This window comes from Macaca thibetana, chromosome X (assembly GCF_024542745.1).
Source record: "Macaca thibetana thibetana isolate TM-01 chromosome X, ASM2454274v1, whole genome shotgun sequence".
NCBI classification, from domain to species: Eukaryota; Metazoa; Chordata; class Mammalia; order Primates; family Cercopithecidae; genus Macaca; species Macaca thibetana.
Window position 1 is genome coordinate 34,198,839 of NC_065598.1, and position 72,089 is coordinate 34,270,927.

General features: G+C 37.7%; 1 pseudogene; it reads left to right on the forward strand.

Annotated features, from left to right (window-relative positions):
- Positions 1 to 30,232: 30,232 nt before the first annotated feature.
- On the forward strand, positions 30,233 to 44,477 carry LOC126945730 (uncharacterized; annotated as a pseudogene).
- The last annotated feature ends 27,612 nt before the right edge of the window (positions 44,478 to 72,089 follow it).

Sequence of the window (72,089 nt, forward strand, 5' to 3'; positions counted from 1 at the left end):
CTTTATTTTCTAAGGAATGAATTGGCAAACATTCTCTTAAAGGATCAAATAATAAATAGTTTAGGCTTGCCAGCCATATGGTCTCTATGGCATCTAATCAATTCTTGAACGTGGCTATGCACAACACTAAATCAATGGGCATGGTTATGTTCCAATAACACTTTGTTTACCAAATAGGTGGTCTGACTACTGGTATTAGTTTGCTAAAGACCCCTGTTCTCAGAGATGTGAAGGCTTTACAGAATTGCAAGTCTTTGTCATACGTAATCAATTGTCCATTTCCTCTGTGACTAGATGAGGTGGCAGCTACGAAAGAAACAAAAAGTCATAGTCTGTGTTCTTAATAAAGTTATACAGTAATAGATGAGGACAAAATAAAATATAAAATAATTGTAATACTTTATTGCACATAATAACAAAATTAATTTGGAAGTATTCACATTTTCTCAGCTTGCCCCCAAATTGTAGAATTACGAATCTAGTTTAGCCCAGGACCAGAAGGATTCACAGCCGAATTCTACCGCAAATACAAAGAAGAGCTGGTACCATTCCTTCTGAAAATATTCCAAACAATTGAAAAGGGGGGACTCCTCCCAAACTCATTTTATGAAGCCAGCATCATCCTGATACCAAAACCAACAAGAGACACAATAAATAAGAAAACTTCAGGCCAATATCCTTGATGAACATTGATGAGAAAATCCTCAATAAAAAACTGGCAAACCGAATCCAGCAGCCCATAAAAAAACTTATCTACCACAATCAAGCTGGCTTCATCCCTGGGATGCAAGGCTAGTTCAACATATGCAAATCAATAAACATAATTCATCATATAAACAGAACCAAAGACAAAAACCACAGGATTATCTTAATAGATGCAGAAAAGGCCTTTGATAAAATTCAACATTCCTTCATGTTAAAAACTCTCAATAAACTAGGTATTGATGGAACATATTTCAAAATAATAAGAGCTATTTATGACAAACTCACAACCAATATCATATTGAATAGGCAAAAGCTGAAATCATTCCCTTTGAAAACCAGTAAAAGACAAGGATGCCCTCTCTCACCACTCCTATACAACATAATATTGGATGTTCTGGGCAAGAGAAAGAAAAAAGAGTATTCAAATAGAAAGAGAGGAAGTCATGTTGTCTCTGTTTGCAGGTGACATGATATGATATTTAGAAAACCCCATCATCTCAGCCAAAAAACTTCTTGAACTAATAAGCAACTTCAGCAAAGTCTCAGAATACAAAATCAATGTGCAAAAATCACAAGCATTCTCTTACGCCAACAATAGGCAAGCAGAAAGTCAAATCGTGAATGAACTCCCATTTACAATCGCTACAAAGAGAATAAAATACGTAGGAATAGACCTAACAAGGGATGTGAAGGACCTCTTCAAGAAGAACTACAAAACACTGCTCAAGGAAGTAAGAGAAGACACAAACAAATGGAAAAACATTCCATCCTCATGGACAGGAAGAATCAATATCATGAAAATGGCTGTACTGGCCAAAGTAATTTACAGATTCAATGCTATTCTCATCAAACTACCATCGACATTCTTCACAGAATTAGACAAAACCTATTTTAACTTTCATGTGGAATCAAAGAAGACCCGGGATAGCCAAGGCGATCCTAAGCAAAAAGAACAAAGCTGGAGACATCATACTACCTGACTTCAAATTATACTACAATGCTACAGTAGCCAAAACAGCATGGTACTGGTACCAAAACAGTCATATGGACCAATGGAGCAGAACAAAGACCTCAGAAAGAACACCACACATCTACAACCATCTGATCTTTGATAAACCTGACAAAAACAAGCAATAGGGAAAGGATCTCCTATTCAGAAAATGGTGCTGGGAGAACTGGCTAGTCATATGCAGAAAACTGAAACTGGACCCCTTCCTTACACCTTGTACAAAAATTAACTCAAGATAGATTAAAGACTTAAATGTAAAACTGAAAACCATAAAAACCCTACAAGAAAACCTAGGCAATACCATTCAGGATGTAGGCATGAGCAAAGACTTCATGACACAAACACCAAGAAAATTGCAACGGAAGCCAAAATTGACAAATGGAATCTAATTAAACTAAAGAGCTTCTGCACAGCAAAAGAAACTAGCATCAGAGAGAGCAGGCAACCTACAGAATGGGAACAAATTTTTGCAATCTACCCACCTGACAAAGGTCTAATATCCAGAATTTACAAGGAACTTAAACATATTTATAGGAAAAAAAAAAACCATCAAAAAGTGGACAAAGGATATGAACAGACACTTCTCAAAAGAAGACATTTACACAGCCAACAAACATATGAAAAATGCTCAACAGCACTGATCATCAGAGAAATGCAAATCAAAACCACAATGAGATACCATCTTACGCCAGTCAGAATGATGATTATTTAAAACTCAGGAAACAACAGATGTTGGTGAGACTGTGGAGAAATAGGAATGCTTTTACACTGTTGGTGGGAATGTAAATTATTTCAACCATTATGGAAGACAGTATGGCGATTCCTCAAAGATCCAGAACCAGAAATACCATTTGACCCAGCAATCCCATTACTGAGTATATACCCAAAGGAATATAAATCATTCTTCTATAAAGATAAGTGCACACATATGTTTATTGCAGCACTGTTTACAATAGCAAAGACATGAAAGCAAACTAAATGCCCATCAATAATGAGACTGGATAGAGAAAATGTGGTACATATACACCACGGAATACTATGCAGCCATAAAAAGGAATGAGATCATGTCCTTTTCAGGGGCATGGATGAAGCTGGAAGCCATCATCCTCAGCAAACTAACACAGAAACAGAAAACCAAACATCGCATGTTCTCACTCATAAGTGGGAGTTGAACATTGAGAACATATGAACACAGAGAGGGGAACAACACACACCAGGGCCTAGTTGGAGGTAGAGGGTGAAGAGGGAATTTATAGGATGGGTCAATAGGTGCAGCAAACCACCATGGCACACGTATACCTATGTAACAAGCCTGCACGTTTCCCCATTTTTTTTTTAGAAGAAGTAAAGAAAATAAATAAATAAATAAACTGTGGCTTGGAGGTATGTTTGCCACAATGGGGTTTTCATTTAAGGAAGTCTACATGTATCCTACACCAAGCAGGTAATATAACTCATATTCATAGAAATTGTCATTAAAGCATAATAACAGTGGAAAATCAGCAACTCATCACCCATTCTCTAAAAGCTTCTCTCCAGTATCCTCTCCTTGTGTTCCTTTCACTTACCCAAGTACTTCACCATGTAAAGTTCCTCTAAGAACAGAGTTTAAAGCATGGCCATCACAAAGCTGAGTGTGAACAATAGGTGAGATCCCTAATGAATAGTTACACCCCCTTTAAGAAGTCTAAACAATTCCTAGATCAAGTGGAAGAAAAAAAGGTTTGGCTTATCTTCTCTTAAAAAGGTCTTAAAGATCCAGTCCATACAGTTTTCATATGGTTGAAAGCAAGTTGATTTGAAGAGTGAACTGTGGGTTTTTGTTTGTTTTTTGGTGTGAGTGTGTGCATGTGCAATGATGTTCTCATTTGTGTGTGTGTTTCAATTTAATCAATGTTAAGGAAAAACATAGTAAGATCGAAACTGCACTGGTCCCAGAAGCATGCCTTTAAAGTCTTATTTTTGTCAGTCTATAGACTTGAGACTTTTATTTATTTATTTATTTATTTATTTATTTATTTATTTGACAGAGTTTCACTCTTGTCACCCAGGCTGGAGTGCAATGGCACGATCTTGGCTCACTGCAACCTCCGCCTCCCAGATTCAAGTGATTCTCCTGCCTCAGTCTCCCAAATTAGTTGAGAGTACAGGCGCCTGCCACCACACCCAGCTAATGTTTTTGTATTTTTAATTGAGACAGAGTTTCACCGTGTTGGCCAGGCTGGTCTTGAATTCCTGACCTCAGGTGATCCACCCCCCTCCGCCTCCCAAAGGGCTGGGATTACAGCATGAGCCACCGTACCTGGCTAACTTGAGACTTTTAAAAGCTCATCAAACTACTCAGTTACTGTTTTTTACATTTGAAAAAAAATGAAGCTTTTTCTAACTTTAAAGTTCTATGATAATATGGTCTTTTTCAGTTTTAACTCTTTAATAAAGATTCCCCATCTAAACACTTATTTATTTCTAAATTCCTAGGAGTAAATAGATAGTTGATTATTTGAAACTTTCACTGATTGGGTCCTTTCCACTCAAATAAAGCCAGCTGATCCACAGAAATGTACTTAAACTGTCCAGAAGGCAGATTTAAATGTCTCCCTACAATCATTGTATAATAATATATCTTTCATAAAATTCCCTGTAAAATTGGTTACTAGGAGGTCTTAAGTGTTCCATAAGCCTAAATACGTTAAAGAAGTAAAATATGTATTTCGTTGTTTGGTTTTTATATGTTTTATTTTTATTAAGCTCTTTGCTAGAAAAAATATGTTTCTACAAATAGTGTGCACACCATAATGTGTATCAAAAGTGAAAGTTATTTTGGCAAGAACAGAATCCTCATTATCAGTTAGCACTTCCCAGTAAATTTTCAATAATATTACAATTATCTGTGGATACATTTATGATACTGTCTTTGTTCGCTTTTTATAATTTAAAGCCACTAGAAATTCTTTTCAAGTGTATATATATAAGTATTTGAGAATTACTTTATTAGTACTTTTTGTAACCTAAAGATCTGTTTCAAGTCTCACTTGTCTTACCTCTTCAATAATAGGCGATGGGTGATATATTGTCATTTTTGCAAGCCCAAATGTTTCACATTTGTGAAAGGAAAATTGTGACCAGGAGAATTTGTGATGTGACTTTGTATAAAAATATATGTGTGTAAATAACTGTGTGTGTGTATATACACACATATATATTCATATACGTACACACATATACATATATGTGCATATATTGTGTATGTGTGTGCATGGCGTGCATATATATGTGTGTGTGCATGTGTATATATATCCACCCATCTTTCCACTCACCCATCCATACATCTATTAATTTAGCTTGCTATCTTCCTGTATACAGTATTGCTACAATGATAAAATGGAATTTCAAAAAATTTAGAATTCAAAAGATCCTAGGAGGTAACTTGGAGACAAAAAATTTTATTCCCAGAGCTCTAACACTCCAAGAGAGAATCAGTAGTGAGAACCCAGCGGGAAAATAATCCACATGTACTGATTTCAATTTCATTCCCCAGCGCTACACTGTCTTTGCACAGGTATTTGGCATAAAGATAGATATATACTGAACCTTAGAAAATAATGTCAGTACTGAAACTACTTTCTGTGCTGAACATCCTGCTGTCAACAAGATTCTCATTTGAGTTTTGAAATTTACTGATGATTACTGCCAGTCCCACCTCCACCTCCTGTCTCTCCTCCTAGGTATTTTTCAATATGAGGAGGACTTCCTGTCAGATATCAATCAGTTCTTCCAACCAGAATTTTCTATTAAAAGATTGTCTTTAAATCAGAGAAAACTGATGTTTATGTCAAAGACAGCTTTGCTGACTCACATACAAAAATTGCAAATAGCATTTGACGGCTCTATCTTCAGCTATATGATAACTAGATAAGAGGAATATTCTTTCTACCATAATTGTGTTTTATGGCAAGACACAGGTACTAATTCCATGCAGTACATGCCTAATGTAATGATAAATAGATGATCCCTAGCATAGCTAAATATTTTAAAGAAATTTCTTTCTCAAGTAAGAAATTTACCGGTTTAAAAAAAAATAAATAAAAGAGTTTTGATCCGCCCCTGTCATCCCCAACTGAATCAGTTCCATGATTTCCTTTTTATTATTATTATTATTATTTTTGAGATGGAGTCTCACACTGTTGCCTGGGCTGGAGTACAATGGTGCAATCGCTGCTCACTGCAACCTCCACCTCCCGAATTCACACGATTCTGCGGCCTCAGCCTCCCAAGTAGCTGGGATAACAGGTGCACACCACCACACCTGGCTAATGTTTTGCACTTTTAGTAGAGACGGGGTTTCACTTTGTTGGCCAGTCTGCTCTCGAACTCCTGACCTCATGATCCGCCCACCTCGGCCTCCCAAAGTGCTGGGATTACAGGTGTGAGCCACCGTGCCCAGTCGATTTCCATTCTTTATGTTTCCTGCTCATCTACTTCCCAAAGACCAGGTCATATCTGATTACCTTACAGTCTATGAATATATTTTTGTGTGTGTGAGGAGTGGGTCTGCGGTAGGAATAAAGTTTGCCTATAGTCATTTTCTATGATGCTCTAAAATTATTCTAAACTCCTCTAATAAAAACTTACAAAGAAACCAGACAAATGTGCATATGGATATGAATATGAACTAGGAAACATCCAGAGGCCTTGGAAAACACTAAGAGGAGAAGGAATAACTCATGATATGTGGAAATGCAAGTGAGATAGGTGAGCTGGAAAATATATCATCAGTATAAGCCTTAGATATATTTTGCGTAATTGATTAACATTCTTTACAAATAAAAAAGTGAGTGTTTTAATTAGACTTGACAGGTGACAATTAAGTTAAACATAATCTTTTGTTTACAATCACTTTGGGGACAGAAGGAAATTAGAAATTAAAGTTTGTTGGCTGGGCAATGTGGCACATGCCTGTAATCCCAGCACTTTGCGGGGCAAAGGTGGGCGGATCATGAGGTCAAGAGATCGAGACCATCCTGGCCAGTGTGGTGAAACCCTGTCTCTACCAAAAATACAAAAAATTAGCTGGGTGCAGTGGCATGCACCTGTAATCCCAGCTACTCGGAGGCTGAGACAGGAGAATCGTTTGAACCAGGGAGGCAGAGGTTGCAGTGAGCTGAGATTGTGCCACTGCACTCCAACCCGGCAACAGAGCAAGACTCTGTCTCAAAAAAATAAAAATAAAATAAAAAATAAAATAAAAATTTAAAAAAAGTTTGTTAGAAGCCATACTGATTACCAACATCTATATGAAGATACACCCTCCAAAAATATCTCCTGTTTATTGTTTCTTTGTTAGAAGAGCGCTTGATTTTAATAATGATGCTACAGAGAATATAATTATTTTTCAATCATATGTTTCCCGGTCAACAATTTTGCAGAAGTAAAACATACTCGTATCTCTAAACTGGAGATAATTTTCATAACACAATGATTGGGGAAAATCTTGATTACATTCCAACGACATTTGGTAAGACTTCCAAATCTTGTGTAAATATTTTGAAAAGCCTGCAAAGTGTCATAGAAAGGAATGTGAAACTCTGATATTACTGGGGTTGAGAGAAGTCACGTTACTGCAAACAAAGCAATATTTGTTAACATTAAATTTGTTAATAGATTGTTAGATGATTGGGAAATGATGTTTTTAAATATACACATAGAAACATAATAGGTTTTTAAAACATTTGTTTTATTCCATTTCAGGATACTTGTTGGGGTTGTTGGCAAAACATTAACTAACATTTTACAATATGAAATAGTAAGAAATAGCTTCCTGGTTAATATTTTTAATCGACTTTATATTTCAGAACTATTTTAGGTTCACAGCAAAATTGATAGGCAGTATAGAGTTTTCCCATATGTCCTCTGCTCCCACACATGCATAGCCTCCCCTATTTGGTACATTTGATACAACTGATGAACTCACATTGACACATTAGTATAAACAATATGTCTCCATAGTCCAGAGGCCATAGTTTACGTTATGGTTTACTTTCGGTGTTGTAAACAATATGGTTTTGACAAATGTATAATAACATGAAGCCACTGTGAAAAGGAAAATTTGAGACAAATTTAGCTGCATTTAATTGAGCAAAGAATAATTCCAGAATTAGACAGCCCTCAGAACCAGTAAAGAGTCAGAAAGCTCCACTGAGCAATGTGGGCAGGCAGTATAAAACAGAAGGGAAGAGAAGGTGAGGGGAGGAAAGGGGAGGGGAGGGGAGGGGAGGGGAGGGGAGGGGAGGGGAGGGGAGGATAGGGGAGGAGAGGGTGAAAGAGATGTACAGACAACTTGATTGATTTTAGCTGGATATTTGCCCTACATGTACACAGCCTGATCAATTGACCGCCTGTGATTGGCTGAAGCTCAGCTGCTGTCATTGGCTGAGACTCAGCTATTTGTTACAAGAATATATTCTTAAGATAGGTGGAAGTATGTTTACATACTAAGTTAGGTTGCAGTTTGCTATGTAGGGATTCAAAGTATGAAGTCAGCTTTAGGTCAAACTTAGTTTAACAGCGTCATTATAGTATCACACAGAGTAGTTTCACTGCCCTAAGCACATCTGTGTTCCTCTATTTCCTGGTTAATATTTTGATACAAATTGTCTTATGATCATGAATGGATTCCTAATGTTAAACAGGAGATACTTTTACAAATAATATTTTGTTTACTTTGTTTTACAAAAATATCATCTTTACCACAACACATTGATTTAGTTATTATTACCATTTGCAAATAAGGGAACTGAGGCTAAGAGAGGTTAAATAACTTGCACATGGTCACATAGCTCATAAGTGGAGGAGATCAGAATCCAATTCGATAGCTCCAAAAGTTTTAAACACATAGGAGTACTAAGTTCAACTAATCAAATATTTATTAAGTTTCTACTGTATGTAACATTTGCTATTAGGCATTATGGAGGACAAAGAAAAATACCTGGGGTCAGGTGCAGTGGTTCACATCTGTAATCCCAGTGCTTTGGGAGGTCAACGGTGGAGGATCTCTTGAGGCCAGGAGTTTGAGACCAGTCTAGGCAACATATGGAGACTCTAAATCTACAAAAATAATTTAAAAATTAGCCAACCATTGTGGCACATGCCTGTAGTCCTTGCTACGCAGGAGGCTGAGGTGGGAGGATCACTTGAGACCAGGAGTTTGAGGCTGCAGTGAGCTATGTTCATGTTAATGCACTCCAGCCTGGGTAATGGAGTGTTTCTGCATTACTGGAGTTTCCAATCAAGTAGAAGGCAAGTGCACACATTTCTTTATTATAAAGGTCTAAAAGGAGATTGAAAAGTTAGGAAGATGAAAAATGGCAAGTACTTATGCAAACGGGAGTTTTGTTAGTCATCTTGATGAAAACTATATTTAATATAGGACTTGAAGAATATAGATCTTGCATAGGGATTTGATATGAGCTGGGGCATAAAGGGTAGGACATTGCAACCACAGCCTACAATGGGAACAAAGGTCTAGAAGCAATGGTGTCATATCATGGAGATGTAAACATGCAAATCCCCGGAAGCATCTTCCTTTTTTCTTTCCTTCTTTTCTTCCTCTCTTCCCCCATTTATTTATCTACCCGGAACGTGTTTATTTAATATCCACTATGTTTCAGGAACTGAATAGTAAAACACAGGTTGATCCATTCTTAGCATACACACATTTTTTTTTTAATTGGAGGAAGAGGTAGGGATCTGTGATAGAGAATAGCAAGCAAAATTTTATTTTAGATGAGCTGGTCAGGAAGGTCTCTTCATGGAAATGGCATTTAAGCTGAGACGTGAAAGAGGAAAATGCAGTAATATTGGGAGAATCAGAATGATATTAGGAGGGACTTGCACATTTTCTTTTATTCTATATGCAATAAGCTTTCAAAGATGTTTGAAGAGTCTGATGGTTAATACTGAGTGTCAACTTGATTGGATTGAAGGATGCAAAGTATTGTTCCTGTGTGTGTCTGTGAGGGTGTTGCCAACAGAGATTAACATTTGGGTCAGTGCACTGGAAGAAGCAGACCCACCGTCAGCCTGGATGGGCGCCATCTAATCAGCTACCAGTGTGGCTAGGATAAAATAGGCAGAAGAATGTGGAAGGACTAGATTGGCTATCTCCCGACCTTCATCTTTCTCCCATGCTGAATGCTTCCTGCCCTCGAACATCGGACTCCAAGTTCTTCAGCTTTTGGACTCGTAGTCTTACATAAGTGATTTGCCAAGAGGCTCTCGGGCTTTTGGCCACAGACTGAAGGCTGCTCTGTCAGTTTCCCTACTTTTGAGGTTTTGGGACTTCTTGCTTCTCAGCTCGCAGACAGCATATTGTGGGACTTCACCTTATGATCGTGTGAATCAATACTTCTTAATAAAGTCCCTTTCATACATACATCTATCCCATTAGTCCTGTCCCTCTAGAGAATGCTGACTAATACAAAGAGAGAGAGTATAGTCTAATGGAGGGAGTAGGAATTTGTGCTTGCCCTGAAAAATAAAAAGTCTCCAGGAAATGACACCATAATGGAGCCCAACCTTTCCACCTGTCGCAAATGCCACTTTTTAAAAAAAGACTATCTCCCTTTGGTCAATCTGTAGTGCGCTAAATTTGTTGAAGGCTTTAGGCACTAAGAACTAAGCAGAAGAGGCAACTTGATTATAGTAGAGTAGTTTGAATTTAAGCAAAATTCTGTCCTTGAAATATACAGATGTTTTTGTAAAAGAATTTGAAAATGTTGTGGGTTTCTTTGAATAAAGAACCCAGACCCTGCACCCAGTTACTCTCCTTAAGAGCTATTATGACACCTAATTAGTACCATAAAATGGAGAGTACACATGAGATAGATGTGAAGTGAACAATTGCCCACACCAGACCCTGTTATATCTGCTGGTGGAAATGCAGCTATTCCCCCTGGATGAAAGAGGAAACCACGCTCTTTGTGACTGGAGGTTGTTGAACAAAATCAGCAACCTCACTACAACATGATCATGTAAAGTGCTGGGCCTGAAGAAGAACTAATAATAATGGTTAACCATTTATTCTCCCTTGAGCTCAGTAGCCCATCCTCTCCTCCTCTTTCTACCAGGCTTAGGAAAAGCAGAAGGTAGCTTTAAAGCTTGTTTTCAGGGCCAACATGTTCAATTTTACAGGCTGTGCGCTGAGTATATCTAAGGTGTGTCATTCACTTTATTGTTTATATGAATAGTGCCTCCTGAGGTTCTATAGTGTACAACCTATGAATCTATATATGACTTCTTGCTTGATTTGGTTTTACTCATATATTATGGGCCTTTGTGTTGATCATTCATTTTTGCATTCTATGCATTCACTCATTTTGAGTAATACAAACCTAGTATCGGTTTCATCACTCAAGCCACAAAACTGGTTTTTAGCTATCTCTATATATCTATATTTATATACAGGCAACAAATAAAATTATATACATATAGCATATAATTTTATTTATTTCTCACAACAATACTAAGAAGAGAGTTTCTTTTTTATAAACAATGAGACATTTGCAGAGATATGAAGTAACTTCCTAGTGAACGACAGAGTTGAACCATGGCTCGGAGAACAGTGTGAGATAGCTGAAAAGTGAAGAAAGGCTAGAAGCAACACATTCATAGAGTCAGCAGTAATAGAAAACTCATCAAGAAAATAAATCTGGATAGAACCAGGAAAAAAAAAAAAAGAAATCAGAAGTGGGATGAAATTTGACAATATAATCACATTTTTATTTCTATGATTAGATGTAAGCATAAGGAGGAGATAAAGATAATTCCCGTGTCAAGGCTATGTAAGTGGAAGGCTTAAGATATGATGACCTGAGTCTCATGTTTTGATTGAAAACAACCACCTGTATCTATCCCGTAGACCTTGTTTGAATCTAAACATATTCTTTATCACTGTAACTCTAGGAAAATGACTTGATTTTCCTTGGCCTCAATGCCTTCATCTGCAACATGAAAGTAGTAATATCTACCTTGCATGGTACTTGAAATCAAATAAGTAAGACACAAGCAGAGTCTACAGCATTTATAGTCGCTCAATGAATAACTATTAATGTTATCATTAGTCTCTGGTATGGGAAAACGATTACATAATAAAATGATCTGTAATTCATTATTTTGAAAATCAAATAGAATGCAAATAACTGCAAATACTATGCCCTTCCTTTTTTAATTCTCACCCAGCAAAAGTTGTGCTTCAGAAAACAAAAAGAGCATAATTTCTACTTCAATTGAAAAGTCATCTTAATAAGCTTTTTTCATCATGTGCTACCATATGCTAAATATGACCCCTAAATCTTCACTACCCCTGCCATTGAAAGATAGAGTATTATCTTTTTCTTTTGAGTTTGGGCTAACCTAGTGACTTCCTTGCTCAAAAGAATGCAACAGAAAAGGTGTTCTTGAAATTCTAAGGCCAGGCCATAGGAAATATGACAGTTACCACCCAAGTCTCTTGTAATGCTCACTCTGGGAGATGCCAGTCACTAACAATTCCAAATGCTTTGAAATTTCCAAGTTATGAGGAATCCCAACCTGCATGGAAAAGTTTCATAGAGAAAGGGAGAAGGTATAAGGAGAGAGAGAGAACAGCAGTCCACAGTTTTTCAACCATACCAGCTCAGAGAGAAGATATGTGAACGAAGAGGTCACCTTAAATATTCCAGCCCCAATAGATGTGATGTAAAGAAAATCTTAGACAGAACCAAGGATCCCAGACTTACAACCCAAGTTAAGTCATCTATTTTTACCTCTAGCCATTGAAGCCAGCACAGCTGAAGCCCCAGTCGTTGTGGCACAACGATAAGCCTTTCCCAGGATGCTTTGCCTTAATATTTGGCCCACAAAGTCCTGATTATAACAATATATATTTTTTCAGTCTGCCATGGAATTTTGGAGTGGTTTTTTCACTCTGCAACAGATATCTGGGGCATATGCCTTGGGAGTTCTAATAGTTCTAAAGCCACAGAATAACTTCTACCCATATGCAGGGAAAATGAAATATCTTGCTTATTTTCATTCTTCTTTTGAGTCATAGAATCTTTTCAGGAGCTTCTTTAGACTGAGTAAATAAAAGAGAATTCTTGATTCCAAAACTCCATAATTACAAGCTACAATGGAAAAGCCAAATTCTGCTTGCACATACCTCATTGTTTCCTGAAGTCATAAACAACATCTGGGCCAAATCTGTAAGTACTTGAAACTGATTAAAAATAGGCAATATTCCATCTTCAACCTTCTTCCCTCCAACTCAACTTTTGGTGATGCTCTAGTTAAACTCCAGGCTTCCTGGTGCACCTCCAATCTCTAAAATAAATAAAGAAGAGGGATCTTCAGAAGACTTCATGTATCCACCATACAAGAGATCAAAGAAAGACCAGAGCAGCAATTGTACTGTCCAGAGGAAAAACTGCTGAAGGTACACTGCCATATCCAGAAGGAAAGTCACTGGATGAGAGAACTAAGTGTACAGCACAGTTACATTGTTGACTAGTATTGGAACCATTAAAGTCAATAAATAGGTTTCTGGAATGATGAGCCCTATGCCATGTTACTTGCACCAGAGTTGGAACTTAACCAGAGTCAAAACAGTCCAAGACCCAGAATCATTAAACTTTTAGCCCGTGTCAGGGAGCACCAAACTTTTGGGGCTATTAATTGATGTGTTGTTTTCTGTGCATAAATTTTACTGTGTAGTAAGACTAACTCCTGGTCTTCAGGTATCTTGCCTACAGTTTTTATTGTAAGCTCTCTGCTCCCTCTTAGGCTAAAATGTATGACCTCAGCATCAGATGTTATTTATTGTTGGTGCTTCTGTCCACTAAGGAAAGATAGAAATATAAAAGCAATCCTGGCTCTCTGACTTTCCCTCACATCCCTCCTCTTTCTCCTTTTCCCTCTATCCAATAAATGAGCCATTTTTTTTTCTCTGTCCAATATACCATCATGGTTAATCAATTGTGCTTCTTGGTATCTCTTAATTTTTTTTCATTTTAATATAATTCCATTGTCTTGACTCAGATCCTTGTCTTGCTAGGCTTCCTGCGGCTGCCCACCATATATTTCTGCTTCTCCATGACAACAATTTCTCCTCATATTCATTCTGAATGCAGCTACCAATGTTATTATTCCTAATTTGCAAATTTGATCATCTGTTATCTGCCTAAAAACTTTAATATCTTTCCACTGACTTGAGAGAAAGTCCAGCCTCTGAATATGTCATAAAGGTCCTCATTTTCTTGTCTTGGTCTGACAATTTAGCTAATCTCTTCACACCTTATACACCAGTAATTAAAACCTGCTATCCTTATTGTTTACAACTGTTAGCAGTTGCTGTTCTCGCTGTCAAGAATGTTTAGTTCCTTTCACTCACTTAGAAAAGCTCCTATTCATTCTTGAAAACCCAAACATATACATGACCTCATCAGTGAAACCTGTTTTCTCTTCTCCCACCAAATTAAATCACTCTCCCTTCAAAATTCTAAAACTACACACATATGGTACTTCTGTGTAGCTCAACTGTTTGTTACACATTAATGATGAATCAGTTCTTTAAAAGGCATCCATACTTGTATCCAGAACATCAAATAATGTGTCTGACATTTAATAAGCACTAAATACTTGAATTAGCTATCAAATTGAACTGACTACTCTCGAGAACACTAATGATTGTTAGGGTTCCCTGAATCAGGAGTACAAATTCATCTTGGATTTTTATACTACTGCTAGTCTTGATTGAGGCAAGATGATCATTAAGTTTAAAACAGACTTCCCTCTTCCCTCTGTGAAGAAAATATCTGCAGTTAGAAATAATAAATAAACTCACAAGTCTGTAAAGGAAACTGGGTGGTCTGGTGATTTTGTTCTCACCCAAAGACCTGCTGAGATTTGATTCAGAGGGGGAAGATTGATTTTCTTGCTTAAGTTAAACGAGGCATCAAATAAATGTCAAAACCATGATATAGACTTAGATTCTTCACTGTCACGCCAATAAAGTTACTATCCCTCCATCTCCCTTAGAACAAATGCAAGAAAGCCTGCTGTGGGCCCTGAACAAAACAGTGACTGTATATTTACACGGTTCCTTAAACTTCCAAACTGTGTACTGAAAGTGAATAAACGCCCTGTAATTAAATAGACACATGTAAACATTATTTTCATCAATAATGGTTTTATATTTTAAGAGAAGTATTCTTTTTTTCCATCCAGAATTTAGTCACAATGCTTTATATCTGAAATATGTTTAAACATAAACATTTAATAATTAAGACTAAGATTAGAAAGCCTTATAGTATTAGCAAACACTTATTATAAAGTTAAAGAGCTACATTTATATCAACCCAAAGAAAACTTCCAGTTAAAGAGATACATTAATATCAACCCATACTAAACTTCTAGGACTTCAGAGGGAAAAAAATAAAAAATGACAAAATGTAAAAGATACACAAAGTACTTATTTTAGCTTTGTACAAGTGAAGGTAACAGTCTATTGTACTAATTAAAGATTGAAATAAGGAAAGCAATGAGAGGATAAAACTTTTCAACTGATACAACAAGCTGTCTGTTATGCTGGTTGAACTCATGGGCAAATACTACTACTGTGCATTTCCGCTGAATGAGACAGGTTTATTTTAACACTGTCCCCACTGGTTTTATTCACTAAGACCATGAAAATTTTAGCATGCATATGTACACTTGAGTTGAGAGTCAAGAGACTTCTTAAAGTGTGCATTCCTGGCCCCTGTTTCAAAAGATTATTAAGTAGTTGGAATAGGTTGGAACCAGAAATCTCTATTTTACAAACTGAGTTGAAGATTCTGATGTGGAAATTCCTCATTCAGAACTTTCAGAAACTCTATTTTAAGTAGGCAGAGTTTCAGGGCCTATTTTGTGCAGAATAAACTTGGTATATTCTTGTTGTCCTATACCCTTTTCTCTCTCAAAACTTTCTGGCTTAGTGATAACCTGTATGACATATTTGTCCTATTAGTCTTAGGACACAAATACATCTTTCCATAAGTTTAAAGATTCTATAGACTTTAAACCAGCTCAGAAACCAGAGAAACAGTTGACCCTTTAAAGGGTACAGGGGCAAAACAACCTGGCCCAATTAGAGTGGTATCTAATCTTCCAGAAGCACCTGAAGAATTACCACTTTCTCCTTGGAATCAATTGTGCCAAACAGACCTCATTAAACCAGTTAAAATCACTTACGTTGGTTTTCATTAGGATCTACCCACACTCCAGGAATTTGACTTGAACTGAGCTAGCCTTTCCTATGTGAAAATTTGATGAGCTATTCGAATTGCAGTATTCAATTTCTGTTTTCTCACCTCTTTTGAACACATCTTTAGGCTTTTCTCCCTTGTGAGAAGATTATTATGCACAAGAACCAGGACATAATTTATATGATTTCTCTATAACAGCAAATCTCTATTGCGATTCCAAGAAATTCACAAGTGCTTTGGAATTAGTGCAATGAGTATGTGATCTCATATTTATTTACTACTAGTGCTGTCATCATACTGATAAATTATGTCTACACAAGAAAACATTTATACTGTTCAACTGTCTGCAGATAATTTTTTTTCTTTGCAACTTTAATATTAGGTTGAAGGGGTACATGTGTACTTTTGTTACATGGGTAAATTGCTTGACATGGGGGTTTGGTGTACAGATAATTTTGTCACCCAGGTAATACCCAATAGTTAGTTTTTCAATCTTCACCTTCCTCCCACTTTGCAGTCTCAAGTAGGCCTCAGTGTCTATTGTTCCCTTCTTTGTGTCAATGTGTACTCAATGTTTAACTCCCACTTACAAGTGAGAATATGCAATATTTGGATTTCTTTTCCTGTGTTGGTTTGCTTAGGATGGAGCTCCAGCTCCATCCATGTTACTGCAAAGGGCATGATTTCATTCTTCTTTATTGTTATGTACTATTCCATCATACATATGTACCATGTCTTCTTTATCCAGTCCACTGTTGATGGACATCTTGGTTGATTCCATGTCTTTGCTATTGTGAATAGCACTGTGATGAACATACGCATGCCTGTGTCTCCGTGGTAGCATGATTTATTTTCCTTTGTGTATATACCCAGTAATGGGGTTGGTGGTTCAAATAGTAATTCTATTTTAAGTTCTTTCAGAAATCTCCAAACTACTTTCCACAGTGGCTGAATTAATTTACATTCCCACCAGCAGTGTACAAGCAATCTCTTTTCTTCATAACCTTGCCAGCATCTGTTATGTTTTTGACTTTTCATTAATAGCCATTCTGACTGGTGTGAGATGATATCTCATTGTGGTTTTGATTTGCATTTCCCTAATGATTAGAGATATTGAGCATTTTTTTCATACGCTTGGTGGCTGCATGTACGTCTTCTTTTGAGATGTGTCTGTTCATGTACTTTGCCCATTTTTAATGGGGTTGTTTGGTTTTGCTTCATTTGTTTAAGTTCTCTATAGATTCTCATATTAGGCCTTTGTCAGGTTCACAGTTTCCAAATATTTTCTTCCATATATCAAATGAACAAAAATTCTGCCATAGAAAGTTTGGTTCTGTTTCAGAATGGTTGGCTGATATCAGCATCCATACTTATTTTTCATTACCCTTTACCCTCTAAAGAAGACTCAATTTCATATGATTACTTAGCATTCCTGATTTGATCTACTTCTGTCTGCACCTATCTCACTTAGTTAACATTTTTGCATAGTGTTTCTTGCCATTTAAATTAAATTATCTGCCAAATCTTTTCCAAACTACCATTTTCTGCATTCAACACATATATCCTAACCGAGAATTTGCCTGACCTGGTGCTAGGTGCTAGGGTCACAGTTAAGAAGTGCAGTGCTTATCATTAAGAAATGGGTTGAATTTTAAAGAAGGCAAAAGAATAAATACATAATGACCCTCTGTGTGGCAGATGCTCTGAGAGAGATTCAGACACATGGTGTAATGAAATGATGTAGGAAAACCAATCCTTACAATAAAAGGTCAAATCTCCTTAAATTTACATGGTATCTGAATTATATCTCATAGGACTAGTAGCAACTCACCAATGGAATGAGGGCATGAATTTTATTCGAAGCCAAGTAAAGAATGCATGCCACAATAGAGATGTATAAAAGAGCTTCGAAAATTCAGGGATCAGTAAGCAAAACATTTTGGCTTAATCATCATGGTCTGGGGTAGAAGATGTAGAGGTCTGAGTACTTCAGCAAAAGATAAAGAGATGGGGCCACAGAGGTAATAAGTGGCCTTGTCTATCATGCCTAAGAGCTGAACTAGATCTGCACAACTCACACTCCATGTGATTTTAGTAAGAGGAACAAAATGATTTGATTTTTAGAATTATCATACTAGCAAAGGTGTGAAAAATAGATTGTAGTGAAGTTAATTGTCCCACTTATGGAGTGGTGGCATTAATTAGGTGAAACATATATAAAGTCCTGAAATACAGTTGTGGTAGTTGGATATGTATTGTATGGATACAGATTCAAGAAATAATAAAGAAGCAGGGTCGAGCAAATTTGGTGATTGCTTGGAAAATTTAAAGACAGTCCTAAATATATAATTTAGGTGACTGTATGGATCATGGGAGATTCCACTATTATAAGAAATGCAGTATAAATAGTTTGTCACAGTAAAGAGAGAGATGATAATTCAGATGGGATGCCCGAGAGCTGAGATTCCACAGTCAATTTTTAGTGGCAATGTCAATATACCTGTAATAAAATATCAAGTATGCTTCTAAAATTAGAATTAAGATGCTACTTGAAGTCAAAGAGGTACAAAGTATTTCCTGTAAAAGTATGTTCCATGGTAATAGAGGAGGAAGATGGATAGAATCCCTTGGAACCGGAGTAGTTACAGAGGAGAAAGACGGAAAGGACAGAGCAAAGATAACCAAGACAGGGAAAAAAGAGGTAAAAAGAGAATAAACATTTTTTAATAACCCTATTTTTTCTCCCCTACTCACCCAACAGAGCCTCTGGGGAAGAGCTAAGCAGCCATTTTCTTCAGCTGAGTACAGTTTGGTGTTATGTCAATAATAGTAGCTAATGCAGCAATTATCAGGTACTAGGCAATACTCCAAGAACCAAACATATCTTAACATAGTCAGTCTTTTCAATAAATATATAAAGAAAGTATATTAATTTCCCTTTTTATTTATGAGAATGTCGCACAACTAGCAAATGTCAGGCATGAGATTCAAATTTTGGCCCTCTGTCTCCAGGGTCTGTGTGTTTGACAGTTAAAGGATACTACTTCTTCAGTTTGAACATCACTTATATAACGTAAACCCATTGTGCCTACAGGGGAAACAAGGCCATGAGATGTTTAATGACTTTTCCAATGTCACAGTGCATTGTAGTAGCAGAGTTAGATTTAAAACCAATTTCAAGAACTCCTACTAGAGTATTGTGGCCTAATGAGCTACCATGCAAATGAAATGTGAAGACCAGCAGTCTTTACTTTTTTAAAATCCTTGTTATTTATTATTGTATTAAATAAAAGTCATTTGTTTTCACATTTTCAACTTCTTCCTGAGATTTGTTTTTTCTTTTAAGTCCTTTGAGTGTCTCTCCCATTCTACCAAAGCAATGTTGCTTTCCAAATTATCCCGCAAAAATATATGTTTCAATTTATCTAACAGTGGACATTAATTACAGATGCTTTATTGAAGGATGAAATGCAGAAATAAATGAAAGAGTAGTGTTGAAAGTGAGCAGTGCATATGTAATGAATGAAGGAATAAAGTAACAGTTCAACATAATGCCGTTAGTAAGTGCCAGAAAATGATCCCCCATCTAATGGAAGAAAAACTATTCTTCCACTTAGGGAAAGTGAAGTATATTTTGTTCCCTAGAGCATTCTCATAAATATCAGCTATTGGACACTTTAAAGATAATATAATGATAGGATGATGCTTCACATGTACACATATAGTCATTTATAACTCTTGCTGGCCTTATAATATGTGTGTGCATATGTGTATGTATATTTTCCCACAATAGATATGATGATACAAAGACACACACACGAACACAACTTTGCATAGTATTCAATTTGTAGTTAATAGGAGTAAAAGAAATACAAAGATTTCTAATATGTATATATATAAAATCAATGTTTCATTGTATATTTAAAAAGAACAAACACTTTTGAAATAATGATTATTAAAAATGGGATTTGGAAGTTTCAGTTTTGATTTTACAAAAGGATTTATTTTTATTTCTTGCCTGACCATAGCATTACCAAAACTTTTTAGAAGATGCTATTAAAAGTGTAATATATCCTAAATGCTACCTTATAATCTTTTTATTGTTGCAATTGATGAGATAATTGTAGGAACACATCTGCTCATGTGCTATTTCACAGCTGTACAGAAACTCTGGGATCCTACAACTTGAAGTTTTGAAGTGTACAGTCTTCCCACAGTACCCATAGGGAATTTGTTCCACGAACCCCCACAGATACCAAAATTCATGGATATTCAAGTCCCTTACATGAAATGGCATAGCATTTGCATATAACTTACACACATCCTCCTATGTGCTTTAAACAATCTCTAGATTACTTATAATACCTAATACAAGTGCTACATAAGTAGTTCTTATACTGTATGATTTTAAAAGTTGTGTTATTTTTATTGTTGTAGTTATTTTATTGTGTTTCTGGAATATTTTTCATCTGTGATTGGTTGGATTCATGGATATTGAGACTGAGGATATGAATAGTCAACTGTATTTTTCTTCTTCTGTGCAATTGTTTGGTGGTATGCAATGCTTTCCATGAGATTTAATGTAGTAGAGCAGAGAATGAGTGGTAATCCTAACGGGAAGTCTTGCAGAGCGCTTTAAATCCTACATATATGGAAAACAAATAGCTGAAGCCAAGGAGATGAATCAAGTTCTTTAAAAGACCAAAAAAACCAAAGATAAATAGGTACAGATGTGTGTTAAACAAACAGCTTGACCAAATTTGGTTCTTGAGAAACACACACGTGGTTGATATTAAATAGCCCACCAGTGCACTGACACTCTGAAAGTAGGCCATGATTTCTAAATAATCTCACTCTATTTTTATATCAATTAGTAAGCCCTTCCAGGACAAAACAAATTTGATACAAAATAGTTGTGTGTAGAGAACGGTTCAAGAAGCTTTTTTTCACCTTACATTTTGACAGAAAAGGTCAATAGTACTTCTGATAGATAAGCTGCCCGAGGGAATGCAAAGGGCTTACATACTTGAACAAGTGCAAACTGCTGTCAACGTGCCAGCCATGGGTATATTCCATGTTACTGGACAGAAAACAGTCCTAAAACAAACATAGATGGTATCTGCTGTTTCTTGTAATGATAAAGATACAGTTCACTTTACCAAATAAAAAATAGTATTGAAGGAGTGGCCTCCATATATGAGAAAAGGAGAGAGACTCACCAACCACATTAATTCCTGTTAATTCTTCTCAAAAGTATGCATATTTCAAAGCATCGTGTTGTACACCATAAATGCATACAATTTTACTTGTCAATTTAAAAATAAAGTTAAATAGAAAAAATAGAAATGCATTTTGGTGCAAAGAGAACCATGAAAACAATTACAAACTTTCTGACATGGATGATCTGCAAGAGAATCTCTTTCATAAAGTTATTCAATTAGTTGCACCGGAAATTTCAAATTAAAAGAGCTAATGTTAATGAAATTGTTAAAAGTTCTTAGGAACCTGCTGAATTATATATCTAGCAAGAGGTGGACGAGGAAGTCAAGTATTTAAGTAGAGTCATCCTCAGATTTTAGTATGCATGAGAATCACCCAGTGAGAAGTAAAAATCCGGTTTATCAGTCCATAGCCCCCAGACCAATTAAATAAAAACCTCTTTCAGTGATACCCAGGCATTACTATTTTTAAAACTTCCCTGGTAATTCCAATGTGCAGTTGAGTTTAAGAACTGCTGTTTTAGTACAGTTGAAAGGTTTCTTTTAGTGATTTTCCGGTACAGGTTAAAGAAAGATTAAATGTTACAATCAGGTCAAAGTGAGTTAGGTGTCTTAAAGCATTTCCCTAAGGCTTATGTGTTCCCCCTGCCCTCTTTTTTTTGTCTTTTAAGTAGGATGATGATACATACCCCATTCGGTATCTGTGAAACTTAAATTAAGGTTAACGTACACAGTAATTGAAACCTGACAGTTACTAAGATGTGTAATTATGTTTCCCCTCTTCATACATTTATACTGCCACTCATGAAAGTGGTTTCATTATATTTGTCCTTAATTTGTTTCACTTCCTCTTCTTTTCTTCTTGTTCCTCCTTCACCTCACTTAAGCCCTCCTCCATATGCATTTTACCTTTTCTCCCCTTTCTTTCTGATTTTATGTTCTGCATTTGCCCTTCTTTCTCTGCTTAAGTTCAGTGTCACTGATGGAACTTTGAAATGAAGACTTTGAGAACTTGTCTTCGGGTATTCTGTGATTGTTTCAGGTATTTTAATCCCAAATTCATATTGGTTTTACTTCAGCAGATCGCATTTTTCTTCCTCCAGCTTTCGTGACAGCCAATCCCCAAAGAACACAGACAAATTATTTCCAGTATAAGCTTTGGCCACTGGATGGTGCTCAGGGTACATATTCGGTGTTTCATGCTTAAATTACTGCATCCAACTGAGTTAAAATGTATCCAGAAACCATACAACATTTAACTTTTGAGAAGGCGCTGGTAAGATGGGGAGACTTAATTTGAGGGACGTATACCTGAGTATAATATTAGCTATGATACTCGAAGGTCAGTACCACCCAGAAGGTTAAAGATGTATGGGTCCTATATCCCACATATAAAAATAGAAATGACTTGGGCTGGGCAAAGTGGATCATACCTGTATTACCAGGAATTTGGGAGGTTGAGACAGGAGGATTTCTTGAAGCCAGGAGTTTGAGACCAGCCTAGGCAACATGGCGAAACCCCATCTCTACAAAAAATATAAAAATTAGCCAGGTTTGGTAGCTCATGCCTGTAGTCCCACCTACTTGGGAGGCTGAGGTGGGAGGATCACTTGAGTCTAGGTGGTGGAGGCTGCAGTGAGCCATGATCACACCACTGCACTCCAGCCTGAATGATGGCCTGATACCCTCTCTCTCAAAAAAAAAAAAAAAAAAAAAAAAAAAAGAAGAAGAAGAAGAAGAATTGGCTTGGTGGTAATAGGAACATAGCTAAGAGTTGGGTCTTTGCAGTGTTATTTCTGTGATAACATATGTGAATTTTGGAATAAAATGGCTACATTCAAAACCCTTGACCTAATTTTACTACTGCTATCAGTTAGGATATTTAATAGTGCTACATAGCAACCATACTGCTGCTCAAAAAAGAGTGGCATACATTTTCAGTTTAGATTTAAATATAGAATTTTTGTTTTCTATAAATAGTTTTACAAGACCTCATGCATGGGTTCAGAAAAGAAAAACTGATGATTAACAAAGGAACTAAACAGAAGACTATCAATCAGAGCAAGCCTGGTGAGCTGAAGTGAACTGAAGTCACTGGAGAAATACAGCCTAGGAAGTATTTCTAGGTCTTATGCTTGCACTATAAACAATTAAAAAAACATGAAAAACACCGAATATTGTATTTTATTAACTTCCTTAAAAAAAGTTGCCATCCCATCATAGACAATGCTGATGCAAGATCACTGCATAATACATGGAAGCAAATTAGAGGCAGCAGGACATATGTTGGATTACAAAAGAAATAACAACTATGTCTAACTAAAACTTGCCTAAGGCATCTTTTTAACTTCTAATGTGAGGACATAGATTTTAATATCTGATGCTACTGTATAAAGTCTCTCACTTCTTTAATTCACATTTATAATAATAAATAATAAAGTTTTCTCAAAAAATACAAAAGACAAATGAAACAAAGAGCTGGTAATTTGAAAAGACAAACAAAACTGATAGACTGTTAGTGAGATTAACCAAGTAATGAAGACAGAAGATCCAAATAAGCTCAATTAGAAACAAAACTGGGCATATTATAACTGATGCCACCAAAATAGAAAAGATAATTCAAGGCTACTATAAACAACTTCATGAGCACAAAACAGAAAATCTAGAGGAGATCCATAAATTCCTGAAAACATACAGCCCTCCTAGATTAAATGAGGAAGAAATAGAAACCCTGACCAGACCAATAACAAGCAGCAAGATTGAATCAGTCATCTTAAAAATGCCAACAACAACAAAAAGGCCAGGACCAGATGGATTCGCAGGTGAATTCTATCAGACATTCAAAGAACAGTTGGCACCGATCCTACTGAAACTATTCCAAAAGATAGAGAAAGAGGGAATCTTCCCTAAAACATTCTATGAGGCGAATATCACCCTAATACCAAAACCAGGAAAGGACATAACAACAACAACAAAAACTACAGGCCAATATCACTGATAAATATAGATGCAAAAACCCTAAAAAAAATACTAGCTAACTGAATCCAACAGCATATCAAAAAGATAATACATCATGATCAAGTGGGTTTCATACCAGGAATGCAGGGATAGTATAACCATATACAAGTCAGTAAATGTGATCTATCACATAAACAGAATTTTTAAAAAATCATATGATCATTTCAATAAATGCAGAAAAAGCACTGGATAAAATCCAGCACCCCTTATTATAAGAACCCTCAACAAAATTGGCATAGAAGGGACACACCTCAAAGTAATAAAATCTACCTATGACAAGCCCATATCCAACATTATACTGAATGGGGAAAATTTGAAAGTATTTACCCTGAGAAATGGAACAAGGCAAGGATGCCCACTTTTACCACTTCAATTCAACAGAGTACTGGAAGCCCTAGTCAATGTGACCAGACAAGAGAAAGAAATAAAAGGCATCTAAATTTAAAAAGAGGAAGTCAAACTGTCCCTGTTCACTGATGGTAGGATTCTATAGCTGGACAACCCTAAAGAATCATCCAAAAAGTTCCTAGACATGATAAATTAATTCAGTAAAGTTTCAGGATTCAAAATAAATGTACACAAATCAGTAGCACTGCTATACACCAACAAGAACTAAGCTGAAAATCAAATCAAGAACTCAATCCCTTTTACAACAGCTGTAAAAAAATAAAATAAAATACTTAGTAAGGCCGGGCGCGGTGGCTCAAGCCTGTAATCCCAGCACTTTGGGAGGCCGAGATGGGTGGATCACGAGGTCAGGAGATTGAGACCATCCTGGCTAACACGTTGAAACCCTGTCTCTACTAAAAAAAAAAAATACAAAAAACTAGCCAGGCGACGTGGCGGGCGCCTGTAGTCCTAGCTACTCCGGAGGCTGAGGTAGGAGAATGGTGTAAGCTCAGGAGGCGGAGCTTGCAGTGAGCTGAGATCCGGCCACTGCACTCCAGCCTGGGCGACAGAGCCAGACTCTGTCTCAAAAAAAAAAAAAAAAAAAAAAAAAAAAAAAAAAAAAAAAAATTCCTTAGTAAGAAACTTAACCAAGGATGTGAAAGATCTCTACAAGGAAAACTACAAAACACTGCCGAAAGAAATCATAGATGACACGAGCAAATGAAAACACATCCCATGCTCATGAATGGGTAGAATCAATATTCTTAAACTGACCATACTGCTCAAAGCAATCTATACATTCAATACAATTCTCATCAAAATGCCATCATCATTCTTCACAGAACTAGAAAAAAAAAAAAAAAAGATGCTTCATAGCCAAAGCAATATTAAGCAAAAAGAAAAATGAGGAAGCATCACATTATCCAACTTCAAATTATACTACAAAGCTGTAGTTACCAAAACAGCATGGTACTGATATAAAAACAGGCACACAGACCAATGGAACATAATAGAGAACTCAGAAATAAAGCCAAACACTTATATCCAACTTACCTTTGACAAAGCATACAAAAACATAAGGTGAGTGAAGGACACCCTTTTCAATAAATGGTGCTGGAAAAACTGGAAAGCCAAATATAGAGAATGAAACTACATCCTTATCTCTAACCTTAAACAAAAACCAACTCAAGATGGATCAAAGACTCAAATCCAAGTCCTGAAACCATAATAATTATAGAAGATAACATTGGAAAAACTCTTCTAGACATTGGCTTAGGCAAGGAATTCATGGCTAAAAACCCAAAGCAAATGTAACAAAAACAAAAATGAATAAATGGGATCTAATTAAACTAAAAAGCTTCTGCAGAGCAAAAGAAATCATCAGCAGAGTAAACAGAGAACCTACAGAGTAGGAGAAAATATTCACAAACTATGCATCCTACAAAGGACTAATAGCCAGCCTCTACAAGGAACTCAGATAAATCAGCAAGAAAAAAACAAATAATCCCATCAAAAAGTGGGCAAAGTACATGAATACACAATTCTCGAAAGAAGATATAAACAGCCAACAAACATATGAAAAAATCCTCAACATCACTAATTATCAGGTAAATGCAAATTAAAACCACAATGAGATACCACCTTACTCTTGCAAGAATGGCCATAATTAAATCGTCAAAAAATAATAGATTTTGGACTGGATGTGGGGAGAAAGGAACACTTTTACACTGCTGGTGAGACTGTAAACTAGCAAAACCACTATGGAAAACAGTATGGAAATTCCTTAAAGAACTAAAAGCAGAACTACTATTTGATCCAGCAGTCCCGCTACTGGGTATCTACCCAAAGGAAAAGAAGTCATTATATGAAAAAAGACACGAACATACACCTGTTTATAGCAACACAATTCGCAGTTGCAAAATTACGAAACCAATCTGCATGCTCATCAACCAACGAGTGGATAAATAAAATGTAGTATATATACATTATGGAATACTTCTCAGCCATAAAAAGACACAAAATAATTGCCTTTGCAACAACTTGGTTGGAGCTGGAGGCCATTATTCTAAGTGAAGTAACTTAGGAATCGACAACCAAATATTGTATGCTCTCACTTATAAGTGAAAGCTAAGCTATGAGAGTGCAAAGGCATAAGGATGATATAATGGACTTTAGGGAATCGGGGGAAGTGTGGAAGGGAGGTGAGGAACAAAAGACTACACACTGGGTACAGCGTAAAATACTCAGGTGGGCCGGACACGGTGGCTCACGCCTGTAATCCCAGCACTTTGGGAGGCGAAGGCAGGTGGATCATGAGGTCAGGAGATTGAGACCATCCTAGCTAACATGGTGAAACCTCGTCTATACTAAAAATAAAAAAAATTTGCCTGGCATGGTGGCAGGCTCCTGTAGTCCCAGCTACTCGGGAGGCTGAGGCAGGAGAATGGTGTGAACCCAGGAGGCAGAGCTTGCAGTGAACCGAGATCACACCACTGCACTCCAACGTGGGCTACAGAGCGAGACTCCATCTCAAAAAAAAAAAAAAAAGCTCAGGTGACAGGTGCACCAGAATCTCAGAAATCACCACTAAAGAACTTATCCATGAAACCAAAAAACTACCTGTACCACAAAAACTATTGAAATAAAAACAAATTTTAAAGAAAGATAAAAAATAAAGAAATTTCCGTAGTGAGACAAGGAAACTCCCAAAAAAGCCCCTCCTTGCATTTGTCTAGGGGAAGGAACAGGAGAGATCAGAATGTCTGTGATTTGGCTGCAGTTTCTAAGGCCTTTTCATTTTAGTTCAAAGAGTTTAGCATGCCAAAGTACCAAACTTTTGAGGCATGAATTTCAGAGTCCTAATAATAGTCAGAAAAAATGCAATTCTTTTCACCTTCAACACCTTTACTAATATATTAACTACAAGCAAAGAGAGTCCCAATACATTGTACAAAAAGGGTCCCTAAAAGTGTTATTTGCAAATATACTGATTCTTACTCTGTGTCACTTGGATTTTTCAAATGTCTAGTAGTAAAAACGTATGCTCTACTAATATTAAATTAGTATTGGAACTCTAGATAGTTCCTTATTGCAATTTTAATTTTCAAATGTAGGTTCAGTAATTTTTGAGTAAACAGTACTTCTAGGCATTATTACAATTCATTGACTTTCAAATTTCTCTCTATGTTGTCCTTAAGTTTTATAGTGGTACTTCAGAAACAATGATGGGAAGTCAGGACAAGTCCCATCATTTAGGGTTTCCAGGACAAGTATCAACTTTATATTTGCAAATTTTGCATCTTGAAATTCTTTGAAATTATCAAGAAAAAAGTTTTGAAAATAACAGATAGAGACAGACACTGTGGTGGGCTGAAGAGTGTCTCCCCAAAATCCATGTCAACACAGTGCATTGGAATGTGATCTCATTTGGAAATAGGGTCTTTGCAGATGTAATTAGTTAAAGATCTTGAGGTTAAAATCATCCAGGATTTAGGATGAGCACTAAATCTGATAACTGGTGCCTTATAAGAGAGAGAGAAAAAAAGGAGATTTGGGCATAGAAAGGCATGCAAACACAGAGGAGACAGACACAGGAAGAAGGTCTTGTGAAGATGGCAGCTGGGATTCAAGTTATACTATCACAAGCTAAGGGATGCCAAGGATTTCCAGCAACTACTAGAAGCTAGGATAGGTGCATGGGACAGTTTCTCCGAGCCTCTAGACAAAACCCAACTTGCCAACACCTTGATTTTAGACATCTGGTCTTCTAAACTGTAAGTGAATATATTGTTGTTCAAAGCCACGAAGTTTCTAGTAATTTCTTATGGTAGCACTGGGAAATTAATACAGATGCCAAGAATAATTTTACTTCAAAAATACCTAATCAACTCAGTAGCAAAATTAGTGAGTGGTTCCCTCATATTTTACAAAATCCTGAAACCTGCAATAGGCAGAAGTAGTAAATATCACCCTTAATGAAGAGTATTCTAGAATGATTGTACAATAAATTCATTTGGCATTCCTCCCAGTATGTCCTCTTCTGTCACTGCTGATTCTTTGGGATAGCCAGGTTCAAGGTGACTCATGACTGGTATTACTTAATGACAGTCCATAAATGGTCCTATTCATGCCTGCCAGAGACCTTTCAGGACTGATATGAGAGCCAAAAGTCATGGGAAGGTCTGGCAGTGATTGTGGTCTGCACATCAAAGCACTTCCTGAAAGATGTGATAGGCCAAGATATTTGGGGATAAGCAGACAAATGAGGAAGAATTCCTAGTCAGAAAGCTAATTTGAGAGTGGGGATAAAAACTACCTGTTAAATGATTTACTGCTCTTAAGCCATAGACACTATTGACTTTATTCTGCTGCAGTTTCTAAGGCTGTTTTCTGATAGTTCAAAGAGTCAGGAAGACAAAAAAGATATGTCTTGAGATTATGTGCCAGTCTTTTGCCAGTATACATGCTAATGACCTATTTCATACCTTAACCATCAAAAATCTTATTAGTGGTATCTCTGTTCTATCTTTATTTTTTTCTACTACCAATGTGTTCCTCATCTAATATAAAGATTTATCTTAAATATTTGTACTCAAAACCTTTTATTGGATTGCATTTGTATACACATGAAGTCCAGACATCTTAGCCACAATTCAAGTTTCCTCTCGGTGTCAATTAATCTGTCTTTTCATCTTTACCTTGCACTATTCCATTAAATAATCCATGTGCACTTAAGAAACAGAGTGTGTATTGCCAAACTTACTTTGCATTTACTCATATTATTCTTTATCTTACTCATTCCATACCTTCACTTGCTATAATCTCTTCATTTTCTATGTACCAAAGTCCTGTATCTTTTAAATTTTACACACTTCCTTGATCATCTAAGATAAATTAGTCTCTTCTTTAATAAACCCCAATAATTTTAGCATGTTATTCAAAAAGTACTAGACATCTCATTTGTAGGGAAAAAAAAGAAGATCAGACTGTTACTGTGTCTATGTAGAAAGGGAAGACATAAGAAATTCCATTTTGACCTGTGCCTTGAAAAATTGCTTTGCTATTCTAATTTAATATACTAATTTAAATCTCCCAATTGTTTTAAATATTCAAATTCATTCAACAGAATTATAATAACTGAACATCTTCTCCATACTAGGGATCATAAGGATACAAAGAAATATAATAGGCCAAGCCTGGTGGCTCACACCTGTAATCCCAACACTTCGGGAGGCCAAGATGGGCAGAACGAGGTCAGGAGTTTGAGCCCAAACTGGGCAACATAGCGACACTCCATCTCTACAAAAAATATAAAGACAGTTGGGTATGGTGGCGCATGACGGTGGTCCCAGTTACTCAGGAGGTCTCTGAGGTAGGAGGATTGCTTGTGCCTGGGTGATAGAGCAAGCCCCTGTCTCTCTCACATGCATACATACAAACAGACGTATAATACAGGGTTCTTATGTTCAGGGAATACATTGTAATACATTTATTTTGAGTAGTCAGTTTGAATTGTCAATAGTAAGTTTAAATTCAGAATCCATCTCATTTCTCAGGTGGAGAAACTGAGGCTTATATGCTAGAAAATGTTTCTATGTCATGCTCTGTACCAACAAGGAGCTACTGGCTAATCAGGAGTGCTGGCATTTTATTGTCTGAGTCTATGTATTGTCTGGCAGTCTAGTATAAACATGTTTATTTGGTCTAGTATATAGGGAAAAAATGAATCTGATTCTGTAGTGGGAGTTATAGTTTGAGTGGAATAATATTCATTCTAAGTAAAATGTAAATGCTGCTATCAATAAGAAAATAAAGCATTTCAAAGTATGAAAAAAAAAAAGAAAAATTGCTTTGCTGAGATGCTGTTAATTTGTAACTTTGCCCCAGCCACTTTGCCCCAGCTACTTTGCCCCAACCTTGTGTTTACAGAAACATATATTGTATGGAATCAAGGTTTAAGGGATCTAGGGCTGTGCAGTACATGCCTTGTTCACAAAATGTTTACAAGCAGTATGCTTGATAAAAGTCATCGCCATTCTCTAGTCTCAATAAACCAGGGGCACAATGCACTCTGAAAAGCCACAGGGACCTCTGCCTTGGAAAGCCGGGTATTGTCCAGGGTTTCTCTCCATGTGATAGTTGAAATACAGCCTCGTGGGATGAGAAAGACCTGATTGTCCCCTAGCCTGACACCCGTAAAGGGTCTGTGCTGAGGTGGATTAGTAAAAGAGGAAAGCCTCTTGCAGTTGAGACAGAGGAAGGCCACTGTCTCCTGCCTGTCCCTGGGAACTGAATGTCTCCGTATAAAACCCGATTTTACATTTGTTCAGTTCTGAGATAGGAGAAAAACTGCCCTGTGGCGGGAGGCTAGACATGTTGGCAGCAATGCTGCTTTGTTATTCTTTACTCCACTGACATGTTTGGGTGGAGAGAAACATAAATCTGGCCTAGGTGCACATCCAGGCATAGTACCTCCCCTTGAACTTAATTATGACATAGATTCTTTTGCTCACATCTTTTCTTGCTGAACTTCTCCCTATTATCACCCTGCTCTCCTACCACATTCCTCTTGCTGAGATAATGAAAATAATGATCAATAAAAACTGAGGGAACTCAGAGACCGGTGCTGGTGGAGGTCCTTGGTATGCTGAGTGCCGGTCTCCTGGGCCCACTGTTGTTTCTCTATACTTTGTCTCTGTGTCTTATTTCTTTTCTCAGTCTCTCGTCCCACCTGACGAGATACACCTACAGGTGTGGAGGGGCAGGCCACCCCTTCACACTGAATTTTAGGTATTTTTGAAATCATAAAATCACAGAACATTCTTTATAGAACAAATTGAGTAGTATGTCTCCAAGTATCCCTAACTTGCTTGATGAAAATAATCATCTAGGAGGGTGCTTAATGGGAGAAATTGTCCCATGAACCTATCTTAGCTTCTAGTAGTTGCTGGAAATCCTCGGCATCCATTCGCTTATGAAAGCATAACTTGAATCCCAGCCTCCATCTACACAAGACCTGAATATAGATTCCTGGATGCTGCCTCAATTCTACTTAATCGGAGGAAGAGTCTGGACATATGTACAGATAAGTTTATAACCATTCGAATTTGAGAAACACTAGTCCCATCTATTCCCCTTATTATATAAGTGAGGTAACTGTAATCTCTGCCTGAAGATAACCACTATGTCCAGAGATCATATTAGTAATTAGTGACAGAATGAAAATCGAGGCTAAGGTAATGTGCTCTTTCCATAGCATAGCTCTCCCACGTGTGATTACAAGTCTTAGAGAATGAAACTGGGTCTTTATTGTTTTTTTTTTTCTTGTGGTGTTTTGCATAATAAATTGCACATGCCATTGGAGAAGTGGACAGTGAAATAATTTTAGGGAAGTAGACTGTAGACTCTATGTCAATAGCTTGCAAATAGGTTAATAAAAACAGGCAAAAGGGAAGAGGCACAGCAAAGTGGCAGAATAGAAAACTTCATTGATTGATCACCCAGCAAGGACATGAAGTTAGCAACTATCTACACAGAAACAACACCTTCATTAGAACCAAAAATCAAGAGAGCCCTCATAGCACCTGATTCTAACTTCATATACTGAAAGAAGCACTGAAGAGATAGAAAAATAGCCCTGAATCATGGATGCCTCTCCTTCCCAAACCCCGATAGCAGCTGTGTGGCACTAAAAGCATCTCTGGGTGCTGTGGGAGGCATAACACAACAATTGTGAGGCATTGAACCCAATGCTGTCCTTTTAGGACAGAAAGGAAACCCGGACAAAACTCAGCTGATACTCACTCATGAAGAGAGCATTTATTGTATATGTATTTTTATTTTTTAAAGTTTTTTCTGTTTTCTTTTTTTTAATTTTTTTATTATACTTTATGTTCTAGGGTACATGTGCACAACGTGCAGGTTTGTTACATATGTATACTTGTACCATGTTGGTGTGCTGCACCCATTAACTCGTCATTTACATTAGGTATATCTCCTAATGCTATCCCTCCCCCCTCTCCCGATCCCACAATAGGCCCCTGTGTGTGATGTTCCCCATCCTGTGTCCAAATGTTCTCATTGTTCAATTCCCACCTATGAGTGAGAACATGCAGTGTTTGTTTTTCTGTGCTTCCGATAGTTTGCTGAGAATGATGGTTTCCAGCTGCATCCATGTGCCTACAAAGGACACGAACTCATCCTTTTTTATGGCTGCATAGTATTCCATGGTGTATATGTGCCACATTTTCTTAATCCAGTCTATCATTGATGGACATTTGGGTTGGTCTTTGCTATTGTGAATAGTGCTGCAATAAACATACGTGTGCATGTGTCTTTATAGCAGCATGATTTATAATCTTTTGGGTATATACCTAGCAATGGGATGGCTGGGTCAAATGGTATTTCTAGTTCTAGACCCTTGAGGAATCACCACACTGTCTTCCACAATGGTTGAACTAGTTTACAGTCCCACCAACAGTGTAAATGTGTTCCTATTTATCCACATCCTCTCCAGCACCTGTTGTTTCCTGACTTTTTAATGATTGCCATTCTAACTGGTGTGAGATGGTATCTCATTGTGGTTTTGATTTGCATTTCTCTGATGGCTAGTGATGATGAGCATTTTTTCATGTGTCTGTTGGCTGCATAAATGTCTTCTTTTGGGAAGTGTCTCTGTTCATATCCTTTGCCCACTTTTTGATGGGGTTGTTTGTTTTTTTTTTCTTGTAAATTTGTTTGAGTTCTTCGTAGGTTCTGGATATTAGCCCTTTCTCAGATGAGTAGATTGCAAAAATTTTCTCCCATTCTGTAGGTGGCCTGTTCACTCTGATGGTGGTTTCTTTTGCTGTGCAGAAGTGCTTTAGTTTAATTAGATCCCATTTGTCAGTTTTGACTTTTGTCACCATTGCTTTTGGTGTTTTAGACATGAAGTCCTTGCCCATGTCTATGTCCTGAATGGTATTGCCTAGGCTTTCTTCTAGGGTTTTTATGGTATTAGGTCTAACATTTAAGTCTCTAATCCATCTTGAATTAATTTTTGTATAAGGTGTAAGGAAGGGATCCAGTTTCAACTTTCTACTTATAGCTAGCCAGTTTTCCCAGCACCATTTATTAAATAGGGAATCCTTTCCCCATTTCTTGTTTTTGTTAGGTTTGTCAAAGATCAGATGGTTGTAGATGTGTGGTGTTATTTCTGAGGGCTCTCTTCTGTTCCATTGGTCTATATCTCTGTTTTGGTACCAGTACCATGCTGTTTTGGTTACTGTAGCCTTGTAGTATAGTTTGAAGCCAGGTAGCATGATGCCTCCAGCTTTGTTCTTTTGGCTTAAGATTGTTTTGGCAATGTGGGGTCTTTTTTGGTTCCATATGAACTTTAAAGCAGTTTTTTCCAATTCTGTGAAGAAACTCATTGGCAGCTTAATGGGGATGGCATTGAATCTATAAATTACCTTGGGTAGTATGGCCATTTTCACAATATTGATTCTTCCTATCCATGAGCATGGAATGTTCTTCCATTTGTTTGTGTCCTCTTTTATTTCATTGAGCAGTGGTTTGTAGTTCTCCTTGAAGAGGTCCTTCACATCCCTTGTAAGTTGGATTCCTAGGTATTTTATTCTCTTTGAAGCAATTGTGAATGGGCGTTCACCCATGATTTGGCTCTCTGTTTGTCTGTTATTGGTGTATAAGAATGCTCATGATTTTTGCACATTAATTTTGTATCCTGAGACTTTGCTGAAGTTGCTTATCAGCTTAAGGAGATTTTGGGCTGAGACAATGGGGTTTTCTAAATATACAATCATGTTTTAAACCCATTCTAGCCAAAGCGGAATTGTCCATTGGAGCGATTTGAACTTGAGTCCCTGCAAACCTTACCACTAAGGGCTACAACAGTCTGTGTCTCCAAGTAAACTTGAAAGGCAGTCTAGGCCATAAGGACTGCAAATCTTAGGCAAGTCCTATGGCTGAATTAGACCCAGAAAAGGTGGCCTGGGGGAACACACAACATACTGAGACACCAGATGGGGCAGCCAAGGGAGTGCTGACATCACCCCTCACCTAAACCCAGGCTACACAGCTCATGGCTCCAAAAGAAACCCCATCCTTCCACTTGGTCAGTAAAGTTGCAGCATACAAAATCAACATAAAAAAATCAATAGCCTTTCTTTATGACAACAGTGAACAATGTGAAAAGAAATTTAAAAAGTAATTTTATTTACAATAGCCACAAGTAAAATTAAATACTTAGGAATTAACCAAAGAAGTGAAATATCTTTATAATGAAAACTATAAGACACTGATGGAACAAATTGAAGGGGACATGACATCAAAAGATGAAGAAATATTCCATGTTCATGAGTTGGAAGAATCAATATTTTTAAAATGTCCATACTGCCCAAAGCGATCTGCAGATTCAATGCAATCCCTATCAGAATACCAATGATATTTTCTACAGAAACACTAAAAACAATGTTAAAATTTATCTGGAACCCCCAAAGATCAAGAATAGCCAAAGATACCCTGAGTACAAAGCATAAAACTGGAGGCATTACATTACCTGACTTCAAATTATACTATGAAACTACAGTAAACGAAACAGCATGGTACTGGCATAAAAACAGAAACATAGACCAATGGAACAGAATAGAGAACCCAGAAACAAATCCACACACCTAAAATCAACTTATTTTTGACAAAGATGCCAGGAACATATACTAGGAAAAAGTCTTTTCAGTAAATGGTATGTTGATAAAACTAGATATCCCTATGCAGAAGAATGAAACTAGACCCATATTTCTCACCATATACAAAAATCAAATCAAAATGGATTAAATATTTAAACATAAGATCTCAAACTATGAGACTACTACAATAAAATCTTGGGGAAAATCTCCAGGGCATTGGTCTGGGCAAAGTTTTTTTAGCAATACCCCAGGAGCACAGGCAAAAAAAAGCAAAAATGAGCAAACAGGATCACCAACTCTGTGAGAAAATATTTAATAATCCAATAAAAAATAGGCAAAAGTTTTAAAAATATGTTTCTCCATAGAAGACCTACAGATGGCAAACAGGCATATGAAAAGGTGCTCAACATCACTGATTATCAGATACAAATCAAAACTACAATTAGATATCATTACACCCTAATTGAAATTAATTATATTCAAAAGACACGCAATAACAAATGCTGGACAGAATGTGGAGAAAAGCGAACCCTCATATACTGTTGATGGGAATGTAAATTAGTACCACCACTATAGAAAACATTTTGGAAGTTCCTAGAAAAACCAAAATTTAAGCTAAGAATTGACCCAGCAATCCCACTGCTGGGTATATACCCAAAAGAAAGGAAATCAGTATATTGAAGAGAGCTGCACTCCTACATTTGTTGTAGCACTGTTCACAATGGCTAAGATTTGGAAGCAACCTAAGTGTCCATCAACAGATGAATGGAAAAACAAAATGTGGTATATATATGCAGTGGATTACTATTCAGCCATAAAAAGAATGAGATCCAGTCATTTGCACCAACATGGGTGGAACTGGAGATCATTTTGTTAAGTGAAATAATACAGGCACAGAAAGACAAACTTTACATGTTCTCTCTTATTTGCAGGATCTAAAAATCAAATCAATTAAACTCATGGGCATAAAGAGTAGGAGGATGGTTACCAGAGGCTGGGAAGGGTAGTGGGGAGATAGGAGGGTTGGGAATGGTTAATGAGTTCAAAAACATAGGTCGAATGAATAAAAGCTGATATCTGATAGCAAAAAAGGGTGAGTACAGTCAACAATTATTTATTGTGTATTTTAAATTAACTTAAAGAGTATAGTGGGATACTTTGTAACTCAAAGGGTAAATAGTTGAGGGGATGGATACCCCATTCTCCATGATGTGCTTATTTCACATTGCATGATATATGAAAACATATCATGTACCCCATAATTATATACATCTACTATGTACCCACAATAATTAAAAATTTAAAAATTAAAAAATAAATAAAATTACTTGACATAGTAGTTTGTATAACTGAAAACATCATATTTAAAAAGAGCCAGAGAGAAATCATAAATACACACTCTATTTTGAATAAATATTGGCCATTTACTTGAGAAAATTATTTCCCAGTACTCTCCTGTGACTTGCAAGGAACCATAAAACATTTTCATTTGAACTCGACAAGTTGAAAATGTGTACAATGGAATTCTCTCATGTGCAGAGTATATGGATCTTATAAGGAAATATAGCACAGGCAGATGGGAAAATTCCAGTCCCATTTAAATACAGGAGGGAGCTATGAGGTTTGAAAAGATAAACAGATATAAAAGCAGTATGGATATCCGGGCATATTGTTTTAGAAAATAATGAACACTCTCCTGATTCTCCATTCTGAATATAAGATTATTTCACTCATAATGAAACCTCTAGGTTTTTGTAGCATTGTTCTTATTTTTAAAAAGCCCACTTGTGCCTTCTTGGCATCAGAATTTGTTTCTGTCTTTGTAATGTCAATGCACTTGTTTTGATCTGACAAGTTTAATGTCATTTGACAGGATGAAAGCCACCCATTTTCTGAGAACTGAGTGCTTGAAGGGCACTCATCCATTTTGTAAGAAAATTCTATTCCTTTCTAGTACTTCGATAGTCCTTTCTTTAGACAACAGAATGAAAATGAATACATTATAAAGTCTGAAATCCTGTCAGAAGAAAAAAAAATTAACTCTCCAGATTTCCTAGCATCCTAAGATGTAAACATAAAGCTATGATAAATATAAGTTATTTTACCTACAAATAAAAGCAATTACCTTTAAAAAAATCTTACCATGCACTAGTCACTATAATTACATAAATACATGTTTTCAATATTTCATTTAGTACAGTATTTAACAGTGTTTTATTTAATGGCCACAAAAATGCCATCAGAGAGGTATTTTTATTTTAGTTTTACAGATTAAGAAACTGACTCATAGAAACTTGAATTCATCAAAGTAAAATGACAATAGATGAAAAGACTTGATTCAAATTCTGATCTGCCTGATTCCAAATTCTAGGTAATAACCTTTTGCTACACAAAGCATGTTTCTAAGTGCATCTTATTAACTTCACATGGCAGCATGTTAGAAATACAGAATATCGGGCCATACCTAAAACCTACTGAATCAGAATCTTCATTTTAACAAGTTACCTAGTTGATTTTAAAGCACCTTAAAGTTTGAGAAACCCTGTTACTAGGGTTTAGAGTGCCTGTTCTCTTGTAGAACCCAGTGATATACATATTATTAAATTTAATAATTGGCAAAGACTATCCTTTGAACAAAAGTCAGGCTCCTCTGCATCCTCTTTCTGACTAATCCCTGCCCTTGGGATCTGTGCTTGGCCCATTTCCTCCAATAGCAAGAATCCTGCTGGATCAGATTAGCAAAACTCTCTTGCCCTTGACATCTGATCACTGACCCCTGGTATCTGACCACCTTTGATAGCTTATCAAATCTCTTATCTCATACCCTCTACATCTTCTCACTCTTGCGGGTCTTCAATAATACTCCTCTGGGGTGCAGTGGTTCATGCCTGTAATCCCAGCACTTTGAAAGCCTGAGGTGGGAGGATCTCACAAGGCCAGGAGTTCAACATCAGCCTGGGCAATATAGCAAGACCTCATCTCTACAAAAAATTTTAAAAAATTAGCTGGTTATGGCGGTGGTGTGCGCCTGTAGTCCCAGCTATTCAGGAGGCTGAGGTGGGATGATCACCTGAGCCCAAGTGTTTGAGGGTTTAATGAGCTATGATAGTCACCACTGCACTCTAGCCTGGGTGACACAGCAAGACTCTGTCTCAAAAAAAATAAAATAAAATAAAATAAAACTCATGTAAAGTTGGTTTACCCATAGATATTTTCTTATCATAGATATTTTCTCTTATTAGTTTCCCATTCACTCACCTCCACTATGCTCTTTGGTTATAAATTTTCATTCCCCCTTGTGTCCCTGTATTGAAAGTTGAGCCCAATATCTCTCCCCTACAAATAAGCAAAACAAAACAAAACAAAACAAAACAAAAAAATATTTCTGTGGTTTCCCCGAATAAAGTCTGCCTTAGTGTCTTTAACAAGTGTCATGAATAAATTTTTCTTCAACATAATCCAAGAGATATAAACTATTTGGTAGCTCAAACATTATATTAGCCCTAAAGTATGAGTTTTAAAATGAGAGCAGTATATTTATATCACACATATTTGCTTTAAAATTTAGTTAGAATATGAAACTTTTGGGAACATGAAACTAGCATGCCTCCATGTTCATTTTAATAAAACATTCAGGAAGCTCTTGTTAGCATAACACTCTGTGAGTTACCATCTACAGAAACGGATAAAGAGAAGAGAAGTCATCGCCTTCTAATGGAATCACTGTCAGATTCTTCAATTCAATAAATAAAAATGCGTAAATTAAGGTTGCATCATTTTTCTTTCTTCTCTATCCCCATTCTTCACCAAACTCTCTTCCTTTCATGTCTTACTTCTCTTGAATCTTTTTGTTTCTTTCTTAAGAAAGTAGACTCCAGGATCCTTCAGCATTGTTCAGTCTCACATTCCTCTTTCAATGGAGTGATTGAGAAAAATAAGCCCATGGAGTTTGAGAATGATCAAACTCATGAAATAAGAAAAGGCTTAGCCCTTTCATTATAACTAATGTGTCATTCTCTATCCCCAAGGGAGAGGTTGGTTCTAATAAGAAGTTCTCCAAGAACATAAAGAAATGAATACAAATTTTGGAAAGAATAAAAAGATTCTAGGGAGGCCTGCCCCTTAGAGCTTAGAAAGTTTCTTAATGAAAATTAGCAGGTGAAGAAAGCAAAAATGATGTTAAAATTAGCCTCTAGACTAAATTATCCTTCAGTTTATTATGGTCAGTTTCAAATGTCTGTGCTGGCTATGACTTATCATTGTTTTTGAAATGCATAAAATATTCAGTGACTAAGTAAGATCATTTAAATGAGAGATACTTATTGAAAAGATTAAGAACATTTGTTTAAAGTCTTTTAAACACAAGTTCTAAGTGATCAGGAAAATATAATTTAACTGTTTATAATATATATAACAAACTTTATATGTATATAAGTGTATACATATATATGTATATAAACTATATATGTATTCAAAGCATATATATACACATATATAAGCTTTTATATATATATATACACACACACTTTGTATATATATAAACTTATATAAACAAGCTTAATAGTTCCAGGTGATCAGGAAAATATAATGTAACTGTTTTTTATAATATAGATAATAAACTTTATATAACAAAATTATAACTGTTTGTTAAAATATATAGCAGTTGAACATAATGGACTGGAAATTGTCTTTCTTTTACTACAAAGTAGTTTTTTAAAAATGAGTCAACTGGTTTCTTGAAAGCAAGAATCCAACTGTTTTCATTAAGGTCTGTCATCACTCATTTCTTTCAATTATCTTCCCTTTCTTGACCATTTTTCCAGACAGCACCACTTTATCTATTTTTAAGATCCTTTGATGCCAACAGCACAAAGGGGCTTCTGGCTCCACCTTCATTATTCCTGAACTGTTGGTGGATATTTACACCGTCATTTACAATGAAAGTGTGAGCCAAACGTAAGACACTGTAATCATCACAGTCACTGTGATGAAATGTTGGTGCTTAACTGAAAGAGGAAATAACATTGATTTGGTTCAGCTGACCTGAAATCATGACCAAAACTTAGGTAGTTACTTTCCATGTCAAGAAAAGGGAAAACCACAAGTTTAGCAACTCCTGTTTTCATCATTTTTAATTTATTTGTTTGTTCATTTTCTTAGAGAGGGAGTGTTGCTCTGTCATCTAGGCTGGAGTGTACTGGTGTGATCATAGCCCACTGTAACTCTGAACTCCTTGGTTCAAGGCATCCTTCCGCCTCAGCCTTCCAGGTACCTGGGACTCAAAGTGCATACCACCACACCCAGCTAATTTATATTTTAAAAAATGTAGAGACGGGGTTTCTTTCCCTATGTTGCTCAGGCTATATTTATTTATTTTTAAAGTGAGTAACAGAGCAAGGTTTTAACAGAAAATAAGTCAACAACCTTTTCTCCAGAAATAAAAATTATTTTATAATGCAATGTCACTTTCTCTTTTATTTCCATTGTTGATATTATAAGATATTGACTGGAAGAAAAAGCCTTCAGTAACTTTCAATTCACTTCCTGGCTGAGAATATTGGAAGCCAAAAGTAATATTAAATATAAAGCGTTCGATTTTCATATTTTATTGATGCAGTATCTGATATATAGAGAAGTAAAGTACTTCTCCCATAATCACGTCACTGATTGCTGAATCAGGCCTAAGAATGCAAATGTCAGTTGCATGTGATTCTAATCACACTATGAACTATTAATAAATTCTGACTCAAGTTTCTGCTTTGTATTTGTTATGTCATGAAAAGAGGACTGGGGCAGCATGAGGAATGTCAAATCCAAACCCATTTTCTGCCTCAGTGGGTAAGATCTATATTTCTTTCCAGTAAGGTTCTAGAAGGATGATGATAAATGGAAGTCATAAACTGTAGTCCAAAATTAAGATACGTGAGACTAAAATCAACCCTGTGTGTGTGTGTGTGTGTGTGTGTGTGTGTGTGTGTGTGTGTGTTTTGTGGTGGGAGAAGGAAAAGGGCGTTCTTTGGTGAAATACTTTTATGAAATACTGTTGCCACAAATGTTAACAAATATTTCTGCTTTCTACCTTTCAGTTTTTAATATGCTAACATTGTTAGTTGCTAAAAATAAATATGTATATGCAGCACATAACAAACATATCCAAACACAAATCCTATTGTTCTTGGGACATCTCCCGAGATCAGTGATTCACTAACCATAATAGGGAAAGCACTGGGTGGGTCAGCAGAGCATAGAAATCCAACTTCCTTGTAGCCATAGAATGATTGGACTTGTCTTGAACATTTCCCATGGGGTCCCTCTTAGGCATTTTTTTCCAAGATTTCACCAGAAGCCTACTCAGTGGGAGGCATACATTTTAAGCTATATTATTTATTAGTTTCTAAACTCCGAAGTTATTACTTTTGGAGTTCTGGCTCACAATCGTTAGGTAACAAGAAATTTTGAGTTGAAACTCAAAAAAATGAACTTATTCAGTTATATTTGTAAATATTACTTTCAAATAGAATGGCTACTTGTATATGTTATTCAGTATATTTGCTTCCAGGAGACATACATACTTTGGAAGCCACAGTACAAATGTAACACGACTTGATGACATGGAGTTGGAACGAAGCAGTTATTTGAAACATCTTAGTGGCTAGTATATCTATATCTCCGAGGCGCAGATATTTCCACCCTTACGCTCACATTCCTTGTTCACATGATAAAGATGAAGGCATGTATACAATATTTGTCTCTAACTTCTCCTTTTTTATGCTTCCATGACAAATCATTATGTTTTATATTTATATACCCTTTGGAGAATAAACTTCTTTTGTTTCTCTTACCAAGCAATTATTGTAATTGCTGTCAGTTCAAGGAGGAAAAGAACAATATCTGTTTTGTTTATGATGGCATTCAATTACTTAACACAGGTGTGGCTTGTAGCGGATGCTCAATGACTGAAAAATCATGACTTTTTCATATGTCATTTACTCATTCATTGATAATGAGTAAATGGACAAGATTTTGGGGTCATATCTATATCCTAAATTTGCAAAATCATGTATTTCTACTTCTGACTCAATATGTTAGTTTTATAGTTTAAATCTTACAATACTGTTTTACTTCCCTATCTTCCCATTGCTTTAATTAGTCTCTAGTTTTCCCACCTAAAATGTACAGTACAGCATTCTTCTGGGGGCTGAGGTTTCCAGTGCTTCATTTCATGTAAAGAGATTCTAAAGTAGCCACAAAGTATATTTAACCAATTCATTTCAATTATTTCATGCAGTAGATAAAATGAGAAATAAATGGTCTCTGGAAGCTTTCTGTACACTTAGCAATAAGACTACAAATATTTTTTGAAGATAAAGAAAGAGCAATATTGAGCAAGCAGAAGAAAATTCTTAGGGAGCAGTTTCCATAAGACTTCACATTATTTGAGTTGCAAGTTTCAAGTAAGTTAGTTCTATACTTACTGAGTTCTCAAATTACCTCATAAAATACAGGACACTCTTTATTACTAACGGGCTTAACATTTAAGGATTTGTTAATATCCCAAATCATAAAAAGTGGAAGTATAAAGTAAAACAGGGACATTTTTGGAAGTGAGGAAACAGGAACATTTCCTCACTTCCAGATCAGGGATATGTCCCCTAGATAATAAACCTCGAAAGTTTATAAAATGATTCTTTACTTGATCCAAATCATACAGTGATGGTCAATTTAAGTGAGTAAATTGTTGTCAGAGAATTGAATCTAACACAGAGATACCGGCAAATTATCATTTTGAAAGGAACTTTATTTAATTATAATATTAGTTTCAATAAATTGGGTTTTTTTGTCAAAGTTTTAAGAATAAACATTTCAATAATTGTACGTAGGTAGTAGTGTTTAGAGTTGGAATAAAGCATGAACATCAACTAGTGCAACATCCTAATTTAAGAGACATTAAAATTGGAGCCCAGTATTTGATTTGTATATCTGTGCTGGAGCCAGGATAGGGATTTCAGTCCCCCAAAACTGATCCAGTAGTCTCTCCTCTCTGACATAAATTAAACCTGATTTTCATGAATAGTATGTGACATGTTATCCTAAAGCTAACTTATACGAAGGCATAGAATCCTTTAAATGAATAGAAGTCCATATAATTTTTATAACATTGCTGACAAGTATGTTGTTACTTTTTTAATTGGGGAAAAATCCATAAATTCACATAATTTGGAATAGTTTATCTTAAGGGAATGCATGTAATTGAGAGCTAAAATCCTTTTCATTGAGAAAGTGATAAAGAAACTTGGACAACTAAAAAAAATTTATGTCCCTTAATGGGCCATGAAATAATTCTGTTGAAATTTGAAGGAAGTGAAAGAAAGTAAATGATTACATGAAGAAATGGACAACTAAGATCTCTAGAAAAAGTAAAACAAAATTCAACTGGCTTCCTCTACCTGCCAATGATAATATACATATTGAGAAGACAAAGATAAACTAAAGAAGGACTACTCTGTTTTAAACAGAATGTAATTAAAATATAGAGTGTCCGCTACAGTCTTTTCAGCCAACATAAAGTTCAAAGTTAAACAATGTCCTTCAGGGCAATGAACAAAATCTGGACAGTAAAATGTGGTCTCAGGATAAAAATGAAGTAAAGGGTGTAGCTATAAATGTTTTTCTTAGGACCTCAGAAGCACCTTCAGAGCATCCCTCACAAATCCTCTTTGCTAGGCAGCAGAACTTCTAAGAATCTTAAAAATGTAGTCTGACATCATCCTCATAAGTGGTCCAAGATAAATAAAGACCTGTCTCGGAAAGAAAGGAAGATGTGGCTTTTGTCTAATGGAGTGACCACCCAATAAGAATCATAAGCAAGGGGTGGGGGGAGAGGAAGGGAGGGAGGAAGAGGGAGAAAGAACGAAGCAGAGAAAGAAATAGAATTTAATTAATAACAAATTTGTACTATTAGAAGCACCATGAACTTGGACCAAAAGGAACAGAAACAGTTCAGAATGAGAATAATCTTTGGTATTCTCAACCTTCTGCTCACAGGAAGCACACCAAGAAAGCTATTCAGATACAAACGTGGGCCATTTATTTTGAGAAATATAGGATGGCTCAGAAGGCTGAACTAAGATCCCAGAGGACCAACTGGTGTTTCAGCAATGACACTGGGCCCTAACCAGGGATCTGGAAACTTGCCCAGTTGAATTTTAGAATTGATGTGAACTATTCCTCTTTTTAAATAGAATTGCCTATTAAGGCTATCCTATCCTATCTCAATAGTGTTATGCCAGAAGTGATGAGAGCAGATGACTTGTATTCTGATTGCAAGGAATAAAGCTCAAGGAACAGCATCTGAGGAGTCTCTTCTGTACCTGGACCTAATTAAGATGACAAGGTCCTGGATGTTCATGTTATTATCATAAGAGGATAAGACTTTGGCAGTCTTGGAAGAGGGTGAATGCATTTTCTTTTCACTCGAATAGAATGTAAATATTTTCTGTCCAGAGGGATGGCTATGGTGGATTAAAAATGACTGTGCATCGTTTGGGCTCCTGTCTTTGAGAGATTTTCTTTTCCCTCCCTTGGAGCATACTCTGGCCTATGGTTGCTTTTACCAATGGAATACTGCAAAAGTGATGCTATATACTGGTCTAGATCTATAATCTAAGAAGACTGGTGCTTCTGCTACGGTCTCGTATAAACCTGAGCTGCTATGTAAGAACTCTGATCGCCCGGAGGCAGCCAGGCTAGCTAGTCCAGAGACTGTGGAAAGAGATCAGGGGGAGGCACAGACAAGCCAACATCACGTTGGTCCAGACTGAACCATTAGAGCCACCTCAGCTAATTCATCTGATATAATGGAGCAAAAGCAAGCCTTACTGCCCCCTCTCTGAATTCCTGAGCCTTAGAGTTTTGAAGTGAAATAATGATAAATTTTTGGTTGCAGCGTTATGTTTTGATGTAAGCCGTTAGGCAACAAAGGATAACTAGAGCACAAATATAGTATATGCATTAATAATATACAAAATATTTTGTGGCTTACAAAAAGTGGACAATGTTCATTGAAGGTGAGAAATATTTAACGAAACATTGTTTTCTCTTTCTCCCAATCATTGTGAAACTCATTTATTGGAATGCAATGAACACAATTTGTAAGAACTGCTGCCAACACTTTGATGAAATATAATTACGAACTCTAAAATTGTTTTCATATTTTTCCAGCTTCACTGAAGTATAATTGACAAATAAAAATTGTATATATTTAGATGGACTTGATGTTTTGATATACATTGTGAACTAATCTCCACAATCAAACTAATTAACTGTCCATTACCTGACCTACTTGCCATTTTCTTTGCTGATTTTATGGTAAACACATTTTTAAAAAATGAAAGCCACATGAAATTGACTTACTCCATGAGATAGTATATCAGGTCAATTAATAAGGAAGAAGTACATTTTATAATATTTAATAATAATATATTCAGTTATAAAATTTGGAAGCATATATCATGACACCCTTGACTCATTTATTTTTTCAAGCAGCCTACAACAAAGAAAAATCATACTGAGTTTTTCATTGTGGTTCATACCCTACAGGTGGCTCTCAATCTCTTTCCTTGTTAGTATTATTGAATCACCCTTTTCTGCTCGTAATTTATTTGTGTTATTTTTAAATTTTGTCTCTAAATAAGATAAATGTTTCTGACTTCTGTTAATCAGCATTGCAATTATATCTATATATTTATATACTTATATCAATACGTAAAACTGGAAATTTGGATTTATACTGGAAAAGTCACAAAATAATTGTATTATAGTCATGAACACTCATTTACAAAAAAAACAACAACAACAACAACAGTGGTATGGAGTTGTTTCTCTGTTTCTAAAGCCCATCTCGGCTCTGGAGATGGATGGTACTCCTTGGAACATTCTGGAGTCTCTACCCAAGAGCCCCTTAAGCAACTGAGAAAGAGGCAGAGCCAACGCTGGGAAACCTTTGCAGCCTAGGTTACCCGCGTCACTCTTCTGGGGTCATTACCTCTTGGGCGCTCATTTTGAGAGGCTTCAGACCAAGCATAAAAGACCATGAGTTACAGTCGCCGTCCTCCCAATGTCGAGGGCATGACTTCCCTCAAGGTGGACAACCTGACCAACCGCATATCGGCCAACACCCTGCAGTGACCTGTGTTCAAGAAGTATGGGAGCACTGGCGACGTGTACATCCTCTGGGATCGCATCCCTAGACTGTCCCGTGGCTTCACCTTCGTCCGCTTCCACTTCAAGCACCAGGTCGAGGATGCCATGGACGGTCTCGACGGGATCATGCCGGTTGGCCGAGAGCTTCGTGTGCAGATGGCACGCCGTGGTCGTCCCCCACATTTCTACCGTAACTTCCGCCAGGTAACGTCTTCTAGCAGGTATGAAGGCAACAACTATGAACGCCAGAGGCTCAGCGGAAGGCTTCGTCGTCCCAGCAGTTCCCGTAGCAGTGGCCGATCTCCATCCTGGGACAGATCTCCCTTCAGTAGCTCGAAGTCGAAGTCCTCTCACTCGAAGTCGAGGTCCCTTCACTCCAAGTCAAAGTTCTCTGGCTCACGCACTCGCTCTGGCACTCGCTCTCGCACTCGCTGTCCATCAACCTCTGAATCTGGAACTAACCAAAAATCCAAATCCAGTTCCTCTTCAGTGTCCGGATCTTGTTCGCTGACTGGGTCCAGCTCCAGGTCCAGAAGCCTCCCACCAGGATACAAGAAGGAATGCAAGTCTAGATCGCGATCCAAGAGTGCCTCCAAGCATCCTGAATAGGAAGGAGTGGTATCATTAACCATTACGTTAATCATTCATCAGCAAGCAATCTGAGGACTGGGTAGGGGAGTATACTTAGTTGATTGAAGAGTCCTTGGAACAAGCCACTAGCAATTGAACAGTTTGTTTTGTAAAATGCATAACCTTTTACTTGTTTTAAGGCTTGCCTCAGGTAATAAATTTCATTTTATGTGGCATTTTGTTGCTTTTATTTGAGTAATAATTGCATATCTTCTAAATTGGTGAGGTGAAATACTTCAGTTCTGATAATTGGTTTGGATACCTGAAGTAAAATTTCATTTTCCACCAGGCGCCATGGCTCATGCCTGTAATCCCAGAACTTTGGGAGGCCGAGTCAGGTGGATCATGAGGTCAGGAGATCGAGACCATCCTGGCGAACATGGTGAAACTCCGTCTCTACTAAAAATACAAAAAAATAGCTAGGCGTGGTAGCGGGCGCCTGTAGTCCCAGCTACTCGGGAGGCCGAGGCAGGAGAATGGTGTGGACCGGGGAGGCGGAGCTTGCAGTGAGCTGAGATCGTGCCACTGCACTCCAGCCTGGGCGACAGAGAGAAGACTTCGTCTCAAAAAAAAATTAATAAATAAATAAAAATTCATTTTCATTAAAGTGCTGACTTTTTAAATTTTAATCTAAACAGACTGTTAACCTAATTTGTGGCCTCCTGATTTAAGAAAATGTGTATAGCCACTTCATGTTGAATAGTCCAAAATGGTACAGTGATTAACTCTTTATTGCCTTCATTCTTTAAAACTAAACACCTAGGTAAGTTGTTATAAATTTATTTACATGTGCTATTTATCGTTAGGTCTAAATGGTAATCTGAACCCACATCTGTAAGAAAACATTACAGGTGAAAAGAATTGATTTTTTAAAGTATTATTTATCAATGCAATTTAATCTCTTATGTACTTTTGTGCACTGCACAGTTCTACAGCAGTTGAATAATGTTGGTGGACCGTTAAGGTGATGTTTTGCAGTGCAGAGTGCTTGACTATTTTATGTTTTTTCCTGGTTACTCCTATGCTGTGCAGAAACAAAGGACTGTTCAGTTCATTCTGAAGTCTGACAACTACATTTCCAGTCACCCAGGCCATGGGCATATCTATCTATCTATATAAAACAGATCATACAGTGAGTACATTTAGCTAATAATAAATACATCTTTATTTTTTCCTCTCACCCCTAATATGGCAAATCTGATCATTTTCATTTGTAAATTTAAATATGAAAAATATTTGTAAAAAGCAAACTATAGCTCTGAGTACTGGTAACATCATCTGTTGTTTTGTTTTGTCTTTTACTTACACATATTCTGTACTAGCCACTTTCTGAAGTTTAATGAAAATGTTTTTCTCGGTGTTTTAACACGTTTTTAAGTTCATTGATTATACTCTTATCTATGAAACTGTGAAATAAAAATACACTGATGTCATCCATGTTAAACGTCTTGTAAACTACAATTTATCAGGAAAACAGAGTTCCAAGCTTCAGAGATCCAAAGTGTAAATATTTTAATTTAGCAAGCTACACTCAGCATCTCACATAACTGCTACTGCCTTATGGCTTCCCCCACCCCAACAAAGCTGTCATGACCTCCCACCGGCTCAGCTCTGAATCTTCTTAACTTGCCTTCTATGGATCAATACACCATATCAACTTACTGGCTTTAAGTTAATGGAAGGCAGTTCATCCTAGCTTGACTTTGGAGTTGGGGCTAGCACTGAATCCCTTCCTTATCTTTGAACTCAGCATTTGCTGATACTACTTCTAGCCCCATTCAACCTTTTCTCTTGACTTTATGGTGGTCAGTTCAATTCCCACTGCCCCATTCCCTTTGTCTGAGCCACTGATTAAATCAAACTTTGAAAAATACATTCAACCTGCTCACATTACAGTTTATGAGAGTCTAGAAACATTAAATGATTGGACAATTGCTGGTGGTAGGCTTCAACTTCTGTCTCAGTTCTCAACCCAACCCTCTTTCCTATACATTGAATTACTTCAGTGTATTGCCTCTGAATACAATGAATTGAAATGATGTTGGGAACATTATTCGTGATGGTTGGGACCAAATATTAAACACAAGATTTTAAAATAGACAAGAAGAGTAATGTAGTAGGGCCTCAAAGTTTGAAAGGAAGAAATTTCCCATTGCAGAGGAAATTTCAAAACTTAAGTCTACTATAACTAGTAGCCAGAGATGACACTGAAGTTAATGGTTATTAGCCTAACCAAACATCTGTTTTAATTTTTCAAGACATACATACCACACATGTATGCACAGACAAGCACACACACCTCCTCACGCTCTTTGAGATTTTGCTAAATTTAGGCATCTTAAAAATCCCACCGGGGGCTAATTGGTCACATAACATGATTTCACTCTTTATTAAGGTATTAGTGAAAGACATTTCATTTCCCACCAGAACTGTTTTCTTTCTTAATATAAACCAAACGTTCTCTGGTACTTTACTTCAGAATATTTTCTCTTCATTTCAGAATTAAATGAGTATTATTTTGCCAAGGTTTTAAAATATAGTGTATGATAATATGAAACAAATACAAAAACAGAGAAATTTTGAAAGGACCTCATGGTACAGAGAAGTAGGAAATTTATTTAATAGAATTAACATTATATGTCATGACCACATTTAGTTCATAATTAAATGAACGTATTTGCTCATTTCTTTCAACTCAATTATACTCAACTGTGGTGCCTAACAAATACATATTAAACACATGATTAACAGAAGAATTTATTGGTTTTTAAAAATTTTTTCATACAAATTAAGCCCAATTCAAATATAAATTATATAAACATATTAACTTTACAGAATGGACAAGAGCAAGTAAGTTTTACATGACAAATTTATTGAAAATTACTTCATGAGTTCTGATCATATCACTCTCCTGTTGCAACTATTAGGACCCTTCCTTGTTAAGGACAGAATTGCTTCAGAAGCTTACACTTAAAATATGGAATACATTGGCTTATAGATCTGAAAATCCTAAGGCACATCTAGCTTCAGGTATCTCTCCTAATTTCTCTCCATTATCTGTCTTTGTGTTTGTTTTCCTGTGTCTCTTTATGTTGGCATTCCTTATTTCAGGAAAAGAAGATAGCCAGAATAGCCAGAAGCATCTTTAGGTTTATATCCTACCTGCTTAGCAACCACAGGAGAAGATAATTTCTCATTTTCAATAGTTCTAGCTAACATCTCACACTTAAACCTTAATTTAACTGCTTTAGGTTACATGCTCATGCTTGACCAATTACCATTACCAGCGTTGTGAGACAGCTAATTGGACATGGCTGGGTACCGTGTCCATTTCTTCAGCCATTGCTGTAAATTCAGCTGCGGTGAAACCACCTGTGCCACGATTGAACTAGTAGTTTTTCCCTGTGGAAAATCAGGGTGCTGTTATGACTATGTTAAATGGATGCTTAAGCAGGGGGAAAAAAACTCTGCTGCTTGTTCTAAAAAGATAACAAAATATCCTAATTTGTGTCTTCTTTCTTGCAGGAATAAATCAAAACTCAGTTTGTAGTCTTTGTCAATTGTTCCTTCTTGGTTTCATTTCACATTTCCACCTCAACCCCAAAGTTGTGGCCACTGTTTCCCAAGACAAGCCACAGTCTTTCAAGTCTGTTCCTTCTGTCTGATATTGTTTCTTTCAACCAAAATATATCTAACTGGCACTTGCTATCTGTAGAAAACCATAATTATCTTTAAAGATTCAGATTTAAATGTAATGTCTCTGTGAAATGTTTCCCAACTCCCATTACATAACCAATGCCAATCAATTGTGTATAATTACACAATACTGCATATATACATGTTTGATAGCCTATAATATATTGTGTTTTGATAATTTTATGTGATGTTTCCATCATATAGAACATGAATTATTTAGAGTATACACTGTTGTAACATATGGTATCTCTCTAGTTACTAGGACATAATGTGCTAAGTTTATGTTGGATGGATTAATTTATTAACTATGTCAAATTACATAACTCATACCAATTTCAGTAACCAAATCTTGCCCATATAGGAACAACTAAAATGAAGGATTAAAAACAAGTGTCCAGTAGGGCTGTTAATATGGATGAGGGCAGAATCACTGAGAGGTCTACTTTTTTTTTTTTTTTTTTTTTTTGAGATGGAGTCTCGCTCTGTTGTGCAGGCTGGAGTACAGTGCTTCGATCTCGGCTCACTGCAAACTTCGCTTCCCTGGTTCAAGTGATTCTCCTGCCTCAGCCTCTGGAGTAGCTGGGATTACAGGTACCCGCCACCACACCCAACTAATTTTTGTATTTTTAGTAGAGATGGGGTTTCATCATGTTGGCCAGGCTGGTCTCGAACTCCTGACCTCAGGTGATCCACCTGCCTCAGCCTCAGATAGCATTGGTAAGGAGTACTATCTTCACCATGCCATCCTGGCTGCACTGATACACATGGAACAAAATCAGCAAAGTCAGCACTCATTACTGTAGGTGAATTATATGGATCTGTTTAGAAAGTGCCTGTTACATGTTTAGTGCTTCCTTCAGGATCTCTTGTAGGGCAGGCCTGGTGGTGACAAAATCTCTAAGCATTTGCTTGTCTGTAAAGGATTTTATTCCTCCTTTACTTATGAAATTAGTTTGGTTGGATATGAAATTCTGGGTTTAAAATTCTTTTCTTTAAGAATGTTGAATATTGGCCCCCACTCTCTTCTGGCTTGTAGAGTTTCTGCCGAGAGATCTGCTGTTAGTCTGATGGACTTCCCTTTGTGGGTAACCCGACCTTTCTCTCTGGCTGCCCTTAAGATTTTTTCCTTCATTTCAACTTTGGTGAATCTGGCAATTATGTGTCTTGGAGTTGCTCTTCTCGAGGAGTATCTTTGTGGTGTTCTCTGTATTTCCTGAATTTGAATGTTGGCCTGCCTTGCTAGATTGGGGAAGTTCTCCTGGATAACATCCTGCAGAGTGTTTTCCAACTTGGTTCCATTCTCCCCGTCACTTTCAGGCACACCAATCAGACGTAGATTTGGTCTTTTCACATAATGCCATATTTCTTGGAGGCTTTGTTCATTTCTTTGCACTCTTTTTTCTCTAAACTTCTCTTCTTGCTTCATTTCATTCATTTGATCTTCAATCACTGATACTCTTTCTTCCAGTTGATCGAGTCAGTTATGGAAACTTGTGCATTTGTCACGTAGTTCTCGTGTCATGGTTTTCATCTCTATCGGTTCGTTTATGGACTTCTCTGCATTGGTTATTCTAGTTATCCATTCTTCCATTCTTTTTTCAAGGTTTTTAGTTTCTTTGCACTGGGTACCTAGTTCCTCCTTTAGCTGTGAGAAGTTTGATCGACTGAAGCCTTCTTCTCTCAATTCATCTAAGTCATTCTCTGTCTAGCTTTGTTCTGTTGCTGGCAATGAGCTGCGTTCCTTTGAAGGGGGAGATGCACTCTGATTTTTTGAATTTCCAGCCTTTCTGCACTGCTTTCTCCCCATCTTTGTGGTTTTATCTGCCTTTGATCTTTGATGATGGTGACGTACTGATGGGGTTTTCATGTGGGTGTCCTTTCTGTTTGTTAGTTTTCCTTCTAACAGTCAGGACCCTCAGCTGCAGGTCTGTTGGAGTTTGCTTGATGTCCATTCCAGACCCTGTTTGCCTGGGTATCAGCAGCAGAGGCTGCAGAAGATAGAATAGTGTTGAACAGCAAGTGTTGCTTTCTGATTCTTGCTCTGGAAGCTTCGTCTCAGAGGTGTACCCAGCTGTGTGAGGTGTGAGGTGTCAGTCTGCACCTAGTGGGGGATGTCTCCCAGTTAGGTTACTCAGCGGTCAGGGACCCACTTGAGCAGGTGGTCTGTCTGTTCTCAGATTTCAACCTGCATGCTGGGAGAACCACTGCTCTCTTCAAAGCTGTCAGACAGGGACATTTACATCTGTAGAGGTTTCTGCGGCTTTTTGTTTAGCTATGCCCTGTCCCCAGAGGTGGAGTCTACAGAGACAGGCAGGCCTCCTTGAGCTGAGGTGGGCTCCACCCGGTTTGAGCTTCCTGGGGGCTTTGTTTACCTACTTAAGCCTCAGCAATGGCAGGCGCCCCTCCCCCAGCCTCACTGCCACCTTGTAGTTAGATCTCAGACTGCTGTGCTAGCAATGAGGGAGGCTCCGTGGGTGTGGGACCCTCCAGGCCAGGCAGGGGATATAATCTCCTGGTATTCTGTTTGCTCAGACCCTTGGTAAAGTGCAGTATTAGGGTGGGAGTTACCCGATTTTCCAGGTGTAGTATGTCTCAGTTTCCCTTGGCTAGGAAAAGGAATTCCCTTCCCCCTTGCACTTCCCAGGTGAGGCGATGCCTCGCCCTGCTTCAGCTCTCGCTGGTTGGGCTGCACCCACTGACCAGCACCGACTGTCCGACACGCCCCAGTGAGATGAATCTGGTACCTCAGTTGAAAATGCAGAAATCACCCGTCTTCTGTGTTGCTCACACTGGGAGCTGGAGGCTGGAGCTGTTCCTATTCAGCCATCTTGGGCGCCACCACCTAGACCAAGCCTGTTTCCTTCTTAAGAATTTTCTTATATTTTATTGTTTTAATTTTATTTATTCATTTATTATCTTTATATTTATATTTATTTATGCTGACCTAATTACAAAATACTAAACTTTATCTGACTAATAAATTATTTCTGAAAGAAATTATAGATTATGGATAGGGTGTTTAATAGCAATGTAAAATACATTCTTTTTGGCTAACCATGATAAAGAAAAAAGTATGTCCTACATCTTCCACAAAATAATTAAATATAGAGATTTTACCATAGTCACTGTAAAACTTGACTGCCTACCAATATGAACAGGTTAGCCCTGTTACGTACTTGCAGTTTTACAAAGAAATGCGATGTCTTTCTTGAGTAATGTCACCTTATATAATTTTCTTTTTATTTCTTCTGTATCTTTATCTTCAAAATATTCTTTAAGGTAATTAACCAAGCATTTTACATGTTTCCAATATATGAGAGGTCAGTGTCTGTATCCCTTCCGTGAGAAGTTTTCTGGTTTGAGTCTTTGAATGGAAATCTGACTTGTATTGTTTTTCTATCACTTCATTTAAGATTTGAAAGTTCTTTCTTATCCTATCTCAGACCTTTTCATCATGCAACAATAAGAGAATTTCTTTTGTGTGACACTTGAGACTCCCTTTTTAGTCATTAAACAGTGCCTTTAACATCACTGCAAATACTTTGGATGCTTGGACAGCATTTTCCATTTTTCTCTCATCCATCATTCTTCCAGGACTGAGACTATTTATCAGCCAACTGTGAGTTTTGGGTTTTCCATTCTGACATCACTAGTCATGAAGAAGCAACCCCAAACCCCTGTCCTTGTCATCTATTCGGATAATGTATTTCTTTTTTCAGTAGCACTTGTGACTACCTAAAGTAGATTTTTTATTTATCTTGTGCTTGTTTCTTTTGCCACTCTGACCCCAAAGTAAAAGTTCCAAAACACTCTTTTGTTGTTTTAGTGATTACTACAATTCTAAAGACTAGTCCAGCTTATTGCATACAGTATATATTCAATTATTACATGTCAAATGAGTAAAAATTCTGCCATAGAAACTTTTTGGTTCTGTTTCAGAATGTTTGGCTGATGTCAGCATATATACTTATTTTTACCCTTTACTCTCTAAAGAAAATTCAGTTTCATATTATTACCTAGCATTCTGGATTTGATCTACTTCAGCCTATACCTCTCTTACTTAGTTAATATATTTGCATACTATCTCTTGCCTGTTAAGCTAAAATATCTGCCAAATCGATTCCAAATTACTAGTTCCTGCATTCAACACTTATAATCCTTACTGAGAATATGGCAGGCCAGCTGCTGGATGCTAGGGATGGAGTTAGGAACTGGAGTGCTTATCATGAAGGAATGGGTTGAATTTTAAAGAAGGCAAGTGAATACACATATAATGACCCTCTGTGTGATGGATGCCCTGATAGAGAATCAGACACATTGTGTAATGGAATGATGTAGAAAGAGCAGTTCACAGTAATAAAAGGTCAAATCTCCCTAAATTTAGATGATATCTGAAATGTATCTTATAGGACTAGCAGCAACTAACTATTGGAATGAGAGCATGAATTTTATTCTAAACCAAGTGAACGATGCATGCCATAGTAGAGATGCATATTCAGGGAGCAGTAAACAAAACACTTTGACTCAATCGTCATAGTATGGGGTAGGAGAGAAAGAGGTCTGAGTACTTTAGCAAAAGATAAAGAGATGAGGCCACAGAGGTAATAAGTGGCCTTGTCTATCATGCTAAAGGGTTGAATTAGATCTTCTACACAATGCATAGCCCATGTGATTTTAGCAATAGGAATAAAATGATTCGAGTTTTGCAATTATCATACTAGAGCAGAGGTGTGAAAAATAGATTGTAGTCACGTTAATTTTCCCACTTATGGAGTGGTGGCATTAATTAGATGAAAAATATACAAAGTCTTGAAATAAGGCTGTGGTAGTTGGGATGTGTATTGCATGGAGACAGATTTAAGAAATAATAAAGAAGCAGGGTCAAGCAAATTTGGTGACTGCTTGGATGATTTAAAGATAACCCCAAATGTATGATTTAGGTGACTGTATGCATCGTGGGAGGCTCCACTATCATAACAAATTGAGCATAATTGTTTTGTCACAGTAGAGACAGAGATGTTAATTCAGCTGGGATCTCTGAGATTGGAGATTCAGAATCAGGTAGAGTGTCAATGTCTATCTAGCTATGAGGAAACATCAAGTATGCTTATAAAATTAGAATAAAAATGCAATTGAAATCAAAGAAGTACGACGTATTGCCTGTACAAGTATGTTCAGTGGTAATAGAGGAGGAAAATGGATAGAATCCCTTGGAAAAGGAGCAATTACAAGGTAGAAAGAGGGAAAGGAAAGAGAAAAGATAACCAAGATAGGAAACAAAAGAGGAGAGAGAAAAGCTCAAAATGTAATATATAGATATTGTTACTGCCTCGTCAAAAAGCTTGCTTGTGTGTTGTAGTTTGTTATCTGCCTTTATAACTTCATAATTCTGTTAATTTCCTGTGAGTAATACAAAACAATGTTAAATCTATTACTTTCTCATGATTATTTCTTCTCTTGCTTATATACATAAAATAGACATAGACATGAGAGGTAATTCATCATTTAGAAATTCGATAAATGAATGAATATTGTATCTAATTTAGGAATTAGATAAAAATTTAATTTTTAAAATTTATATAATATTTTTATTTAACTCTTTAATCCTTCTGAAATGTATGTATTGATTCTCAGGTAGAACTTCCTTAATTAACATGGTATAGTATTGAGACTCATATCTAGCACCCTCTTAATTCTTCTTATTAAATAGTAATTCTACCAATGTTCTAACATTAAATGTAAAATTGCTAGTTTGTTTAAAGAAGATACTCTCCATTATGTCAAAAAAGTGTTACTATCAAAAGATATCAGAAATGACAGAAATAAATGGAAAATCATTCTATGCTCATGGACTAAAAGAATCAATGTCATTAAAATGGCCATACTGCTCAAAGCAATTTACAGGTTCTAGGCATTCCAATCAACCTACCAACATCATTCTTCACAGAACTAGAAAAAAAAATTATAAAATTTATATAGAACCAAAAAAGGGCCCTAATGGCAATCCTAAGCAAAAAGAACAAAGCCAGGAGCATCACACTATTGGACTTTAAAGCTACAATAACCAAAATAGCATGGTGCAGATACAGAAACAAACACATAGACCGTTGAAACAGAATAGAAAACTCAGAAATAAAGCCAAATACCTACAACCATCTTGTCTTCGATGAGGCCAGCAAAAACAAGCAATGGGGAAACGACTTCCTATTCAGTATATGGTGCTGTGATAGCTGTCCAGCCATATGAAGAAGAATGAAACTTGACCCTTATACCTCTTATCATATACAAAAATTAACTCAAGATAGACTAAAGATTTAAATATAAGACCTCAAAGTATAAAAATCCTAGAAGAAAACCTAGGAAATGCCCTTCTCAACATTGGCCTTGGCAAAGAATTTTTGGCTAAGTCCCCAAAAGCAATGGCAATAAAAACAAAAATTGATAAGTGGGACCTAGTTAAACTAAAGAACTTCCGCACAGCAGAAGACAGTATCAACAGAGTAAACAGATAACCTACAGGATCAGAGAAAACATTTGCAAACTATGCATCCAACTAAGTCCTGAGAGCTAGAATCTATAGGGAACTTAAACCAACAAGCAAAAACAAAGAACTGTATTAAAAAATGGTCAAGGACATGAACAAACACTTCTCAAAGGAGGACATACAAGCAGCCAACAGAAGCAAATCAAAACCACGATGAGATACCATTGCACACTAGTCAGAATGACTATTACTAAAATGTCAAAAACAACAGATGCTGATGAGGCTACAGAGAAAAGGGAATGCTTATATATAGTTGTTGGGGATGTGAACTAGTTCAGTCACTGTAGAGGGATAGCATTAGGAGATATACCTAATGTAAATGATGAGTTAAAGGGTGCAGCACACCAATATGGCACATGTATACATATGTAACAAACCTGCACATTGTGCACATGTACCCTAAAACTTAAAGTATAAAACAAAATAAGTTAAAATAAAATTAAAAAAAGAAAGCAGTTTAGTGATTCCTCAAATAACTTAAAACAGAGCCACTGTTCAACCCAGCAATCCCATTACTAGGCATATATCCAAAGGAAACTAGATCATTATGCCAAAAAAAAAAAGTATGCACTCGTATGTTCATCACAGCGGTATTCACAATACCAAAGGCATGGAATCAACCTTGGTGTTCATCCATGGTGGACTGGATAAAGAAAATGTGGTACATGTACCATGGGATACTACACAGTCATAAAAAATGAATTCATGTCCTTTGCAGCGACATGAATGGAGCTGGATGTCATAATCCAAGTGAACTAATGCAGGAACAGAAATCCAAATACCCAACATTTTCACTTTTAAGTGGGAGCTAAACATTGAGCACACATGGACAAAAATATGAGAAGAGTAGATACTGTGCAGTGCTAGAAGCAGGAGGGAGGGAGAAGAGAGAAGCATGGGTTGATAAAGTAATTATTTGGAAGGGGGCAATATGCCCATGTGACAAACCTACACATATACCCCCGTATCTAAAAAAATTCTGTAATTTGTACAAAATTATATATTCCAAAGGAAAAAAGATGTCAATCATTTACAGCTTAAGATTGGAAACTGGTGTTAAATTTTGCAAAAATGACTGTTGGGAGTGTATTATGGCTGATTAAATTATTAGCAGTATTATTTTTGTTGCTCCTGAATTAGTAGAATAATCCTTGTCTGGGTTTGTTTTTTTATACTTTCAAATTGGCCTCCAGTTTTAATTAATGTATTAGGTGCCAATGTCAGAATTTTCTTCTTTCTGTAAAATAAATTTGAATTTTTTTCCAAAAATCTCAGTAGTAATTTATATGATTTGAGAATTCTTTGTTCTTTGACCATTATTTATTTCTTACTCGTTAAAGAAAATACTATATTCAGAGTTTTTTGTATTTATTTATTGAATCATTTATCAATTTATTTCATGATGGTTTTCAACTTTCTTTGGTATCTCCTTGAGGAGCTTGATAATCAATCTTCTGAATTATTTTTCTTGTGTTTCAGTGACTTTATCTTGGTTTGATTCCATTACTGGGGAGGTAGTATGATATTTTGGGGGTGTTATATAACCATGTTTTTTCATATTACTAGTGTCACTTTTCTGGTTCCTCCTCATTTGGGCAGAGTATTTCTTCTAATTATTCTTAAATTTATGTTTGATTTGACTTAAAAATAAATTTTTCCCCGTAAGGATGTAATTTTAATGCTTAGAGTTAATTATACCCTAATTCAATTCTTGGTGCTTTCATGAGTGAATATTGAGTAAGAGTTCCTTGGTTATAGAGCATCTTTGTATGATGGCTTTCTCACATGCTAGTTGTAGAAGAAATGTGCTCGCTGTGTGAGCAAGTTCACTTTCTCCTATGGGATTGGAATGGTAGAGGTCTCCTGAAGATTATCTCATTCCTTTCTGGCATGTACTTTTTAAAATTTTTTTTTTTCCAGCATTTTACTTACTGGTTTGATGGTTCAGGCATTAGGTCAGTAGGGGAGGTGTCCCTGGGTAGGAACCAGTTGTGGGTAAAGCAGATGGGTAAATGCAATAGCCAGTGGTGGGCAAAGGTAACAGCATTGACAGAAGTGGCTGGGGGAGCTCTCAGTGAGTCTCTCTGAGTTCTCATCAGAGGGAAGGGTTGGAGCCACCTCATCTCCCCTGCCAAGTCAGCGGGAAAGCTATTCACCTCTCAGACACATTGCTGTCCCAGTGGTCTGGCTATTCAGATCAGACGGGCACCTTTTTTCATCTGTAGCAAAGTTAATGTTCCAAGTAGAGAGAAATTGTGACTCTGTCTCTTGTGCAAGCCTGAATGTGGAGGGTGCTCCTCTTGAGGGGATGCAGTTACCCAGAAGTTCTCCAGAAAGGTTGTTAATAGCTGTAGCCATGCTGAGCTCCTGTGGGAGAAGCCCTGATATGATTTGGCTGTGTCCCTACTTAAATCCCATCTTGAATTATAACTCCCACAATTCCCAAGTGTCACAGGAGGGACCCAGTAAGAGGTAGTTGAATCATGGGGGCAGGTATTTCTCATGCTGTTCTCGTGATAGTGAATAAGTCTCATGAGATCTGATGGTTTTTATAAAGAGGAGTTCCCCTGAACAAGTTCTGTGTTCCATGCCATCACGTAAGATGTGACTTCCTCCTCCTTGGCTTCCACCATGATTGTGAGGCCTCCCCAGTCATGTGGAATGGTGAGTCAATTAAACCTCTTTGCTTTATAAATTATGCAGTTTCGGGTATGTCTTTATCAGCAACATGAAAACAGACTAATACAAGCCCCAACTGTGCCTGTGTTGATGAACAAGTGGGGAAAGACATCCCTTCTCTAAGACCTTCCATGTGCACCAGGGCTATCTGATTGTTCATCACTGCAACAGTGCCTCTGCTGAAAGAAATTACCCACCAGTGGAAAGATCTGGTGCTCCAGGGTTTCCACGTAATTCTGTTTTGTCCCAATTGGGTGTTCCCTTAATGTGGTGCACTACCGCTTACCCTAGGAGTGGGAGCCCCTGGGAACCAGACTACTGTGAATGTTGTTGCTCCTCTGGGCCTAGCTATCTAGTGAAGTTGCCCCACTCCAGGTTGATGCTGGGGAATGTCTGTAAGGGATCCGGTGATGTGACCTTTCCTCATGTCTCCCAGTGGTGAATAGCCTCCCAGTAGTTATAGATAGCCTTAGAGTGTTGGCTTTTTCAAACACCAGTTACAGTAGCAATGAAATTGTCATGTGGACAAACTCAGGACCTCCTGGTTAGCCAGAGTTGTGTAAGAAGTTGTGATAGCTGAGGTCGTGCAGTTGTTTTCTCCTGCCTGTGTGCGGTGTTATTCTACCAGAAGATGCTGTGATGGACTGTGTTGGCTGACCTTCAGCCAGGAGGTGACACTTACAAAAGAGCACCAGCTGTGCTATTAGCAGTGGGGTTTTTCTTGCCTTGTGCTTCCCAGGGGTGGGTTACTCTGGATTGTCAGGCAATTGGCAGGGCCATATCACTCCCCAAATTTCCTTTGTGTTAAGCTACCAGGGCAAGTGTTAGGGCAAAGCCAGGTGGGGGCCGGGTCAGGCATGTTTGCACTCTGACTCTCTGTGTTCAGAACAAGCACCAGCCCTTGCGGGTGTCTGGGAAATGGAAGCAGTTCCCAGACCACTTGGTTGATGTTCCAGAGGGGAGTGTTTCTCCCTCTGCTGCACAAAAGAGTTCATGTAGGGAGTGGGGAGTAGCAGGAGGCAGTAAGCCCCACACAGATCCCACACACTACATAAGGCATATCCACTCCTGCAGTGTTCCACTGGCAGCAGCAAGCTAAGTTTCAGTCAGCCTGCACTCAAAGCTTGCAACTGTCCCAGGTCATAAGCTATACATGTGGAAATAGCAACTGTGGCATTCAGGCCATGCCCCTCCCTGTCTGGCCTGCAAAGTCAGATGCCCGGTTCCTGAACCTGTGGCTGCAGCCCACTTTTTGCTCACCACCCCTATTTTCTCCACCAAAGGTTATATCATGAAACCCAGTTGAAGGCTTCTTTCAACCTACAACCGCAGCCTGAACTATTTATTTGGCTGAACTCCGCAAGGTCAACTGTGAGGAGCAATAAAGAATGGCTTCCCTCGGTCCACGCTAGAGATTGGTAGCGTGTGCAAGGGTGTTTGTGCCGCTGCTCCTACTTTTATATTCCATGACCCTAAGCAAGTCGGTTCCTGTGCTGGATAGGGTTCATGCCTTCTTCCACGGCCTGAAATTGTAGGATCTCCAGTGAGAATGTATATCCCGGAGGCAGTTTCACCCCCTCTCACACACCCTGACTAGTTGTAGTCCTTCTCCTGATTCACAGTGTTGGCAGCAGCCTGCTGGTTCCTTCAAAGGGTCTGTAAATTCCTTTGGTTTTCCTGTTCAGTTCCTGCATTGCTTTTTGAAAAAATGTTCATAGCGTGAACCCCACCCCTGGGAAGCATAAGGCAATACACACTATTTTGTCCTTAATGTCTATAATCTGCAATCTTGGAAAAAAATGAATTACTTTTTATACAGTATCATTTTAATTTGTTAAGGATATAATGTTTTATCATATTTTTCTAATATGAATTTTCTAGCTCTTTTCTATTTCCTGAATATGCTTGTTTCTCCCAGGGTTTGTTTCACTGGGTTTTAAAAATATTTATCTTGTTCTCTTTTGTGTCATACCTCTCTCAAATATTTCAATAAATACTTATGGAGCACCTACTCTGGGCAGGCAGTATTCTGAGTGCAACAATAATGTAGGGAAAAGTACAAAATCTTTGCTTTCTATGAGGTTACATTCTTCTTGACATCTAACAATGTTTTCTTTTCTATGCGTAGTCAAGAGAACCATGAGCTCTGATTATGTGGTTAGAGTTTGGCTTCTGAAATGCTTACTTCTTCCATGAAAGTAGTGGAGATCTGCTGCTACTCTGAAGCTCTACAAATGTTGCAGGAATGAACTTTTGTTCTGAGGACCTAACAACCACCCTAGGCATTGTAGTTCGATCTGGAGATAGTGTTTTCATTTCTTAAAAAATAAATAAATGTCCTTTAAAAAATAAAAATTGGTAAATGAATAGTTAAATGCCATTCTGTCAGGCATTTTGCTTCAGAGGAAAGGTATAAAGGTATAAGTGAGTGACTCTGTTACACATAGACTTTCAGTTTACTTCTCCTTCTTGACATCCCGAGCTACTCGGACCTTCTGTTGGGCAGATATACATCGCCGAAGCTGTAGCCCTTTCCTTGTATATTTTAGTAGGGGTTTCTTTTTCTTTCATATTTCAGAATTATTTATCTTTAGAGGCAAAGGTAATGGCTGTGTATGACCAGCCAACAAACATATTGAACCAGAGCCTATTTTTTTTGTATTTCTTTAAAATCCAATATAAATTAATTTTACAATTCAGCAATAGGGAGTTTCAGAGGTTTCATTTCATTTTTCTTTTTTTCTTTTCTTTTCTTGTATTTATTTATTTAGACAGGATCTCACTCTATCACCTAGGCTGGAGTGCAGTGGAGTGATCACAGCTCACTGCAGCTGTGACCTCACAAGCTCAAGCAATCTCATGTAGCTGGGACTACAGTTGCACACTATCACACTGTGCTAATTTCTTTATTTTTTGTAGAGACAGGTTACCGCCATGTTTCCCAGGCTGGTCTCAAACACCTGGGCTCAAGCAATCTACCCGCATTGGCCTCCCAAAGTGCTGGGATTACAGGTGTGGCCCAACATGACCGACTGACTTTCAGAGTTTTTAAACTTGAAAAAGGATATACCCATCACTTCATTTTTATGACAAAAGTCACTTATTTAAATCTTAGGCAATTGTTACTGCTATAATTGTATTAATCAAAAGGTTTATTATTCAGAAATTATAATTTTAGCGAACTCATTACACATTAATTTAAAAATCAAAATGAATTTAGTGACTCATGATACTCCAAAGTTTGGGGGCAGTGTTGATAGCTTCAGATGCAGGTGTGTGAATACAAAAGTGAATTAAGTGTCTTCTTTGACTTAGATGTTTTCCTCTCTGAAGGTTGTTTTTCTTTTTAAGTCTTTATCCAAAGGGTGAATATGATAAATGACTAATATCTACTCTACTTTTATATGTTAACAATTTACTGAACATACTGAAAGAGAGAGCCTTCATCCAAAATACTGACTCAGTTTGGAATTTCTTTTCAAACCTGAAGGGTAAGAAAGCCTAATGTGCCAGGTCTTAGTCACATTTGCAACATTAAAATATGGAGGTGGGATGCCCCCAAACCAAACCAGATGGACATGTGGGCAAATCACGAAAGGTAGCAGTGTAGGTCCTCTAACAAATGCGGTTCTTTCTTTATTTTTCACTCTCTTCTTGAATGAATTCTGATAATATATATTTTACTAGAAAATGATCCATTTCATCCAGTGGTTTGGATTTCTATATTGTATTTATGTTCAACACATTATGCTAAAATCAATGTATTTACTGCTATATTTTTTGTTTCCTCTCTTGTTCCCACATCTTATATTTTGTCTTTCTCTCTTTTTTTATTAGACTAACAATATTATATATTCTCCGTATTAGGGTTTGAAGTAGAACCACAATAAGAATATATTTTAGAAATTAGAGCTGGTATGATAGTGGGGATTTGTTAAACAGTTTATGTAAGTCCATATCCCAGCGTGTGGTGCTGACACAGAAGTTAGCAGGGCCAGCAGTCAGGAAGGAGATATGGTTTGAAATAGAGATGTAAGGATAACCCGGAACCTGCAAAGATAAGCTGCAATCCATTTAATGAACGAAATCCAACAACACATTAAAAGGATTATATACCGTGACTGTGATCAATATATATTTAATCTTTGTTCCCAGTTCCTGGCACACAGCTCCTAAAAACATCCTTGTAATCTCCATAATAATGAGTGACTGACTGAGTGCAGTGGCTCACGCCTGTAATCCCAGCATCCCAGCACTTTGGAAGACCGAGGTGGGTGGATCACCTGAGGTCAGGAGTTTGAAACCAGCCTGACCAACATAGTGAAACCCCGTCTCTACTAAAAATACAAAAACTAGCTGGGTGTGGAGGTGCATGCCTGTAATCTCAACTACTCAGGAGGCTGAGGCAGGAGAATGGCTTTAACCCGGGAGGCAGAGGCTGCAGTGAGCTGAGATTGCTCCATTGCACTCCAGCCTGGGCAACAAGAGTGAAACTCCATCTCAAAGAAAGAAATAAAAAACAAAAAACACATAAAAGAGTGACTTAGGGATGCTAATAAGATGCTTCGTGTCTAGGAGCCCCCAGATAGCTTCAGGGTGAGTGCTGGTCACAAGAAAGACCAAGGCATAATTAAAAGGTTGAAACTTTAAGCCCCACTGTGTGATCGTCTCAGAAGAGAGGATTGGAGATTGAGTTAACTACAAACGGCCAGTGATTTAATCAATCATGCCTACCTAATGGAAACTCTATAAATAATAAAGTCCCTAAATGACAGTGTTGAGAGAGCTTCCAGGTTGGTGTACATATTAAGATGTTGTGGCATATGCAGAGAAGGCATGAAAGCTCTGTGTAACCCTCCTCTCCAATACTTTGTCCCATGCATCTCTTCCATATGGTGTTCCTAAATTGTATCTTTTATAATAAACTGGAAATAGTAAGTAAAAACACTTTCCTGAGTTCTGTGAGCCACTCTAGCAAATTGTTTAATGTGAGGATGGGATTGTGGAAACCCCCATCACAACTTCATAGCCAGTTCAAAAATACAGCTGGCCAGGAATCGCAATTGGCATCTTCAGTGGGAGCAGTGTTGTGAAACTAAGCTCATAAACTTGTGGAGTTTATGCTAACTCCAGGTAGTGTGTCAGAATTAAATGGAATTGTAGGACACTGATATGGTTTGGATTTGTGTCCTCACCCAAAGCTCATGTCAAATTGTAATCCCCAGTGTTGTAGGAGGGGCCTCGTGGGAGGTGATTGGATCGTGGGGGCAGATTCCTCCCTTGCAGTTCTCCTGAAAATAAGTGAGTTTTCATTAGATCCGGTTGCTTAAAAGTATGGAGCACTTCCTCATTCTCTCTCTTCCTCCTTCTCCGACCATGTAAGATGTGCCCGCTTTCCCTTCGCCTTCTGCCATGACTGTGTTTCCTGATCCCTCCCCAGGCATTCTTCCTATACAATCTGCAGGACTGTGTGTCAATTAAACCTCTTTTCTTTATAAATTACCCAGTCTCAGGTAGTTCTTTATAGCAATGCAAGAACGGACTAATACAGACACCAAGTTGATAACCAAAGAGTTGGAAAATTGTTTGCTCTGGGGGAAAAAAACCCCACACATTTGGTGAGAGAAGTGTTGCAAGTAAAAATAGATCAATGATCAGGTGGGGTTTATTCCTCGGATGCAAGGGCAATTGAATATACGAAGTCAATCAATGCAATATGCCAAATTAACAGAAGGAAGAACAAAAGCCACACGATCATCTTAAATGATCCTGAAAGATATTTGACAAATTTCAACACACTTTAATGATAAAAAGAGCTAACAAAATAGGAATAGAAGGGAATTTTCTAAATATAATAAAGGCCAAATGTGAAAAACCCACAGCTTTGATAACATGACATGATCTTATATGTGAAAAACCCTAAAGATTTCACAAAAAAGTAGAACTAATAAATAAAGCTGCAGGATGCAAAATCAACACACAAAAATCACTTGCATTTCTATATGTTGACAACTAATAATATGAAAAGGAAATTTTAAAAATCCCTATTTACAATAACATCAAATAGAATAAAATACTTAGTATAAACTTTACTGAAGAGGTAAAAAGGCTGATAAGCTGAACACTGTAAAACATTGATGAAATAAACTAAGGAATATATAAATACATGGAAACAGATTTCTTGATTATGAATTGGAAGACTTCATATTGTCAAAATGTCCTTACTACCCAAAGAGACCTACAGATTCAATGGGATTCTTACGCAAATCCCAATGGCAATTTTTGCAAAAATAGAAAAGAAATTCTAAAATGTATATGAATTCTCATTGAATCCCAAATAGCCAAAATTAGCTTGAGAAAGAAAAACAAACTGGAGGCTTCATACATCCAAATTTCAAAACATATTACAAAGCTACTGTAATCAAAACACAATGGAACTGGCATAAAGACAGACATATAGACCAGAGCACAGAATAGAGCTCAAAAATAAACTGTCATGTATATGGTCAAATTATCCTTGGCAAGGGTGCCTAGGCTACACAATGGAAAAAACATAATTTCTTCAACAAATGATCCTGGAAAAACTGGACATCCACATGAATAATATTGAAGTGTGACTCTTACATTTTACCATATATAGAAATTAACTCAAAACGGATTAACAAACCAAATATAAGGGCCAAAACTATAAAACTGTTACAAATAAACATGGAAAAGGCTCTATTACTCTGAATTTGGCAATGTTTTCTTGAATAAAACACCAAAAGTACAGACATCAAACACAAAAGTACACAAATGAGACTATATCAAACTTGAAAATTTCTCCATAACAAAGGAAACAATCAACAGAGTAAAAAGGCAACCTACAGAATGAGAGAAATTATTTGCAAATGCATGTATCTGATAAGAGGTTAATATCTAGAATATATCAAGAACTCTTACAACTCAACAAAGAAAATTAAATAACCCAGTTTAAAAATGGACAAAGGACTTGACATTTCTCCCAAGATAACATCCAAGTGACCAATAACATATGAAAAGATGCTCAATATCTCTAACCATCAGGGAAATGCAAAATGAAACTAAAGGGGATATCACTGCACACCTATTAGGATGGCCAATATCAAACAAAAAATCCTCATTTTTGTGAGAATAAGGATAAATTGGAACCCTTGTACACTGTTGGTAGGAATGTAAAATGTTGCAACTGCTATGGAAACCATTTTGGAGAGTCCTCAAAAAATAAAAATAGGATCACCATATAATCTAGCAATTCTGCTTCTGAGTAAATATCTAAAATAATTGAAAACAGGATCTTGGAGAAAGTGAAGGATAGTCGACTAGAAGCAGCCAATGTGCGCTTCTCTCAAGGAGAGAAATAGAAGGGATGAGTAAATATACAGCACTTTCAACTGAAGCATTCAGGTACACGCACTGGGATTCAATCAAGAAAGCAGCTCAGCTCATGGAGAACAGAGAAAGCAAGGCAGAACAACCTCTCACCCAGCAACAACGTGGAGCCAGGGAAGCCTCCCATATAAGGGAAGCGGTGAGTGAGTGAGCAACCCTGGGGACCAGCATTTCTCCCACGAATCTTTGCAACCCTCAAGTCAGGAGATTTACTTGTGAACTCCATCCACCAGGGCCTTCAATCTCACATACAGAGATAGGAAGTGTCCTAGCAGAGCAACCGCTCAGGCACATTCAGATCCCTGGGAGTTTAAATGCATGGGCTTCCTGGCAAAAGCAGGGGCAACTCCAGCAAAGTAGGAGGTTAGGCCCATACATCACCCCTCCTCCCCCCAGAAAAGGGGCTGAATCCAGGGGTCTCAGCAGCAATGGTCTGCAGGCCCCACTTCCACAGCATCTTGCAGGATAAGACCCACTGGCTTGGAACTCTAGTCAGCCACAGGTAGCAGCATTACACCTTCCTAAGACAGAGTTCCCAGAGGGAGAGATGAACCACAATCCTTGCTGTTTCATAGCCTTAGCCATTGTTGCCCTCAAGCTCCGGGGAATACGAGGCAACTAGCGACTGGAGCCATCACCTGATACAGCACTGCTGCTCTATGAAGAGGCTGTCAGACTGCTTTTCCAAGTGAGTCCCAAATCCTGTTTCCCTTTAGAGGAGAATATCCCATCTGAGATCTACAAACACCCTTACCGGTGGTTTCAGGCCCTGGCAGCAGGTCCTTACCTCCCTGGGATGGGACTTTCAGGGAAAGGGACGGGCTGCCGTCTTTGTTGTTTACCATCCTTAGACATTATTGCCTTTAGACTCTGGGGAATCTAAGGTGACCAGGGACTAGAGAGATTACTTAAAACAGCACAGCTACTCTATAAGAGGCAGCCACACTACTTTTCCACGTGGGTTTCAGACCCTGTTTCTCTTCACTAAGTGGAATCTTCCAACTGAGGACTGCAACCACCCCTGCAGGTGTTTTCAGGCCGACAATAGGTCAGTACTTCGCTGGGACGGGACTCCCAGAGGGAGGGATTGGTGACTATCTTTGCTGTTTTGCAGCCTTAGCCATTGCTGCCTTCAGGATTTGGAGAATCTGAGGTGACAGGGGCTGGATCAGACACCCAACACAGCACAGCTGCCCTATGAAAAAGCAGCCAGACTGTTTTGTTATGCAGGCCCCTGATCTTATTCCTCCTCATTGAGTGGAACCTTCCAACCTGGGTTGCCACGCACCCCCATCAGATCAGGAGAGAAACAGCTCTGTACCTCCCTGGGAGGGAGCTCCCAGAGAAAAGAGCAGGCCGATATCTTTGCTGTTTCCCAGGCATCACTATTGATACCTTCAGGTACTGGAAAATCTGAGGTGATTAAGAACTGGAGCGGACCCGCAGCATACTGCAGCAACCCTCCAAAAAAAGTGGCCAGACTGTGTTATATGGGTCCCAGATCCTGTACCTCCTCACAGGGTGAGGTCTGCTGGGCAGGGTCTCCAGCCACCCCACAATGGGGCTATCAAACCAGTAAGAGCTCTGCAACAACCTGGGACAGAGCTCCCAATGAATGCACCGGATTGCCATCTTTGCTGTCTCACAGCCCTCACCCTTACTGTCTCCACGCTCTGGAGAGCCTGCAGGGAATATGGGCTGGTCCAAACCACCAGCACAGAGTACCCACCTCACAGAAAAGTGGCCAGACTGTTCTCTATGCAGGTCCTGGTCCTCACTTCTTCCCACTGGACAGGGCCACCCAACCTGGGACTCCAGCACAACCACTCTGACCCCACCTGAACATCTCAATCAGAGGCAGCCCAACATTTCTCCGAGGAGAAATCCCAGAGTCAACCCACAATCCGCCTGCCACTGCAGTTGCAGTTGCACTGGTACTGACCTAACAACCCTCAGGCTGAGGAAAGAACAAAGGGTCTAGTCACTACACTGGCACCTCCAGAACTCCACAGTCACCGTACAGAGTGGAGTCCAACTCCTCTTCCCTGGTAACCCTCACTTTTACTCTTCACCAGGCAGGGCCCCCAGCTCATGACTTCAGAACAGTTGCCTCACCCACTGTAGAGCATACCCACTGACAGTGACCCAGAGTTTCTCTGGGGAGAAAGTCATCTAACAGCTCCTCTGCCACTGCCATGGCAGCAATTCTATTCCTGCTGCCATTGGTTTGGGGAAGAAACAAAGAGCCTGAGTGACACCCCTAAGCTTACAGCATGCAACAGTCACCATATGAACAGTCCTCTCCTCCCAGTGAGGTGAGCCCTTGACCCCCTACTCTCCAACAAGTAAGCCCAAATCTCACACCAGCAGTGCAGCTGCCCCACCCCACTGGCTGAACACTCCCAGAAATAGCAGCTCTGCTTTCCTCAGAGATGGAGCTCCCAGGGGCAACCAAATTCCCCTCTGCCACTGGCTGTGCTGTGGTACTACCCTGCTACCCTCCGACTAGCAAAGGAGCAAAGACCCTAAGTGTCCTATCCACACCTCCAACAATCTGCCATCAACCCAAGGAGAAGAAGCCAGTCTATCTCCCATGGGTCCCATTGACCCCCTTCCCTGCTTGTCATCAGGCAGGGAATCCCAAGCTTGGGCCCACAGCACAGACCCTCCATCCTGGATTGATTGCACTGAGCAATTGCTGGCCTGCATTTTTCTCAGGTGGAGCCCTCAGGGGACAAGTAAAAGACCCTTGGCCATTGCTACTGCTAAGGTCTCTTCCTCTGCTGCCTCCAAGTTGGGGAGAAAACATAAACCCTGAGATCATACCAGAGCTGTGGTAGGCAGCCCAGAAGTGCTAAGCTGTGATCTAAAGGCAGCACTCAATTGGGAAAGGAGTCCAAATTTTCAGAGCATTGAGAGGGAGCATGGTTGCAACTCTGAAGAAATATAGAGGAGGCACACAACTGAGCAACAACATACCAGCTGATCACTACACCTAAACGCCACCTACTGGATCACACCCTAAAGCTTCAACACCAAAAATGCCTCGCTAACATACCCCCATCTGATACCAAAGACAAGAAGCAAGCTTCAAATAAAGACCCTGCACAAAGGCTTGGCCCCGTGAAAACATCCAGAAAAGAAGTCCATTGATTTTACTCAATCTATGCTGAAGTTGAAGAAACACGCACATGCAGAGACAAGAAAGAACCAACACAAGAACTCCAGTAACTCAACTAAACAGCATTGTACGTCCTCCAAATGACCACAGCACTTCTCCAAAAAGAGTTATTAACCAGGCTAAGCTGGCTGAAATAACAGAAATAAAATTCAGAAGATGGATAAAAATGAAGATCATTGAGATTCAAGAGAATGGCAAAAACCCAATCTAGGGAAACTAAGAATTACAATAAAATTTTACAGAAGCAGACAGATGAAATAGTCAATATAAAAAATAACCTAACTGATCTGAAAGAGGTGAAAAACACACTACAAGACTTTCACAATGCAATTGCAAGTATTAGCAGCAGAACAGAGAAAGCTGAGGAAAGAATCTCAGAACTTGAAGACTAGCTTTCTGAAATAAGACAATTAGGCAAAAATAAAGAAAAAGGAATGAAAAGGAATGAACAAAACCTCCAAGAAATATGGGATTATGTAAAGAGGCAAAAATCTATGAATCACTGGCACCTTGAAAAGAACAGTAAGAAAGCAAATAATTTGGAAAATATATTTCACGATCTCATCCATGAAAACATCCACAACTTTTCTAGAGAGGCCAACAGTCAAATTCAGGAAATACAGGGAACCCCTACAAGATTCTACACAACAAGATCATCTCCAAAACACATAATCATCAGATTTTCCAAGGTCAAAATGAAAAAAAATTAAAAACAGCTAGAGAGAAAGAAAAGATTACTTACAAAGGGAATACCGTCAGGCTAGAAGCAAACCTCTCATCAGAAACTCTAAATGTCAGAAGAGATTAGGGGCTTTTATTCAACTTTCTTATAGAAAAAAGATCGTCAACAAAGAATTTCATATCCAGCCAAACTAAGCTTCATCAGTGAAGGAGAAATAAGATCCTTTTCAGATAAGCAAATGCTGAGGCAATTGGTTACCATCAGACCCACCTTACAAGAGATCTTAAAAGGAGTAATAAATATAGAAAGGGAAGATCATTATCTGCCACTACAAAAACATACTTAAATACACAGACCAGTGTTTTATAAGGCAACCACACAAAGAAGCTGGCATAATAACCTGATAAAAGTACAATGACAGGGTCAAATCCACACATATCAATACTAACCTTGAATGTAAATAGGCTAAATGCCCCATTTAAAAGCCAGAGAGTGGCAAGCTGGATAAAAAAGCAAGAAACAATGGTATACTGTCTTTAAGAGATTCATCTCACACTCAGTGACACCCATAGGCTTAAAATAAAAGGAAGGAGAAAAATCTACCAGGCAAATAGAAATGATAAAAAATCAAAGATTGAAATCCTAATTTCAGAGAAACAGAATTTAATTCAACAAAGGTCAAAAAAGACAAAAAAGGGCATTGCATAATGGAAAAGGTTCAATTCAACAAGAAGTCCTAACTATTCTAAATATATGCACCCAA